Source organism: Delphinus delphis, chromosome 13 (assembly GCF_949987515.2).
Source record: "Delphinus delphis chromosome 13, mDelDel1.2, whole genome shotgun sequence".
NCBI classification, from domain to species: domain Eukaryota; kingdom Metazoa; phylum Chordata; class Mammalia; order Artiodactyla; family Delphinidae; genus Delphinus; species Delphinus delphis.
In genome coordinates, this window is record NC_082695.1 from 24426646 (window position 1) to 24497919 (window position 71274).

General features: G+C 49.9%; 1 protein-coding gene and 1 gene segment (V, D, J or C); both read left to right on the top strand.

Moving 5' to 3' along the window:
- The first annotated feature begins 26352 nt into the window (after window positions 1-26352).
- Window positions 26353-30090, top strand: LOC132436417 (immunoglobulin lambda variable 2-11-like). The segment is given in 4 exon segments: window positions 26353-26428; window positions 26546-26920; window positions 28846-28900; window positions 29916-30090. Coding segments are annotated over 4 exon segments (651 nt in total).
- Window positions 30091-32232: 2142 nt separating this feature from the next.
- Window positions 32233-58774, top strand: LOC132436418 (uncharacterized). Its single transcript, XM_060029310.1, has 8 exons — window positions 32233-32330; window positions 32434-32748; window positions 38036-38332; window positions 53425-53431; window positions 53637-53853; window positions 57370-57404; window positions 58164-58255; window positions 58373-58774. The coding sequence occupies exons 1-8, from the start codon at window positions 32285-32287 to the stop codon at window positions 58765-58767; spliced, it is 1404 nt and encodes a 467-aa protein (XP_059885293.1). The 5' UTR covers window positions 32233-32284; the 3' UTR covers window positions 58768-58774.
- Window positions 58775-71274: the final 12500 nt, after the last annotated feature.

The window sequence follows — 71274 nt, forward strand, 5'->3', positions numbered from 1 at the left end:
ATTGCTGAACGTTATTTTCATGATTCGATGGCTGATTTAAGGCCTGATTTCAGGTTGACACAGTGAAAAGATGACGTCGGAGATATTTGAAAGCAAAGGTCACAGGATTGCTTATATTGTATGATATAGTCCTATTCATGTACAAGTAAACATGAAAGTAACATTCATTCATTTCATTGCTTCAAGCAATGCTCACAATGTTTACCACGTTCCTGGGGCTAGACTAGGCCTGGAGTAGAAGAAGCAGTGAAAGTTACAGGGACCCCCCCCCCCCACCTCTTGGAATACATGTAATTCTTTTTCCTGAACATTGTACTTAAGCATGTCAAGATGTCCAGAAGGTGGTCACTAAAATATTAACGCTGCCCATGGTCAAATAATTTTCTATATTTTGGGGGTGTTTTTGCTTGTTTTTTGTGGTTTTGTTTTGTTTTGCTTTTTGGCCTCGCCACATGGCACGTGGGATCTTAGTTCCCTGCCACCCAGGGATCGAACCACGCCCCCTGCAGTGGAAGCACGGAGTTCTGACCACTAGACGGCCAGGGAATTCCCAACTTTTCTATATTTGGGAGTAAACTTTTCCATCATAAATGTTTTCCTTGACCAGTGATTTATTTTGGAGATATGAAGAAATTCAGTCACCCCACACAGCCTCTAGTCCCCCAGTCTGCTGCAAGATTAAGCTGACAAGGAAGGTCTTGGAGAGAATCCAGGATGGCTGGTCTGCGTTCCTAAGGCCGTATGTCCTGATTTGGGGGAACCACCACTTTTGAAAACCCTTTTGGGGGACTCTCCTGGCGGTACAGTGGTTAAGACTTTGCCTTCCAATGCAGGGGGTGTGGGTTTGATCCCTGGTTGGGGAGCTAAGATCCCACATGCCTCGCGGCCAAAAAACCAAAACATAAAACAGAAGCAGTATTGTAACAAATTCAATAAAGACTTTAAAAATGGTCCACATCAAAAAAAAAAAGAAAGAAAATCCTTTTGGGGTAGCTATGAATGAGCTCAGAGGGAAAGGCAGGAACCTTCAGGTAGAGGGCAGCATCCTTCCATCCCAGACTCAAACTCAGGCCTCCTGCAGGCAAAGGCCTTGCAGATGCAGAGGGCAGGAAGCCCCTCCCCAGGTGTGTGTGTGGTGGAAGGGGGAGATCAGGTGTGTGGGGAGGTGAACTCATCAGAAGGCCAGGTGCTCCGTGTCCCTCAGAACCAGCTTCAGAACAACTTCTTGGGAAGAAGATATCCTCCCCCCCGCCCCTTCCTGGCTGGGCCAGGGCATCTGCCCACTCCCCTGCGTGCCAAGCCTCAGTGCTTGGAGCAAAGGAGGAACTGAGAAGCATCCAGTCCTTTGAGGGTCTGGATAGAACACGAGCAGAGGAAGGAGGAGTTTGCCCCTTTCCAGTCTCGCTGTTGAGCGGGGACATCTCATCTCATTTTCCTCCGTCCTCAGCAACTTCGGTATCAGGTCTTAGGACTTGGTCTGAATCACACCAACAGCTTTCCTGAGTCTGCAACTTGCAGACTGTGGGACTTAGTCTTACCTTTAATAACAGACTTTATTATTTTAACCAGTGTGTAAAATAAAAACGCACAAACATGTTCAAAACACACTTAAGCAATAGTCATGAGTCAAAACTTATTGCTTCGCCCAAACATCTTTCTCCTTTTCCCTCAATCCCCAAGGCAAGCCTTTAGCTTTCCCCACCATTGGCCATAGAGTCACCTCTCTTGGGCTCCTGAAATGTCTGTCACTTGGTATGAAGAGCTGCCTCACAGGCATAACCTGGTACCAAGGCTGTGGTGGGGTGGGCTAAATAGTCCTGGGGTGAGGGTCCAGGCCACCTGGTGTGGCAGGTGACACATCCCATCGTGAAGGGACTTAATGGACAAAGGGAAATGAGGTTAGAGGGGATGGAAGGGATCGGGGGCCTGGTGCTGAGCTTGATGGGGAAGGAGGGAGGAGGGGAGGGCGATGCAAGAGGGATTTCCAGCCCCCACTCAGCTGCCTCCCAGGGGCTTGGTTGGCACCGTCTGCAGCCACCAGGGGCAGCAAGGGCCAGGATTTGGGGAAGGTACTTGAGGGTTACACTGTCCTGCATGAAGTTTCAAGAGGGGCTCCCCACGGAACACTTCTTATGTCCCAAAGCATTTGTACCCCAACAAATCATCTTAAAAAGTGCTAATAAATGACCCAGGGCTCAGGCTCGGGCCTCAGACTCAGAGCACTGCAGAGACAGAGGCTGGAGGGGAACGTGAGGACCCTCCAAACTGAGGGGGATAAGAAGGAGTTGGGGGGTGGGGGAGGGATGGATTGGGAGCTTGGGACCAGCAGATGCAAACTATTATATATAAGATGGATAAACATCAAGGACCTATGGTATAGCACAGGGGACTGTATTCAATATCCTCTGATGAACCATAATGGAAAAGAATATGAAAAAATGTATATAGAGTATAACTGAATCACTTTATTGAACAGCAGGAATTCACACAGCATTGTAACTTAAGCACACTTCAATAAAAATGTTCAGTTTCTTGGTTATTTTCTTTCTTTTTCTTCTGTTTTTCATTTTTCGCAGCACTATGCGGCATGCAGGATTGGAGCTCCCCGACCAGGGATCAAACCTGCACCCCCTGCAGTGGAAGCACAGAGTGTTAACCACTGGACTGCCATGGAAGTCCCTTCAATAAAATGTTTTTAAAAAAGAGGGAGTTGAGGGGTTACTGTCCCCAGCTCTGCCTCTGACTTCTGGAAAGCGGCGCAGATGTATCTTTCAGCCGCCTGGGTTCAGGGCCTCTCCTTTGTCCCAAGAGCACAGAGGGGACCTTCTGGGATTCCTCCCCCAGGAACCATGATGACTCTCACACCAGGAGAGACAGGAAATCCCGGGCTGGATTCCTTTCCCACATCCTGTCATGGACTCGTTCTGTCCTTACAAACCATGTGAAGGAGTTAATTCTCCAGGATTGTCTGCTGTCCAGGGATGTAGAAGAATCTGGAACAAACCATGTCAGAGGGGGTGAGAAGAAGGGGTGAGGACAGGCAGGTGCAGGAAGCAGATTTGCATGGAAGCCCCTCCCTCCTCTGGGGGGGAGCGAATAAGAGAGTTCTGGGGGACCAGGCTGAGGGCTGGGGGCTCAGAAGGCAGCGTCTGGGGCGTCTCCACCATGGCCTGGGCTTTGCTCCTTGTCACCCTCCTCACTCAGGACACAGGTGAGGCCTCCAGGGAAGGGACCCCAGGGACATCTGACTGATCATTTGTGTCTTTGTCCTCTGGGTGACAGAACTGACTAGAGTGTGTTTCTCCTCTTTCCAGGGTCCTGGGCCCAGTCTGGCCTGACTCAGCCTCCCTCAGTGTCCGGGAATCTGGGACAGACGGTCACCATCTCTTGTGCTGGAACCAGTAGTGACATAGGGAAATATAACTATGTCAGCTGGTACCAACAGCTCCCAGGCACGGCCCCCAAAACCTTGATTTATGAGGTCAATAAACGACCCTCAGGGATCCCTGATCGCTTCTCTGGCTCCAAGTCTGGCAACACGGCCTCCCTGACCATCTCTGGGCTCCAGGCTGAGGACGAGGCTGATTATTACTGTAGCTCAGATTCAAGTAGTAGCAGTTGGCACAGTGGTCCAAGGTCACGGGGAAGTGAAACCAAAACCTCCCTTTAGCTCCCTCCAGCCCCTTCACTCTTAAATACAGGCTTTCAGTTGTTGCTTGTTTGTTATTATTTTATTCGCCAATAATTACAAACTTAAATGAATTTGAAGATTTCATAAAGAACTGCTTCATACCTTTTTCCCAGATCCATCATTTTTCACTATTGCCATCTTCGATTTTCATTATATCAGCTTATCTCTCATTTTCTCTCTCTGCCTATATATGTGTGTGTGTGTGTGTGTGTGTGTGTGTGTGTGTGTGTTATGTATTTGGATGTGTATCCATATATAAACATCGATAAATATACATACTCAACACACCCACACACATAAACAAAACATTCATTTTCTGAACCACTGGGAATAGGTTTCATTCATCAGCATCTAAGACTTAATACATTTCTTTTAGACAGAGTTCACATGAAATCACAGTCATCATTTAAGGTGTAGAATCAGGGTTTTTAATGTATTGACAAGTTAGTCCATCCATGATCACTCCAGAGTCCAGATGCTTCCTGCCCCTCAAGACACACGTCATCCACCTGCAGTCACTCCCTGTCCCCCTCGGACCTTTGTGCCAGGATCCCCCCACATAACCTAATGTTTCCAGGCTCATTCCTGTGGAAGCATATTCACTACTTCCCCCTTCTTACAGCCGGATAATACTGCATTATAAGGATGTACTTCATCTGATGGATCAAGTAATCAATTCACAGATTCACATTCATTTTTTCTCTCTCCTGTCACAACCCATTACAGAGTGATCCTTTCGGAGCCTAGGGAATGAAAATTCTAGGTTCACCTCACTTCCCGAGATGAAATGAAAACACGACATTCCCCTCAGGGACGTCTTCAGGAGGCAGTCAAGGCTTCCTCTTCTCTCCTTCTCAGAGCCTCCTAAGGATCCCGGGTGGGGGCGTCTCCCCTTCCCTCTAGGTGCTGTTTGCATGTGTCCTGGATGAGCTGGAGGGGCAGGGAGGGGGCACGGTCTCAGCTGCATCAAACAGCCTGAGACGGTGTTTGTCCCGACGATGGCTCTCTTTTTCTTTCCACTTTGTTCAAACGTTCCAGGTGCCTGTTTCTACCATCAGCAAGGCTTCAAGGGCAGGTTTTCATCTTACACTTGCAGATTTTCATGAAAATTTCCTCCATGTCTGAATCCTGGTCTATGTATCTAAGGAGAGGAAAAGTAGTCATGTCTGTTTCAGCGTATTTTGCACAATTCCTTTGATTATGAAATGCAGCATTCCTGAAGAAGAATGTGTCAAATGCACACTCACAATTTAAGGAGGAGTCATAAAAAGAAACCGCATAACCCCAGACAAAATCTACCCCCCAAGGCACATCTGTCTACCCCACTCCCCGATTAGCTGGTTTGCTGACTCCAGGGTTAATCATTCCATGGCCTTTCTTTACATTCCTGCCCCAGCCTTCCTCGATATGCATCCCCCAAACAACATAGTTTGAAACAGTGGGTACAAGCATCCAACCCGCTGAGTGAGGAAAGGGTAGTGTGTCTACAGGTGAAGCCCCAAGAGACATGGACCCTAACAGAGGCTCAGCTTGGTCCTGGGCGGGGCTTCCCTGGATTTCCTGGAGCCCGTCCTGAAGATAGCAGACAGGGTCCCAGAGGAAAGACAAGGAAGCCTAGAGTCAGGCATCTGGCCTTGTGGGATTCGGGGGGTCCTGTATTTCTAAGGCGAATATTGTCAGGGTATCAGCTGTCCCACGTGTCCTGCTGTTCAGCGGGACGTGGACTCCAGGAGTTGTCTGAGATCACTTCACTGGGCGGAAGCGAGAGAGATTGTTCCTGGCTGATCAAGACCCTAGAAAATCGTTCATGTCAAGACAATTCTAGCCAGACATACAGTACAAATCAGAATCCGGGCGACGCGCATCCAACTTTACAGGATGGTGTCAGGTATGTCAGCACCTGGATGATGTCAGCTGCCTTGTAGGTGAATATTTCTGCCGGTTGCCCATTGGAGAAAGGCCTCCGTGGGAGATGGCCATTCCAGAGAGGTGGGCAGAGGCTACAAAACTCTGGAGGCACACAGGCTTCTCCTCCTGAGCCCCACAGAGTCAGCTCTGCCGTGCCCCCTTATCCAGGACATGTGGTTCACCCTCTCCCTAGAGCAAATCTGTCAGTGTGGTTAGTGAGCAGTGGTCTACCAGCCTCACGACTAAAAGGAGAGAAAATCTGCAGATCTACCTGCATCTGTAAGGACTCACACTCATTATAATTGTTAAGTTACCTCAGCTCATCACGACCATACTCACCACCGACCACGACCTAAGGAATGACAGGTCTGCTTAGCACCACTGCAGACCTGGGACTGGCCTTTCTCAGGAAAAAGTCAGTAAACACTCGTGGACATGCATCTTGGCTTCCATATTTGTGCTTTTCTGTACTCCTATGTTCTCTGGACTCTTCCTAAACTCTGATATATGACTCTGACTATCAGTATTGCTTGACTTGGGCTTAAAAGAAACAATCATAGTTGTGCATGTGCTCCACGCACCCACAATAACCAGAGTGCAGAACTCTGGGACAGGCGTTTGTGTCGTGAGGTTGGGGAGAGGGAGAGAGAGGAGGAAACATTGTGGTAGAATCTGCAGGGAACTGGGTTTTCTTTTTTTTTTTGACCCCACCACGTGGCATGTGGGATCTTAGCTCCCCGAAGAAGGATGGAAACCGTGCCCCCTGCATTGGAAGCACTGCGTCTTAACCACTGGACCACCAGGGAAGTCCTGGAACTAGTGCTTTAGCTGACATTTTCCTAACATACCAATAGTCAATCAACCTGAAGAGGGGTCTCAAAATTGTCCACAGCTCAAGATTTCATCACAATGAAACTCGATGTGGTTGCCCTCTCGTTTCTACACCCTGAGGCGTGTCAGGATTCTGGATGTGAGGGTTTCTCTGTGTCTCTCTGTCTCCTCTCCTTTGGGGACTCCAATTATTTGTGTATTAGGTCAATTGAAGTTCCATAATTTGTGGATACTACTTCATTCTTTTATTTCATATTCCCCCCTTATGTTGAATAAGGGGCTGTTTCCATTGCATGACTTCAAGTCAGAAATCTTTCATTATCCAGTGCTCTGCCTGTCGTTAATCCCATCTGCTGGAATTTTCTCTGTAGTAGATTCACTGTGTTTTTTCCACCTTCTATTGCTTAGCTGAGACTTTCTTTTTTTAAAACATTTTATTGGAATATCGCAGATTTACACTGCTGTGTTAGTTTCTGCTGTCCAGCAAACTGAAACAGTTATACATATACACACATCACTCTTTGTTAGATTTTTCTCCCATATATTGGCTGACACTCTGTATCCGTCTATTGACTTCAGTAGGTTCTGTCCTTATTTCTTGCATCATTTTTCACAAACTGGATGAATATCTTTGTGACATAATTCCAGCAGATCTGTTAACAGAGACATGCTCTGTTAACTTTCCCTTCCATACAGTTGAGCTGTTCTGGTTTTCCATACGCCAAGTGATTTCAGTCTATCCTGGTGTGGCCAATATTATGTGGTGAAACTATAGGTCTTTAAATCCTATGTTGGCATTTTGGTTTAATCAGACTGTCAGCCCGGGTGAGTCCAGGTGGTTAATTCCATCCACCTTTTGTGAACTGTGCTTTCCATGTCAGTTCATTTACACAAACTTGGACCTGCTCTTTGGAAACGTCCTACAAGGAGCTGCACAGCAGGCAGTCTGGGGACCCGGGTTGTTTTCTGTCCCTCAGGTTCCAGGGCCTTGGTTGGCACCATCTGAAGCCACCAGGGGGCAGCAAGGGCCAGGATTCAGGGAAGGTACCTGTGGCTTATACTGTCCTGTGTGAAGTTTCAAGAGCTGCTTCCTGCGTAACCCCTCTTAGTCCCAGAGCATTTGTGCCCCAAGAAATCATCTTCAAAAGTGCTACTAAATGGCCCAGGGCTCAGGCTTGGGCATCAGACTCAGAGCACTTTGGAGACAGAGGCTGGAGGGGAATCTGAGGACCCTCCCAACTGAGGGGGATGAGAGGGAGTTGGGAGTGGGGGAGGGATGGATTGGGAGTTTGGGACCAACAGACACAAACTACTATATATAGGATGGATAGACAACAAGGTCCTACGGTATAGTACAGGGAACTGTTTTCAATATCCTATGACAAACCATAATGGAAAAGAATAAGAAAGAGAATGTATATATAAATGAATAAGTGAGTCACTTTGCTGTACAGCAGAGATTCACACAACATTGTAATCCAACTATACTTCAATAGAAGTTTTTTGTTCCTTTTTTCTCTTTTTTTTAATTTTTAAAAATTCTTTAGTTGCGCCATGCGACATGCAGCACCTTAGTCCTCCGACCATTGATCAAACCCACACCGCCGGCAGTGGAAGTGTGGAGCCTTAACCACTGGAGCGCCATGGAAGTCCCTTGAATAAATTTTTTTTTTTTTTTTTTTTTTTTTTTTGCGGTACGCGGACTTCTCACTGTTGTGGCCTCTCCCGTTGCGGAGCACAGGCTCTAGACGCGCAGGCTCAGCGGCCATGGCTAATGGGCCCAGCCGCTCTGCGGCATGTGGGATCCTCCCAGACCGGGGCAAAAACCCATGTCCCATGCATTGGCAGGCGGACTCAACCACTGCGCCACCTGGGAAGCCCTTCAATAAAATTTTTAAAACAGAAGTAGTTGAGGGGATACTGGTATGCAGCTCTGCCTTTAACTCTCAGAAAGCGGGGCAGTTGGATTTTTCAGCCGCCTGGGCTCAGGGCCTCTCCTTTGTCCCAAGAGCACAGAGAGGACCTTCTGGGATTCCTCCCCCAGGAAGCACCATGACTCTCACACCAGGAGAGACAGGAAATCCCAGGCTGGATTCCTTTCCCACATCCTGTCATGGACTCGTTCTGTCCTCACACACCATGTGAAGGAGTTAAGTCTCCAATAATCTCTGCTGTGCAGGGATGCAGAAGAATCTGGAACAAACCATGTCAGAAGGAGTGAGCAGAGAGGGGGAGGAGGGGCAGGTGCAGGAAGCTGATCTGCATGGAGGCCCCTCCCTCCTCTGGGTGGAGGGGATAAGAGAGGTTTGGGGGACCAGGCTGAGGGCTGGGGGCTCAGAAGGCAGCGTCTGGGGTGTCTCCACCATGGCCTGGGCTCTGCTCCTTGTCACCCTCCTCACTCAGGACACAGGTGAGGCCTCCAGGGAAGGGACCCCAGGGACATCTGGCTGATCGTTTGTGTCTTTGTCCTCAGGGTGACAGAACTGACTAGAGTGTGTTTCTCCTCTTTCCAGGATCCTGGGCCCAGTCTGGCCTGACTCAACCTCCCTCAGTGTCCGGGAATCTGGGACAGACGGTCACCATCTCTTGTGCTGGAACCAGCAATGACATAGGGAAATATAACTATGTCAGCTGGTACCAACAGCTCCCAGGCACGGCCCCCAAAACCTTGATTTATGATGTCAATAAACGACCCTCAGGGATCCCTGATCGCTTCTCTGGCTCCAAGTCTGGCAACACGGCCTCCCTGACCATCTCTGGGCTCCAGGCTGAGGATGAGGCCGATTATTACTGTACCTCAGCTATAAGTGGTAACACTGTGCACAGTGGCCCAAGTTCATTGGGAAGTGAGACCAAATCCTGCCCTGGGTCACAGGCTCCCCGTTGCTGTGACTGCTGGTTGCTCATTTGCATCTGTGGTTGAAGCATTTACAGCTGAGAGGAGATCTGAGGACCCTGCAGAGGGATGAGGACAAAGGACAATGTGTGATTTTCCTGTTTGTTGTCCCTGCTCTTTGACCTGCATCTGAGTGGGCTGAACCAGGGAGGGTTGGGGACACACTCTGGGTCTCAGAATTGTCTCTGTCCTGGCATCGGTGAACCCTGTCCAGGGACAGCCCTACAGGAAGGCAGTCTTCTAATACGATGGGCACTTTGCAACATGGCTCCAGTATGGAGGGTGGGTTGGAGGGTATGTCCTCCCTTCCTCAGTGATATCAAGGTCACATGTTTCCATGAAGAGCCAATGCAGCTTCCAGGTGGAATCCTAGCACATCTAACACCTCTGAGAATTCATTGAAAAACAGGCGTGAGTGCCGTGGCTTCAATATTAAATTTTTCTTGAACCTGAAAGACAGTTTTCAAATGGAAACATTACTAAAATGTAAATTATGTGAATTCAGTAGTTAAAAAAAATTTGTTTTTTATGTTTTGTTTTGGTTTTTGTTGTGTTTTCTGCGGCCATGCCACGCAGCTTGTGGGATCTATGTTCCCTGACCAGGGATCGAAAGTTCACCCCCTGCGATGTAAGTGCTAAGTCTCAACCTCTGGACCGCCAGGGATATCCCAAATTCAATAGTTTAGACGAAAAAGTACGTTGGTTGGATTCCTCAGGACACATCATCCCCACAGTAACAAGTGAAGAGGAACATTTGATAACTGTGTGTTCAGGCATCCAGGACTGGAGAGCAGCTCTTTCTTGGGGTCCTGGCTCCTGGCTCTCATGAAGTTGGAGTCACGTGTCTATCGGGCTGTTTTCAAGTGTCAATCGGTCCTCTATCTTTGGAAGGCTCATCATATATGGCTCACTCTATGCCGGTCCTGGGCACACTTTTCTTGTCTAAATCATCTTCCTGATAAACCTGATTTTTTTTAACCCAACCAATTAGGCCCCTTATTTTCCAAGTCTATGTTAGTCTCAATCTGTGTATTCATTTGTCTTTATCACAGCATTTTACAAATGACCAGAATCTTTGGTCTTTCTATCTATATCATCAGAGCTCAAGTAGAGTGTAGAAAATATTGACCAACTTCATTGCTAAGTTCTACTTTCATTGGGATTATAGCTGCTAATAAGTGTGCAGTGCGGGAATCAGTGTTTTTACTCTCCTGAAATAGCCTCTGTTATGATTTCTACCCTCCACCATTATTATGGAAACAGCCGTTGCTCCTTTGCATCTGTCCTGTTATTTCTTTCTTCTTTTTTTCTGTTAAACATATAGCTGCATTTATAATCAGTGTTACATTTTTCAAAGCAAGACTTTTTCTTTTCATGAGAATGACCTCAATCTGGCTTTCCACATGTTCAGAAGTCACATTCTACAAAGTAGACTGAGCTGTGATATCAAATATTCCCCTGAATATAGTAACCCTGAGCTTGCAGTTTAAACAATCCAGTGTGGGTACTTGTAGGCAGATGTGTGTGTTCGTGCCTAACAATCAGAGCAAAGGTCACCTTGTGTCCACACACGGACCCCTCCCCACTCCCGTCCTCACTGCAGGTACTAACAGCTCTGTCACTGAGCAGGATATGGATGGGTTTTCAAAAGAGCACGATGGGATACACACTGAATCTAGAGGATCATTGATTCCCTTCTGTCTGATGAGAAAACCCCTGGAGAAGTTTTGACCCAATATTTTAGGTGGGTTTGGAAACGTATGTTTGACTAAGAAAACAGGTACTTTCTATCATAGATGATATTTTGATTCTCGGAATCTCAATGAAATGAAAATCTCGGGACACGAAGCAACAGACTCTAGTCGAGAGCATCTCTTGCCATTTTGTGCCCCGTCCAATGTGATGCCCAAACATTACTCCAGACAGCATGTGGGACCCTGCTCTGGACTGAAGGTGTGTCTTGTTTTTTATCCACATCCCGGAAGTGGGAACAGGAGCCCTTGCTCAGGTTTGGGGGCGGGGTGGACAGAGAGGAAATTTCCTAAGAGTTCACAGTGAATGAAGGGTCAAGGGATATCCGATGGGTTACGTTTTCTGGAGCAGAGATGAAGAATCTCTGAAAATTCGATTAAATTTTTTAAAAATCTCCGTACTCTTTGCTGTTGTAATATGTTCAAGGCAGAATACGACTCATGGGAAATCCAATAAGGATTCACCATCAAAAGTGGGTAGACAATAACTTTCCTGCAGGTGGTTTGCTTTGGTTATTTTCCCACTGCAAACGTATGGCATATTGAAAGGATAAACCAAGAAGGAAGCAGTGGACATTAGCCTGTGTTGTGGAGAAAGAAGATCTGGACTATTTGTGCATTTTCTCCCTATGAGGATAAAACATGTGCTGAGTGGCAGAGGACTCCCTCCTGCTATATGGGATCCCTCCTCATGGAGGCTGGGTGGCAGCCTGAGGCTCTTGTGGGAGCTCTGGCAGCTCTTAAAATGCACAAGGCAGAGGCTCCAGACCAGCTTCCTGGTGGGGGGGCGGCGAGTGTGGCCGCATCTGGGGTCCCTGCCTTGGGATCAAGGAGCCACAGAGAGAAACCAACAGGGGTGTAGACAGGAGCTCACACTGAAAGTCTGGAGAGCAGGAGTTCCGAGTGTGGACCTGATAATCCTCTCACTGGAGCTTGTTCCAAGGGTGGTGGGGAGATGTGGGGAGTTTCCAGTGCTCCTGACTTACTGCTTCTCTGGGTGGTCCTGGGCTGTCCAGGGAGGGGTGGAGTTTAGTGCAGACCCTGATTCCCATGATGACTTTTACCCCCCGGGTGCAGACGGCAGGAGACGGAGGGAAACCCTAGACCCTGGTTTACTGCTTGTTTTCTCAGATCGTCCTGTGTCGAGTGTCCCCAAGACCACAGGCAACTACTTTTGTCATTAAGAAGACCCACAAGACTCAGTAGAGAGGTGTCCTGGTGGCTGTGATTTCCTACAGTGAAGGGAGACCAAGCAAAATCAGCAAAGGGCTTGGTGGATGAGGTGAAATCTGAGGAAACGAGGATAAACTTCCAGGAAACCTTTTCCAAGGTCGGGCTTCATCACCACGGTTAAATGGTGACAACGTGTATGAAGAATTGTCCCCCAGGGAGCCTCATCAGACCCACAAGACCCTTACTGGAGGCTGGTCTCCTAGGCATCCTGTGCCTGGCATCTACCGAAATTCCAGATTCCCGCTGGGGAGCAGGTCAGGGCTTCAGAATAAACCATAAGGTTGCAGGAAAGTGGAGACTCAGGGGGTCATTCTTCTTGGGGAATAGCCTAAACCTTCCTGAAATCTAATCACAACACACAAACCAAGGGCGAGTCTTGTGGGCAGGTCTATCTAAGGACACTAGTCTCAGGCTGTGGGGTAACTCTGATGTGCACAGATCCTACGTGTATTCCTGCGCCTGAGTGCAGGTCCTGGATCCAAGGGAAACCCAACATCTCACCATCAGGTCCAGGTTATGTTCTATAGTAGGATGTGCTCTGTCTCTGTGAAGAAACACACACACAGCCCCACACAAATACAGACAGACAGACAGACACACACCCAGCGCCATCACTCCTGGGTCCCCTCCACAGTACCCAGGAAAGAAGCAGGAATCTGTTCTGTGGGGACCTGGAGCTCCTTCTGCATCACCCCCGGGGCCCTGTGCCCAGAGGCAGGAGCATAAACCCTGGGATGCAAAGGACAATTACACCAATTGTCAACTTTCTTCGTAATCAGGAGCTACACATTTCAGATACTGAGAAACTGACAATCTTGGGAAACACCAGTCAGCCCTGATTCTCTGTCTAGAAAACACAATGGGTCCAGCATCTGGACACAGGTGTCTGACCTCAGGGAGGCGCCAGCTCTGGGGTGAGCCCATGCAGTGGATGAGGAGGGACAGGGTCACTGGTGCTGGGCTGGGAGGAGGAGGAGGAGGAACAAGTTGGGGGGGTCAGAGCTGGGGGCTCAGCCCCACTCAGCTGCCTCCCTGGGGCTTGGTCATCCCCATCTAAGGCCACCAGGAGGCAGCAAGGGCCTGGGTTTGGGGGGGTTCTGGTCTGGTTTCCTGACCTGTATGAAGCCCACAGGTGCTGCCTCCTGAGCCCCTAAAGGAGAGTGTGGGGTCAGCGTCCTCAATCTGCTCTGCTTCATAAGCCCTTTGCTAGGAAGGCCAATAAAGGTCCCAGGGCCCCTCCTCCGAGCCCTGCAGAGGCAGGGGACGGGGGACAGGGGCCCTTCCTGCTGAGGGGACAGGTGAGGGAGGGGGTTGCACACCTCCAGCTCCCCTGTGGTGCCGGGAGGAGACGGGATGGAATCTCTAAGTCACCCCAGCCCCTCGGGCCCCTGTCCTCACCTTCCACCCGCAAAACCCAAAGAGTGGTTTTTGGGATTATTGGCCAACGACGTCTTGACTCAAATAGTGCATGACAGGGACATCCCAGGATGGCCCCATTTCCTGGGTCCTGTAATGGTCAGTGTCCTGACTAAGGACAACGTGTCACAGAGTTTTCATCCTCTCAGAAGAGCCCTGCTGTCCATGGATGCCTCCAGAGCCAGGTCAGAGGGGTGAGGAGAGAGTGAGCAAGGGCAGGTGCAGGAAGCTGATTTGCATGGAGGCCCCTCCCTCCTCTGAGGGGGAGGGGATAAGAGAGGTCTGGGGGAGCAGGCTGAGGGCTGGGGGCTCAGAAGGCAGCGTCTGGGGCGTCTCCACCATGGCTTGGGCTCTGCTCCTTGTCACCCTCCTCACTCAGGACACAGGTGAGGCCTCCAGGAAAGGGTCCCCAGGGACATCTGACTGATCCTTTGTGTCTTTGTCCTCAGGGTGACAGAACTGACCAGAGTGTGTTTCTCCTCTTTCCAGGATCCTGGGCCCAGTCTGGCCCGACTCAGCCTCCCTCAGTGTCCGGGAATCCGGGACAGACGGTCACCATCTCTTGTGCTGGAACCAGCAGTTATGTCGACTGGTACCAACAGCTCCCAGGCATGGCCCCCAAAACCCTGATTTATGTAAACAATAAACGGCCTTCAGGGATCCCTGATCGCTTCTCTGGCTCCAAGTCTGGGAACACGGCCTCCCTGACCATCTCTGGGCTCCAGGCTGAGGACGAGGCCGTTTATTACTGTAGTTCATATGAAAGTGGTTACGCTATGCACAGTGGTCCAAGTTCATGGGGAACTGAGACAAATATCTCCTCTGAGATCACTCAGCCCTTCACTCCTAAACTGAGGTTTTCATTTGCTTTTGTTATTAGTTTGTTTAGAAGCAATTATGAACTTAAACAAAAATGTATAGTTTACATAGAGAACTGCTGCATAACCTTTTTCCAGATTCACGAATTTTAAATACTTTGCCATAATGGCTTTTCTTATATCCCATTTTCTCTCATTCCCTCTCTGCCTTTGTACGTCTATCCGCACACACATCCATACGCACACACAGCACACACTCAGGAACACAAAGCATTTATTTTCTGAATCATTTGAGAGTAATCTGTATCTATCAGCAACCAAGTCTGCGTATTTTTTCTCACATAGGATTCATAATCCATCACATACATCCTTTTAAGCTGATGGATCCAGTGGTTTTTAATAGAGTCACAGGTTTGAACATCCACTAACACTCAGTCTTCCAGGATATCTTTCATCCTCATAAAAGGAACACCTCATCCGTCACCAGTCAATCCCCTTTCCTTAGTCCCTCCAGCTCTCAACCCATTTTTTTAATAGATTTATTTATTTTATTTATTTACTTTTGGCTGCATTGGGTCTTCATTGCTGTGCATGGGCTTTCTCTAGTTGTGGCGAGCGGGGGCTACTCTTCGTTGTGGTGTGCAGGCTTCTCATTGCAGTGGCTTCTCTTGTTGCAGAGCACGGGCTGTAGGCGTGTGGGCTTTCGTAGTTGTGGCACATGGTCCCTAGAGCGCGCGGGCTTCAGTAGTTGCGGCACGTGGGCTCAGTAGTTGTGGCTCGCAGGCTCTAGAGCGCAGGTGCAGTAGTTGTGGTGCACGGGCTTAGCTGCTCTGCGGCATGTGGGATTTTCCCAGACCAGGGCTCAAACCCGAGTCTCTTGCATTGGCAGGCAGATTCTTAACCACTGTGCCAACAGGGAAGCCCCTTGAAACCATTAATATACTTCCTGCCTGTTGAATTGGGGTCAGGTGTCATTAAACTTTTCTGGCTCTTATGACGTTCTTTTCTTAAGAATGTTCTTTTCTTAAATGTTGGTATTTAATGAATCCCATATTTAATTTTCCCAGAAAGGTAAGAATCCAGTCATTGATTTTAGTGATTCTTAATAGGTATATGCTTTTACTTTGTTGCCTATCACTCCTATTATGTGTTAGTAGTAATTTCCCTCCTTTAGAGGCAGTCATTCTTATTATATTTCCGTCATCTCCAACCTCAACCACCACAGAGCAGTGGAGAGGGTGATGCATTAGCAGCTTAGACTAGGGGACTGGGGAGGGCATGAGGGACAAGGCAAGTATCCCTGGCACTGCCTGGGTCCCTGGAAGAGGGGTCACTGGATGTCCCCTCCTCCACAGCATAGATGCCCTGCTCCCCTTGTCCAGCAGAAGGAGGGGAGTTCTTGCTTCCCTCTGTATCCACCACGACCCCCCACAGGAGGAGAGGACACAGCCAGCTGGGCTCCATGTTCTGGGATCTGTCACCTTCTCAGTCTGTCCTGAATCAGAAAATACATGACAGTCCATTTTAATCTCTCAGGCAGCTCTGCTGTCCAGGGACTCAGACGTTCCCAGAATCAAGGGCCACAGTAGAGGCGGTGCGGAAGGGCAGGTGCAAGAAGCTGATTCGCATGGAGTCCCCTCCCTCCTCTGTCGGAGAGGGGATACGAGAGGTCTGGGGGACCTGTCCCAGGGCTGGGGGCTCAGAAGGCAGCGTCTGGGGCGTCTCTGCCATGGCCTGGGCTCTGCTTCTTGTCACCCTCCTCACTCAGGACACAGGTGAGGCCTCCAGGGAAGGGACCCCATGGACATCTGACTGATTTTTTGGGTCTTTGTCCTCAGGGTGACCTGGGTCTGGTATGGAACTGACCAGAGTGTGTTTCTCCTCTTTCCAGGGTACTGGGTGCATTGCGCCTTGACTCAGCCTCCCTCAGTGTCTGGGAATCCGGGACAGATGGTCACCCATCTCTTATGCTGGAACCAGCAGTGAGAGCAGGGGTAGCAGTTATGTTAGCTCGTAACAACAGCACCCGGGCACGGCCCCCAAAACCTTGATTTATCAGGTCAGTAAGTGGCCCGCAGTGATCCCTGATCGCTTCTCTGCCTCCAAGTCTGGGAACACGGCCTCCCTGACCATCTCTGGGCTCTAGGCTGAAGACAAGGCTGATTATTACTGTAGCTCAGCTACAAGGAGTAACAGTTTGCACAGTGGTCCAAGTTCATGGGGAAGTGAGACCAAAATGTCCCTGAGTCCACAGTCTCCCTATTGGTCTGGAGATGCTTCTCCTCCCTGAGCTGCCAGCCTCATGCAACTCGGCCGTGAGAGGTCAGTAGTCTCTGAGCTCCTCCCTCTGCCTACAGTGAAGGTGGTGGGAAATATGATCTTGGGGTTATTGTCTTGGGATGGTAACCACTTCCTCATCCTGTGTGATGTGCCACTCTTGCCAGCTCTTCCACAGCAGTGTGATGGTTAATTTTAAGTGTCTATTTGCCTAAGAGATGCCCATACTGCGGTTAAAACATTATTTCTTGGTGTCTGTGAGGATGTCTCAGGAGGAGGATATTGGCATTTGAGTCCACAGACTGAGTAGAGAAGATCACTGGTGTGGTGCAGTGGGCACTGTCCTTGAGTTGAGGGCCTGAATAGAACAAAAAGGGAGAGGAAGGGGACGTTTGCTCTCTCCTCGTCATCAGAGGCATCACCTTCTCCTGACCCTGGACATTGGCACTGCTGCTTCTTCAGCTTTCAATCTCCGACCAGGACTTACGTCCTCGACCCCGATTCACAGGCCTCTGGACTCAGACTGAATTATATCACTGGCTTTCCTGGTTCCTCAGCTTGCTGATAGATTGTGAGACACCTTCAACTTCCATTATGGTGTGAATCAATTCCTATAATAATTATATATATATTTTCCTGTTTCTCTGGAGCCATGTGACTAATCCCGATTTTGGTACCCGGAGTGCTTCGAGAACAATAGAATTTTAAGGATGATTTTTCTCAATTGATTCTGAGGTTTCTAGAATTGGCTGTCTAATCTGGTTCTACTGAATGGTCCTAATAGCTATTTCCATTAGTACAGAGAGCACAGCTTGTGTATGTCATGAACTGTTCATTGGAATGAGAAAAATCCCTGCCTTGGATTCTTCTAAGCAACCACTTGTAAGAATCGAGGAGCTGATGACCCTGTATATGATATTTTGGAACGTTCTGGGAACCCTACAGAATATCATGACGTTGGTATCTGCTCGGAATGTTGCTGGATAGAGTAGGGAGAGAAAAAGATGAGCTTAGTGATTCAAGATCCCATCCCAAGGGCCGCACAAGTGACATGCGAGCTTTCCGGAGTGCCCTGGAGGAGAGCCTCATCTCGTGCAGCACCTGGACTGAAATAGCTGAAAAGCCAACCCAGACCCTCCTCCTTCAATTGGCTACATTCCAGCAAAGTTGAGTCCCAGCCTTGTAGTGAAGAAGGTGGTTGGGAAAGAACCGGATCCTGCAGCTTGGGTGGGGATGTGTGGGAGGACCTGAGGGACCTGGGGACATTGAGCCCCTCAATTCTCATGTGTCTTCTTTGCCTGTGGAAGGCGCCTCCCCACCCCCAGTGGTACAGGTCTTTCCATATCTGTCTGGGGCAATTGACTCTGCATTGCCCAAGGAAAAGGTCACGGCTGCCCTGAGGAAGCTGCCACGTGAGGCTGTGCTGATTCTCCTCAGGACCCCCCGCCCCCATTGCCCCTCTTTGCTTCTGGACCAACAATTAGACTCGGGTCCCAGCAATTTTCTAAGATGAGAATAGAGTGTGAGCCTCGAGAGGGGCACTGCACTCCAAGAATTGCTTGGTTCTCCTAATTCACACAGACAGAAATCCCCAGAACACGTTGGGAAGGGATTCGAGGGTGGGGGGCAGTGGTGGGAGAAACATCAAGCCGGGTCAGCTGGATTTGTGATCTGGGCTCACTCCACAGAGACTCTGCGTTTCATGTTCCCTGCAGCTCGGGGAGGTAGAAAGAGCCTCAGCACTTTGCAGGTTGGCTGGTGGACGCAGAATCCAAGATGGCCTCTAGTGAGTGAACTAGAGAAGCCAGACCTGCCTGGAGACAAAGGGATTCAAAAGGTAATGAGATTGGAGCATCCTTGAATGGCCCTGTGCTCACTCTTCTCCAAGCCAGAACTTAGAGTGGGAACTGCAGCCCCTCAGCTGCAAATCCTAAACGCAACGGGAGGAGCTGGATCCTGGGTGGCCGGGGCCAAGGGGTGGGCCTCCTCTACCAAGGGCAAGGCTACCGTCATGGCCAGTGGAATCAAAGCAGCAACGAGAAGAGTCTGATGTGTGTAGATCTCTGTCATTGGCTTGTTAATCGTGGTATTTCTGGAACTGAAAAAGGTAGAAGCCTGCTAAATTCCTACTTGGTCAAAAACAATTCTAGGTCAAGTGAAAAAATTATAAAAATTTTTTCAAATTATTAAAATTCCCCCAAACGCTCATTTTAGGCCCACTGAGAAGACTCTCGGGACTCAGTAGGGAGTCAACCTCATGGCTGTGATTTCCTTCAGTGAGAGGAGACAAAGGAAAATCAGCAAAGGGCAATGGTGGATGAGGTCAAGTCCGAGGGCACCAGGAGAATCTTCCCGGACGCCTTTCCGAGGGACGGGCTTCATTTCCAGCGTCAAATGGTGACAATGTGTGTGAAGAATTGTATCACAGGGAAACTCATCAGACCAACAAGGCTCTTACCAGATGCTGGTTTCCTAGGCATCTCCTGTCTGGCATCTGCGGACATTCTAGACCCTTGAGGGTTTTAGCAAAGCGTTTTTAAAGGCCAGGAGAGAGGTGGTCACAGGGTACATGATCAGCGTGTGCACAGTTCTCTGATTGGCTGATGGTGAAGCAGCACGGTGGAGTCACAGGGCTTAACATTATCCGTCCTTAGGCTCCTGGGGGCTGGGGCTATGTGCTCATGGTCACCAAGTAGTTCTTCCATCTGGTGGGCATTGCGGGGACTTCACATCTGCAAAACAACTCAGAAAATTTGCATCAAATACTATTATCCAGGTACTTCAGAGAAGAGCTAAAGCAGAGGATATTGGGGATGGCCTGTCCCTGGAAGGTTCCATAGGGGTCTTGTTCGGTTACACACACACACACACACACACACACACACACCCAGCACCATCACTCCTGGGTCCCCCCGCCCCATTGTACCCGGGAAGGATGCGGGGGTCTGCTCTGTGGGGACTGGGTACTCCATCTGCATCACCCGCGGGGCCCTGTGCCCAGAGGCAGGAGCATAAACCCTGGGATGCAGAGGGAAATTATACCAACTATCAGCTTTCCTCATAATCAGGAACTAGACATTTCAGATACTGAGACAGTGATAATCTTGGGAAAGACCAGTCAGTCCGCCCTGATTCTCTGTCTAGAAAACACACAAAACACGCTGGGTCCAGCGTCTCTGTAGACAGAGGAGCCTGACCTCAGTGAGACACCAGCTCTGGGGTGAGGACCTCCCTCTGAGGACAGAGGAGAATCCTCACTTGCACCATGTGGCAGATAGACCTGCCTGAGGAGAGGTCCCTGCGGCTGGGCCCTGAGCTGAACTCTGACCCAGCCCCTCCTCCCAGCCCCTTAAACCCTGGCATCTTCCCTCATTTCCATTAGGGCTCCCTCCATCCTGGCGGGCTCTAACTCCTTCTTACATTATTCCTTTTTTCGAACGCTTTTGAGAATTCAGCTTCATCTCATGGGCCCATATTTCCCATCAGTGTACCTATGGGGGTGGAGTCATTTATCGTGTAGGTTCCCCTGCCCTGATGTGAGATCTCCTGAAGGTCACTGTCCCTGAGACAAGGTCATGCTGAGACAAGATTAGAGACCCTGCAGGGGTGGGTCTGAGTCACCTGGGGAGGCAGGTGACAATTCCATCCTGATGAGGCTGCAGGACAAAGGACAGCGACAGGGAGGGGATGAGGAGGGACAGGGTGGCTGGCGCTGAGCTGGGAGGAGGAGGAGGAGGAACAAGTGGAGGGTCCCAGGGCTCCTCCTCCGAGCCCTGCAGAGGCAGGGGACGGGGGGCAGGGGCCCCGTCCTGCTGAGGGGACAGGTGAGGGAGGGGGATGCACACCCCCAGCTCCCCTGTGGTGCCGGGAGGAGATGGGATGGAATCTCTAAGTCACCCCAGCCCCTCGGGCCCCTGTCCTCACCTTCCACCCGCAAAACCCAAAGAGTGGTTATCGGGATTATTGGCCTATGACGTCTTGACTCAAATAGTGCATGACAGGGACATCCCAGGATGGCCCCATTCCCTGGGCCCTGTAATGGTCAGTGTCCTGACTAAGGACAACGTGTCACAGAGTTTTCATCTTCTCAGAAGAGCCCTGCTCTACAGGGACGCAGAGACTCTAGGTTCCAGGGCCAGTCTGGGACCTGGGGTGGGGGGCTGGGTGTCAACGACCTGCTCCTGGATTCAATGTGCAGATGCTTCAGAACAAAGAGGTGGGGGTGGGGATGGGACAAGGCTGCAGCTGGGGTTCCCCCCAGCCACCCAGCAAACAGCAGGTGTTTCCCCTGGTGGGCCTGTCTCTTTCCCAAACATAGAGACCTTGGAGATAGACATCCAGCAGAGGGCGCTGCGGAATGTCCCCTGCACTGTGGTTCCCAGAGACACAGTCCTGTCCCAGCAGAGACCCTGAAGGTGCAGGAGCTCTTTGCCTGAGGGACTTCAGCTGGTCTTTCTCTCCCTGCAAACCAGCTACAAACAATTCATGCTCCTGTATATACATGTCATCTATGTGTCAAAACGTTTACATCCCTGAGCTATATTCTCCCCCCAGGATGCAGAACATCTAGTGTCCAGGGCCAGGGCAGAGGGGTGAGACCATCAGGTGCAGGGAGCTGATCTGCATGGAGGCCACTCCCTCCTCTGGGGGGAGGGGATAAGAGAGGTTTGGGGGAGCAGGCCCAGGGCTGGGGCTCAGAAGGCAGCGTCTGGGGCGTCTCCACCAAGGCCTGGGCTCTTCTCCTTCTCACCCTCCTCACTCAGGACACAGGTGAGGCCTCCAGGGAAGGGACCCCAGGGACATCTGGCTGATCCTGTGTGTCTTTGTTCTCAAGGTGACCTGTGCCCCAGAGCGGGATTTACCAGAGTGTGTTTCTTCCCTTTCCAGGGCATTGGGCCCAGTCTGGCCTGACTCAGCCTCCCTCAGTGTCCGGGAATCTGGGACAGACGGTCACCATCTCCTGTTGCTGGAACCAGCAATGACATCGGGAAATATAACGCTGTTGGCTGGTACCAACTGCGCCCAGGCACAGCCTCCAAAACCCTGATTTATGAGGTGAATAAACGGCCCTCAGGGATCCCTGACCGCTTCTCTGGATCCAAGTCTGCGAACACGGCCTCCCTGACCATCCCTGAGCTCCAGGCTGAGGACGAGGCTGATTATTACTGCACCTCATATACAAGTAGTAGCGCTGTGCACAGTGGTCCCAGTTCATGGAGAAGTGGGACTAAAACGTCCTCTGAGCTCATTCATCCCTTCACTCCTAAACTGAGGCTTTCATTTGTTTTTGTTATTATTTTGTCGTAATTAAAAACTTAAATAAAAATTTAAAGGTCTATAAGGAAGTCTTGCAGAACCTTTTCCCAGATTCACGATTTTTTAATACTTTGCAAGATTCGCCTTTCTCATATCCCGTTGTCTCTCATTCTCTCTCTGCCTTTGTATGTCTATACGCACACACAGCACACACCCAGGAACACAAAACATTTCTTTTCTGAATCATTTGAGTGTAATTTGTATCTATCAGTAACCAAGCCTTCATGTTCTTTCTATCATAGGCTTCACAATCCATCACATACATCATTTTAAGGTGATGGATCCAGTGGTGTTTAATGTATTCACAAGTTTGAACATCCACTAACACTCAATCTTCCAGGGTATTTTCATCCCCGGCAAAGGAACTCCTCATCTGTCACCAGGCAATCCTCTTTCCCTGTCACTCCAGCCCTCCAAACATTAATGTACTTCCTGCCTGTTCCAGATTTTTCACACAAATGCCATGATACCCCATGTGGACCTTGGTGTCTGGCTTCTCTCATTCTTTAAAATGTTTTCAATGTTCTTTCCCCTTGAAGCACATATGAGTACTTGATTCCTTCTTATGGTCGAATAATACTGCATCGTCAACATTGACCTCCTGGTTTGAACATCTGGGTGGACCCAAGCATAAGCACCAGAACTGGGCCATGACCAAGTCTCCTGATTGCCAGAAATTTCCCAGTTTTACCACTGAAACTGCCCTGTCCTGGCTGGACCTCATTGTGGGGCAAATCAGCGTGGATGTTCACTGAGATGGTTAAATTTATGTGTCGCTTTGACTGGTCACAGGGGACTCAGAGGAAGCATCATTTCTGGATGGGGCCGGGCAGGTGTTCCTGGATGAGATGAGCATTTGAATCTGGGGACTCAGTAAATACATTGCCCTCCCCAGTGTGGGTGGGCATCGCCCAATCTGTTGAGGGTCTGTGTAGAGCAAAAGGAAAAGGAAAAAGAACACGTCTGTGTTCTCTTCTCACTGCACGAGCTGGGACATTTCACCTCAACTTCTCCAGCCCTCAGACTGGCATTTACATCACTGGCTCCCCTGGTTCCCAAATCTTTGGACACAAACTGAATTACATCACCAGCATTCCCAGCTTTCAGGCTGAAGAGATCAGCTCCTGGGAGTTCCGTGCTCAATAATCAATAATAATCTCTCTCTCTCAGTATATATATATAACTTACATAAAATTCTTCGTTATCTATATGTATATATTTCTTTTGTTTTGTTTCCCTAGAGAACCCTGACTAATACAATCCTCTTACCAGGAAGCTCAATCTTCTCATAACGTTCTCATCATCACTAATTTTTCTAAGCTTTTACCTGTTACCTTCTTTCTTTACTTATAAACACATAGGTCAGTATCATCATGCTTGAATCACCTTGGCTTGAAGAGGGTCATACAGGGACCCCCAGCAGCACTGGGTCACAGCACAGGGGGAAGGGGTCTCAGTTACTAGACACTGAACCGTGTCCTGAGTCAGGGTCCCTTGTGTGTAAGTCTGGTGAGACGCTGCAGCTGCCCGACAGGTGTGTGTCCTGGTGGAGATGACAGAGGTGGCACAGAGGCCACTGTTCCGGGATCCCCTGTGGCACCTGTGGGGAGACTTGCTCCCTGAGTGTAAGGGCACCAGCTGGATCTTTACCAAGGGTCAGCTGTGCACAGGGCGTCGGGAGCCACCATGGCCTCTCTGAGTGTCTGCTCTAAAGGTGGGATACAATCTCCTGATGCGAAATTAGTTACTGTTTTTACAACGGAGAAAATTCCCAACAAAACAGAGGATGCTTCAGTAGGAGCTTCTGGAGCCATCACTGTCCTGGTGTGCAGTGCGTGGAGTCTCAGGCTATAGCGGCAGCTTCCTGTGATGCTTCAAATAATTTAACTATATATGAATATAATTTTACAGTGATGCGAGAAAAGCCCCTTTGGGTGGAGGTAACATGAAATGGCTTAGCTTTCTCTATGGTCAGGATATCTGCCACTGTTGTTGTTATTCACCGCAAGGAGGGATCAGCGTCGCTGGGCTGTTACCTTTATGTGTCCATTGAATTTCTGGGTTAGGTGTCATTAAACTTTTCGGGATATTTTATCTTTCTTTTCTTAAATGTTGGTATTTAATGAATCCCATATTTAATTTTCCCAGAAAGGTAAGAATCCAGTCATTGATTTTAGTGATTCTTAATAGGTATATGCTTTTACTTTGTTGCCTATCACTCCTATTATGCGTTAGTAGTAATTTTCCTCCTTTAGAGGCAGTCATTCTTATTATATTTCCGTCATGTCTTATTGAGTGGGCGCAAACATCTCAGGAATTTTTAATTCAACCGTGACGCCCGAATCATGAGGGGCCCTGAGTTGCTGCTTGTATGAACAAACGTGCAGCAGAGGCAAGACAGTTCCCGTGACCCCGGGGTTTGCTTCTTGCAGGAAGCACTGGACACCTGGAGTGATCACAGGAGGCCTGTCCACAGCAGTCCCCAGATATAAAGATCCAAACCGCTGGGCTCTGACCTGGTGTCAGATGCCTGACTGACTGACTTGTGAGAAGGTCCTGAACCAGTCCCCGCTTTATTATAATCTCAAAAAAAGTCATCGTTAAGTGAATGTCTACATAGTACAGCACATACCTCTGTGAAACACACGCCAAAGATTGTCTCAAATCCAGGGCTAACACCTCCTCGCACACTTTTCCTTTCCCGTCCCCAGAAGCTCCCCTTCACCCACCCCAAGCTCAGCCAGGGCCTCACCTCCTTAGCTCATGGTATGTGGTCGTGTGATATGAAGAGTGACACTGAAAACCTTCATCAAAGTATTTGTGTTTCATAAACTCCTAGTCCATTGCCTGAGGGCTCATGTCCATTTCCAACCAGAAAGGACCCGTCATCCTGAGTGTAATATAGACTGCAAACTCAGCTCTGTCTGGAAAAACACCCTTGGGGAAGTGTGTCTGTGATGAAGAGCCTTGACCTCAGGAAGGTGCCAGGTTCTGAGGTGAGAGCGTCTCAAAGGTACAAAGGGGAAGACAGGGCAAGTCTCTGTCCCCATGACCCCCGCCCCCAAGGATAGGACCCAGAGCTGGACCCCCAGGCCCCTCCTGACCCGGTCCCTCCTCCAGAGCCCCAGCCCCAGAATCTGCCCCTTGATTCCCTGGGTCATTCTCTGTCTGGACAGAGCTCTCTCTGTGTCTCACATTATCCTTTTTTCTATATTTGAGGATTCAGGCATTTCTCGGGGGCCCGTTTCTCTCCTCGGCATCCTTAACGAGATAGGATTAACTTATATCTCAGGTTCTCTCGGTCCTGAGCCCACTTCCATCCCCCATCACCAACCCTGTGACAAGGCCCTCCTGGGACGAGCAAGATGACCCCAAGGGGGGCATCTGGGCCTCCTGATTTTGCAGGTGACGTACTTCATTCTGGAGGAAGTCGAGGGAAGGTGAGGCTTGTCTGCAGGGATGGGGGCCTAGCACTGAGCTGGGGAGGGGGAGACCTGGGTGTCCAGCCCTACTCAGCTGTCTCCCTGGGCTCAGCTCTCACAACTGAGGCCACTGGGGGGCAGCAGGGCCCGGATTTGGGGGAGGTTGTCTGTGTTGTCATTCTGTCCTGTTCAAAATCTCAGCAGCTGCTCCCGAGCCAGGCCTAAGGAGGTCACGAGGGAGGGGTGTCCAATGTCTACCATATCCCATAATTCCTATAGTGGACATGTCAGGGAGCATCTCCAATCTCCAACCACCACAGAGCAACGCAGACAGTGACGCCTGAGCACCTTAGCCTAGGGGACTGGGGAGGGCATGAGGGACAAGGAGAGGGTCCCCGGCTCTCCCTGAGTCCCTGGAAGAGGGGTCACGGGATGCCCTCTCCTCCCCAGCATAGATGCCCTGCTCTCCTCCTCCTTGCAAAAGGAGGGGAGTCCTAGGATCCCTCTGCATCCAACATGATCCCCCACAGGAGGAGAGGACACAGCCAGCTGGGCTCCGGGTCCCGGCCTCCGTCACCTTCTCAGTCTGTCCTGAATCAGACAATACATGATAACCTGTTTTAATTTCTCAGGCAGCTCTGCTGTCCAGAGACGCAGACGTTACCAGAATCAAGGGCTAGAGCAGAGGTGGTGAGGACAGGCAGTGCAGGGAGCAGATTTGCATGGAGGCCCCTCCCTCCTCTGGGGGGAGGGGATAAGAGAGGTCTGGGGGACCAGGCCCAGGACTGGGGGCTCAGAAGGCAGCGTCTGGGGCATCTCCACCATGGCCTGGGCTCTGCTCCTTGTCACCCTCCTCACTCAGGGCACAGGTGAGGCCTCCAGGGAAGGGACCCCAGGGACATCTGGCTGATCCTTTGTATCTTTGTCCTCAGTGTGACCTGGGCGCCAGCACTGAACTGACCAGAGTGTGTTTCTCTTCTTTCCAGGGTCCTGGGCCCAGTCTGGCCTGACTCAGCCTACCTCAGTGTCCGGGAATCCGGGACAGACGGTCACCATCTCTTGTGCTGGAACCAGCAGTGACATCGGGGGTTATAGCTATGTCAGCTGGTACCAACAGCTCCCAGGCACGGCCCCCAAGACCTTGATTTATGAGGTCAATAAACGACCCTCAGGGATCCCTGATCGCTTCTCTGGCTCCAAGTCTGGCAACACGGCCTCCCTGACCATCTCTGGGCTCCAGGCTGAGGACGAGGCTGATTATTACTGTAGTTCATATGGAAGTGGTTACACTGTGCACCGTGGTCCAAGTTCAGGGGAAGTAGAACAAAAACCTGCCCTGAGCTCACAGGCTCCCTGTTGCTGTGACTCTGCTGGTTCCTAATCTACATCTGTGGTTGAAGCCTCATCAGCTGAGAGGAGATCTGAGGACCCTGCAGAGGGATGAGGAGAAAGAACAACGAGTGGTTTTCATGTTTGTTGTCCTTCCTGTTTGACCTGCATCTGAGTGGGCTGAGCCTGGGAGGGTTGGGGACACAGTCTGGGTCTCAGCTTTGTCCCCTCTCCTGGCACTGGTGAACCCTGTCCGGGGACAGCCCTGCAGGATGGTGGTCTCCCCGATACGATGGGCTCTTTGAAATGTGGCTCCAGAATGGAAGGTGGGCTGGAGGGCATGTCCCGTATTCCTCAGTGATGTCAAGGTCACGTGTTTCCATGGGAACCAGTGCAGTTTCCAGGTGGAATCCCAGCATATCTAAGACCCGTGAGAATTAATTGAAAAACTGCGCGAGTGTTGTGGGTTCAGTGTTATTTTTTCTTGAACAGTTTTGTAACGCAACCATTACTGAAATTAAATTATGTGAATCGAATAGTTTGCTTTTAATTTGTTTTTGTTTGTTTGGGTTTTTTTTTTTTTTTTTGGCCACGCCACGTGGCATGTGGGATATTAGTTCCCTGACTAGGGATGGAACCCCTACCCCCTGCAACAGAAGGTCTAATTCTTAACCACTGGACAGCAAGGTATGTCCCGAATTCAATAGTTTAGATGAAAAACAAAGTACATGGGTTGGATTGCTCAGGACACATCATCCCCACAGTAACAAGTGACGAGGAACATTTGATAGCTGTGTGTTCAGGCATCCAGGACTGGAGAGCAGCTCTTTCTTGTGCTCCTGGCTCCTGGCTCTCATGAAGTTGGAGTTGTGTGTCAGTTGGGTTGATTTCATTAAGATCCTCTAACTTTGGAAGACCCCTGCTATATGACTAACTCCATACTGGTCCTGTGTACACTTTTCTTATCCAAATCATTTTCCTGATAAATCTGATTTATTTTATTTTATTTTTATACATTTATTTATTTTTAAAATTTATTTATTTTTGGCCGTGTTGGGTGTTTGTTGCTGCGCAGGGGCTCTCTCTAGTTGCGGCAAGCGGGGGCTACTCTTCGCTGCGTGGGGCGGTTCTCACTGCAGTGGCTTCTCTTGTTGCGGAGCACAGGCTCTAGGCGAGTGGGCTCAGTAGTTGTGGCGCACGGGCTTAGTTGCTCTGCGGCATGTGGGATCTTCCCAGACCAGGGCTCGAACCCGTGTCCCCTGCCTTGGCAGGCGGATTGTTAACCACTGTGCCGCTAAGGGAGTCCCAATCTGATTTATTTTAACCCAGCCAATTAGGCCCCGTATTTTCTAAGTGTATGCTAGTCTCAATCTGAAGAATCTTTTGTCTTTATCACAACATTTTACATTTAACCAGAATCATTGGTCTTTCTAACTATATTGTCAAAGATCAGGTATAGTGTAGAAAATATTTACCGACTTCATTTCTAAGATCTACTTTCATTGGGATTACAGCTGCTCCTAAGGTGCAGTGTGGGAATAAGAGTGTCTTTACTCTCCTGAAATAGCCTCTGTTATAATATCTACCCTCCCCCATTATTATGGGGACAGCCATTCTTCCTTTCCTTCTGTACTGTTATCCTGTTATCTCTCTCTTTTTCTCTACTAAACATAGAGCTGCATTTATAATCAGTTTTACATTTTTCTAAGAAAGGCTTTTCTCTTTTTAATGAGAATGACCTGAATCTGGCTCTCCTCTTCCTCAGAAGTCACATCCTATGCATTAGCCTGAGCTGTGATATCAAATATTCCTCTGAATATGATAATCTTGAGCTTGTAGTTTAAATAATCCAGTCCAGGTAATTATAGGCAGATGTGTGTGTTTGTGCATGAGAATCTGACCAAAGGTCACCTTAGGTCCACACATGGACCACTCCCGGCTTCTGTTCTCACTTCAGGTTCCAGATGCTCAGTCACTGAGCAGGACATGGATGAGTTTGCAAGAGCACGATGGTGATACACACTAAATCATGGGGATGTTTTACGCCCTTCTCCTTGATGAGAAAACTTCTGGACAAGTGTTGACCCAATATTTTAGGTGGATTTGGAAAGATATGTTTGACCAAGAAAATAGCTGCTTTCTGTGATAGATGATATTTTGATTCTCAGTCTCAAGGTAACGAAAATCTCAGAACACAAAGCAACAGACTCAAGTCAAAAGCATCTCTTGCCATATTGTACCACATTCGATGTGATGCCCAAACACTGTTCTAGACAGCATGCCGGTACCCAGCTCTGGAATGAAGGTGTATCTTGTTTTGTCTCCTTATCCTAGAAGTGAGAACAGGAGCCCTAGCTCAGGTCGGGGGTGGGGTGGACAGAGAGGAATTTCCCTCAGAGTCCACAGTGAATGAGGGATCTGCACCACAAATGTCAAGGGATTTCCAATGGATTACCTTTTCTGGATCAGTGATGAAGAATCTCTGAGAATTCAGGGCTTCCCTGGTGGCGCAGTGGTTGAGGGTGCGCCTGCCGATGCAGGGACATGGGTTCGTGCCCCGGTCCGGGAAGATTCCATATGCCGCGGAGCGGCGGGGCCCGTGAGCCATGGCCGCTGAGCCTGCGCATCCGGAGCCTGTGCTCCACAACGGGAGAGGCCACAGCAGTGAGAGGCCCGTGTACCACAAAAAAAAAAAAAAGAAAAAAAAAAGAAAGAAAGAAAGAAAAAAAGAATCTCTGAGAATTCAATACAATTTTTTTAAAAATCTAAATTTCTAGGCATGAATCCATCCATAATCTTTGCTGTTGTAACATGTGCAATGCGGAATAATACTCCTGGGGATCCAATAAGAATTACAGTCAAAAGTGGGTAAACAAAGAACTTTCCTGCAGGTGGTTTGCTTTGCTTATTTCCCCACTGCAAACATTTGGAATATTGAAAGGATAAACAAAGAAGGACTAAGTGGACGTTAGCCTGTGTTATGGAGAAAGAAGGGCTGGACTATTTGGGTATTTTCTCCTTAATGAGGACAAAACACGTGCTAACTGGTAAAGGATTCCCTCCTGCTATTGGAGATCGCCCCACCATAGAGGCGGGGTGGTGGCCTGAGGCTCTTGTGGGAGCTGTGGCAGCCCTTGAGATCCAGGAGGCAGAGGCTCCAGACCATCTTCCAGGGCTGGGGGGAGAATGTGGCTGCATATAGGGCCCCTGCCTTCGGATCAACGAGCCACAGAAGGAAACCAAGAGTGGTGTAGACAGGAGCCCACACTGAAAATTAGGAGAGCAGGAGTTCCAGTGTGGACCTGATCTTCCTCTCACTGGAGCTTGTTCCGGGGGTGGTGGAGAGCTGTGGTGAGTTCCAGTGCTCGGGACCTCGTGATTCCCTGGGTGGTCCTGGGGTGTCAACGGAGGGGTGGAGTTTAGTACAAACCCTGAATCTCATGATGACTTTACGCCCCGGGTGCAGAGGGTAGGAGATGGAGGGAAACCCCAGACCCTGGGTTTGCTGCTTGTTTTCTCAGATCGTCCTGTGTCGAGTGTCCCCAAGACCACAGGCAGCTATTTGTGTCACAAAGAAGACCCCTAGGACTCAGTAGAGAGGTGTCCTGGTGGCTGTGATTTCCTTCAGTGAATGGAGACCAAGCAAAATCCGCAAAGGGCCATATGGTGGATGAGGTGAAATACGAAGAAACCAGGAGAAGTTTCCATGAGGCCATTCCCAGGTGAGGGACGGGCTTCATCATCAGAATCAAATGGCAACAACGTGTATGAAGAATTGTCCCCCAGGGAGCCTCATCAGACCCACAAGACTCTTACTGGAGGCTGGTCTCCTAGGCATCCTGTGCCTGGCATCTACCGAAATTCCAGATTCCCGCTGGGGAGCAGGTTAGGGCTTCAGAATAAACCATAAGGTTGCAGGAAAGTGGAGACTCAGGGGGTCATTCTTCTTGGGGAATAGCCTAAACCTTCCTGAAATCTAATCACAAGACACAAACCAAGGGCGAGTCTTGTGGGCAGGTCTATCGAAGGACACTAGTCTCAGGCTGTGGGGTAACTCTGATGTGCTCAGATCCTACGTGTATTCCTGCGCCTGAGTGCAGGTCCTGGATCCAAGGGAAACCCAACATCTCACCATCAGGTCCAGGCTATGTTCTATCGCAGGATGTGCTCTGTCTCTGTGAAGAAACACACACACAGCCCCACACAAATACAGACAGACAGACAGACACCCCCACACACACACCCAGCGCCATCACTCCTGGGTCCCCTCCACAGTACCCAGGAAAGAAGCAGGAATCTGTTCTGTGGGGACCTGGACCTCCTTCTGCATCACCCCTGGGGCCCTGTGCCCAGAGGCAGGAGCATAAATCCTGGGATGCAAAGGACAATTACACCAATTGTCAACTTTCCTCGTAATCAGGAACTAGACATTTCAGATACTGAGAAAGTGACAATCTTGGGAAACACCAGTCAGCCCTGATTCTCTGTCTAAAAACACAATGGGTCCAGCATCTGGACACAGGTGTCTGACCTCAGGGAGGCGCCAGCTCTGGGGTGAGCCCATGCAGTGGATGAGGAGGGACAGGGTCACTGGTGCTGAGCTGGGAGGAGGAGGAGGAGGAACAAGTTGGGGGGGTCAGAGCTGGGGGCTCAGCCCCACTCAGCTGCCTCCCTGGGGCTTGGTCATCCCCATCTAAGGCCACCAGGAGGCAGCAAGGGCCTGGGTTTGGGGGGGTTCTGGTCTGGTTTCCTGACCTGTATGAAGCCCCCAGGTGCTGCCTCCTGAGCCCCTAAAGGAGAGTGTGGGGTCAGCGTCCTCAATCTGCTCTGCTTCATAAGCCCTTTGCTAGGAAGGCCAATAAAGGTCCCAGGGCGCCTCCTCCGAGCCCTGCAGAGGCAGGGGATGGGGAGCAGGGGCCCCGTCCTGCTGAGGGGACAGGTGAGGGAGGGGGATGCACACCTCCAGCTCCCCTGTGGTGCCGGGAGGAGACGGGATGGAATGTCTAAGTCACCCCAGCCCCTCGGGCCCCTGTCCTCACCTTCCACCCGCAAAACCCAAAGAGTGGTTATCGGGATTATTGGCCAACGACGTCTTGACTCAAATAGTGCATGACAGGGACATCCAGGGTGGCCCAATTTCCTGGGCCCTGTAGTGGTCAGTGCCCTGACTAAGGACAACGTGTCACAGAGTTTTCATCCTCTCAGATGAGCCCTGCTTTCCATGGATGCCTCCAGAGCCTGGTCAGAGGGGTGAGGAGAGAGTGAGTAAGGGCAGGTGCAGGAAGCTGATTTGCATGGAGGTCCCTCCCTCCTCTGAGGGGGAGGGGATAAGAGAGGTCTGGGGGAGCAGGCCCAGGGCTGGGGGCTCAGAAGGCAGCGTCCGGGGCATCTCCACCATGGCTTGGGCTCTGCTCCTTGTCACCCTCCTCACTCAGGACACAGGTGAGGTCTCCAGGGAAGGGACCCCAGGGACATCTGGCTGATCCTTTGTGTCTTTGTCCTCACGGTGACAGAACTGACTAGAGTGTGTTTCTCCTCTTTCCAGGATCCTGGGCCCAGTCTGGCCTGACTCAGCCTCCCTCAGTGTCCGGGAATCTGGGACAGACGGTCACCATCTCTTGTGCTGGAACCAGCGGTTATTTCAGCTGGTACCAACAGCTCCCAGGCATGGCCCCCAAAACCCTGATTTATGATGACAATGAACGGCCTTCAGGGATCCCTGATCGCTTCTCTGGCTCCACGTCTGGCAACACGGCCTCCCTAACCATCTCTGGGCTCCAGGCTGAGGACGAGGCCGTTTATTACTGTAGCTCAGCTTCAAGTAGTAGTACTTGGCACAGTGGTCCAAGGTCACGGGGAAGTGAGACCAAAACCTCCCTTTAGCTCCCTCCAGCCCCTTCACTCTTAAATACAGGCTTTCAGTTGTTGCTTGTTTGTTATTATTTTATTTGCCAATAATTACAAACTTAAATGAATTTGAAGATTTCATAAGGAACTGCTTCATACCTTTTTCCCAGATCCATCATTTTTCACTATTGCCATCTTCGCTTTTCATTACATCAGCTTATCTCTCATTTCCTCTCTTTGCCTATATGTGTGTGTGTGTGTGTGTGTGTGTGTGTGTGTGTGTGTATGTATTTGGATGTGTATCCATATATAAACATCCATAAATATACATACTCAACACACCCACACATGTAAACAAAACATTCATTTTCTGAACCACTGGGAATAGGTTTCATCCATCAGCATCTAAGACTTAATACTTTTCGGTTAGACAGAGTTCACATGAAATCACAGTCATCATTTAAGGTGTAGAATCAGGGTTTTTAATGTATTGACAAGTTAGTCCATCCATGATCACTCCAGAGTCCAGATGCTTCCTGCCCCTCAAGACACATGTCATCCACCTGCAGTCACTCCCTGTCCCCCTCGGACCTTTGTGCCAGGATCCCCCCACATAGCCTAATGTTTCCAGGCTCATTCCTGTGGAAGCATATTCACTACTTCCCCCTTCTTACAGCCGAATAATACTGCATTATAAGGATGTACTTCATCTGATGGATCAAGTAATCAATTCACAGATTCACATTCATTTTTTCTCTCTCCTGTCACAACCCATTACAGAGTGATCCTTTCGGGGCCTAGGGAATGAAAATTCTAGGTTCACCTCACTTCCCGAAATGAAATGAAAACACGACATTCCCCTCAGGGACGTCTTCAGGAGGCAGTCAAGGCTTCCTCTTCTCTCCTTCTCAGAGCCTCCTAAGGATCCCGGGTGGGGGCGTCTCCCCTTCCCTCTAGGTGCTGTTTGCATGTGTCCTGGATGAGCTGGAGGGGCAGGGAGGGGACACGGTCTCAGCTGCATCAAACAGCCTGAGACGGTCTTTGTCCCGACGATGACTCTCTTTTTCTTCCCACATTGTTCAAACGTTCCAGGTGCCTGTTTCTACCATCTGCAAGGCTTCAAGGGCAGGTTTGCATCTTACACTTGCAGATTTTCGTGAAAATGTCCTCCATGTCTGAGTCCTGGTCTATGTAGCTAAGGAGAGGAAAAGTAGTCATGTCTGTTTCTGCGTATTTTGCACAATTCCTTTGATTATGAAATGCAGCATTCCTGAAGAAGAATGTGTCAAATGCACACTCACAATTTAAGGAGGAATCATAAACAGAAACCACATAACCCCAGAGGAAATCTACCCCCCAAAGCACATCTGTCTACCCCACTCCCCGATTACCTGGTTTGCTGACTCCAGGGTTAATCATTCCATGGCCTTTCTTTACATTCCTGCCCCAGCCTTCCTAGATATGCATCCCCCAAACAACATAGTTTGAAACAGTGGGTACAAGCATCCAACCCGCTGAGTGAGGAAAGGGTAGTGTGTCTACAGGTGAGGCCCCAAGAGACATGGACCCTAACAGAGGCTCAGCTTGGTCCTGGGCGGGGCTTCCCTGGATTTCCTGGAGCCCGTCCTGAAGATGGCAGACAGGGTCCCAGAGGAAAGACAAGGAAGCCTAGAGTCAGGCATCTGGCCTTGTGGGATTCGGGTGGGTCCTGTATTTCTAAGATGAATATTGTCAGGGTATCAGCTGTCCCACGTTTCCTGCTATTCAGCGGGACGTGGACTCCAGGAGTTGTCTGAGATCACTTCACTGGGAGGAAGCGAGAGAGATTGTTCCTGGCTGATCAAGACCCTAGAAAATTGTTCATGTCAAGACAATCCTAGCCAGCCATACAGTACAAATCAGAATCTGGGCAATGCGCATCCAACTTTACAGGATGGTGTCAGGTATGTCAGCACCTGGATGATGTCAGCTTCCTTGTAGGTGAATATTTCTGCCGGTTGCCCATTGGAGAAAGGCCTCCATGGGAGATGGCCATTCCAGAGAGGTGGGCAGAGGCTACAAAACTCTGGAGGAACACAGGCTTCTCCTCCTGAGCCCCACAGAGTCAGCTCTGCCGTGCCCCCTTATCCAGGACATGTGGTTCACCCTCTCCCTAGAGCAAATCTGTCAGTGGGGTTAGTGGGCAGTGGTCTACCAGCCTCACGACTAAAAGGAGAGAGAATCTGCAGATCTACCTGCATCTGTAAGGACTCACACTCATTATAATTGTTAAGTTACCTCAGCTCATCACGACCATACTCACCACCGACCATGACCTAAGGAACGACAGGTCTACTTAGCACCACTGCAGACCTGGGACTGGCCTTTCTCCGGAAAAAGTCAGTAAACGCTTGTCGACATGCATCTTGGCTTCCATATTTGTGATTTTCTGTACTCCTATGTTCTCTGGACTCTTCCTAAACTCTGATATATGACTCTGACTATCAGTATTGTTTGACTTGGGTTTGGAAGAAACAATCATAGTTGTGCATGTGCTCCACGTACCCACAATAACCAGAGTGAAGAACTCTGGGACAGGCGTTTGTGTCGTGAGGTTGGGGAGAGGGAGAGAGAGGAGGAAACATTGTGGTAGAATCTGCAGGGAACTGGGTTTTCTTTTTCTTTTTGACCCCACCAAGTGGCATGTGGGATCTTAGCTCCCCGAAGAAGGATGGAAACCGTGCCCCCTGCATTGGAAGCACTGCGTCTTAACCACTGGACCACCAGGGACGTCCTGGAACTAGTTCTTTAGCTGACATTTTCCTAACATACCAATAGTCAATCAACCTGAAGAAGGGTCTCAAAATTGTCCACAGCTCAAGATTTCATTACAATGAAAGTCGATGTGGTTGCCCTCACGTTTCTACACCCTGAGGCGTGTCAGGATTCTGGATGTGAGGGTTTCTCTGTGTCTCTCTGTCTCCTCTCCTTTGGGGACTCCAATTATTTGTGTATTAGGTCAATTGAAGTTCCATAATTTGTGGATACTACTTCATTCTTTTATTTCATATTCCCCCCTTATGTTGAATAAGGGGCTGTTTCCATTGCATGACTTCAAGTCAGAAATCTTTCATTATCCAGTGCTCTGTCTGTCGTTAATCCCATCTGCTGGAATTTTCTCTGTAGTAGATTCACTGTGTTTTTTCCACCTTCTATTGCTTAGCTGAGACTTTCTTTTTTTAAAACATTTTATTGGAATATCGCAGATTTACACTGCTGTGTTAGTTTCTGCTGTCCAGCAAACTGAATCAGTTATACATATACACACATCACTCTTTTTTAGATTTTTCTCCCATATATTGGCTGACACTCTGTATCTGTCTATTGACTTCAGTAGGTTCTGTCCTTATTTCTTGCATCATTTTTCACAAACTGGATGAATATCTTTGTGACATAATTCCAGCAGATCTGTTAACAGAGACATGCTCTGTTAACTTTCCCTTCCATACAGTTGAGCTGTTCTGGTTTTCCATATGCCAAGTGATTTCAGTCTATCCTGGTGTGGCCAATATTATGTGGTGAAACTATAGGTCTTTAAATCCTATGTTGGCATTTTGGTTTAATCAGACTGTCAGCCCGGGTGAGTCCAGGTGGTTAATTCCATCCACCTTTTGTGAACTGTGCTTTCCATGTCAGTTCATTTACACAAACTTGGACCTGCTCTTCGGAAACGTCCTACAAGGAGCTGCACAGCAGGCAGTCTGGGGACCCGGGTTGTTTTCTGTCCCTCAGGTTCCAGGGCCTTGGTTGGCACCATCTGAAGCCACCAGGGGGCAGCAAGGGCCAGGATTCAGGGAAGGTACCTGTGGCTTATACTGTCCTGTGTGAAGTTTCAAGAGCTGCTTCCTGCGTAACCCCTCTTAGTCCCAAAGCATTTGTGCCCCAAGAAATCATCTTCAAAAGTGCTACTAAATGGCCCAGGGCTCAGGCTTGGGCCTCAGACTCAGAGCACTTTGGAGACAGAGGCTGGAGGGGAATCTGAGGACCCTCCCAATTGAGGGGGTTGAGAGGGAGTTGGGAGTGGGGGAGGGATGGATTGGGAGTTTGGGACCAACAGACACAAACTACTATATATAGGATGGATAGACAACAAGGTCCTACGGTATAGTACAGGGAACTGTTTTCTATATCCTATGACAAACCATAATGGAAAAGAATAAGAAAGAGAATGTATATATAAATGAATAAGTGAGTCACTTTGCTGTACAGCAGAGATTCACACAACATTGTAATCCAACTATACTTCAATAGAAGTTTTTTGTTCCTTTTTTCTCTTTTTTTTAATTTTTAAAAATTCTTTAGTTGCGCCACGCGACATGCAGCACCTTAGTCCTCCGACCATTGATCAAACCCACACCGCCGGCAGTGGAAGTGTGGAGCCTTAACCACTGGACCGCCATGGAAGTCCCTTGAATAAATTTTTTTTTTTTTTTTTTTTTGCGGTACGCAGACCTCTCACTGTTGTGGCCTCTCCCGTTGCGGAGCACAGGCTCTAGACGCGTAGGCTCAGCGGCCATGGCTAATGGGCCCAGCCGCTCTGCGGCATGTGGGATCCTCCCAGACCGGGGCAAAAACCCATGTCCCATGCATTGGCAGGCGGACTCAACCACTGCGCCACCTGGGAAGCCCTTCAATAAAATTTTTAAAACAGAAGTAGTTGAGGGGATACTGGTGCGCAGCTCTGCCTTTAACTCTCAGAAAGCGGGGCAGTTGGATTTTTCAGCCGCCTGGGCTCAGGGCCTCTCCTTTGTCCCAAGAGCACAGAGAGGACCTTCTGGGATTCCTCCCCCAGGAAGCACCATGACTCTCACACCAGGAGAGACAGGAAATCCCAGGCTGGATTCCTTTCCCACATCCTGTCATGGACTCGTTCTGTCCTCACACACCATGTGAAGGAGTTAAGTCTCCAATAATCTCTGCTGTGCAGGGATGTAGAAGAATCTGGAACAAACCATGTCAGAAGGGGTGAGCAGAGAGGGGGAGGAGGGGCAGGTGCAGGAAGCTGATCTGCATGGAGGCCCCTCCCTCCTCTGGGTGGAGGGGATAAGAGAGGTTTGGGGGACCAGGCTGAGGGCTGGGGGCTCAGAAGGCAGCGTCTGGGGTGTCTCCACCATGGCCTGGGCTCTGCTCCTTGTCACCCTCCTCACTCAGGACACAGGTGAGGCCTCCAGGGAAGGGACCCCAGGGACATCTGGCTGATCCTTTGCGTCTTTGTCTTCAGGGTGACAGAACTGACTAGAGTGTGTTTCTCCTCTTTCCAGGATCCTGGGCCCAGTCTGGCCTGACTCAACCTCCCTCAGTGTCCGGGAATCTGGGACAGACGGTCACCATCTCTTGTGCTGGAACCAGCAATGACATAGGGAAATATAACTATGTCAGCTGGTACCAACAGCTCCCAGGCACGGCCCCCAAAGCCTTGATTTATGAGGTCAATAAACGACCCTCAGGGATCCCTGATCGCTTCTCTGGCTCCAAGTCTGGCAACACGGCCTCCCTGACCATCTCTGGGCTCCAGGCTGAGGACGAGGCCGATTATTACTGTAGCTCAGCTAGAAGTGGTAACACTGTGCACAGTGGCCCAAGTTCATTGGGAAGTGAGACCAAATCCTGCCCTGGGTCACAGGCTCCCCGTTGCTGTGACTGCTGGTTGCTCATTTGCATCTGTGGTTGAAGCATTTACAGCTGAGAGGAGATCTGAGGACCCTGCAGAGGGATGAGGACAAAGGACAATGTGTGATTTTCCTGTTTGTTGTCCCTGCTCTTTGACCTGCATCTGAGTGGGCTGAACCAGGGAGGGTTGGGGACACACTCTGGGTCTCAGAATTGTCTCTGTCCTGGCATCGGTGAACCCTGTCCAGGGACAGCCCTACAGGAAGGCAGTCTTCTAATACGATGGGCACTTTGCAACATGGCTCCAGTATGGAGGGTGGGTTGGAGGGTATGTCCTCCCTTCCTCAGTGATATCAAGGTCACATGTTTCCATGAAGAGCCAATGCAGCTTCCAGGTGGAATCCTAGCACATCTGAGAATTCACACCTCTGAGAATTCATTGAAAAACAGGCGTGAGTGCCGTGGCTTCAATATTAAATTTTTCTTGAACCTGAAAGACAGTTTTCAAATGGAAACATTACTAAAATGTAAATTATGTGAATTCAGTAGTTAAAAAAAATTTGTTTTTTATGTTTTGTTTTGGTTTTTGTTGTGTTTTCTGCGGCCATGCCACGCAGCTTGTGGGATCTATGTTCCCTGACCAGGGATCGAAACTTCACCCCCTGCAATGTAAGTGCTAAGTCTCAACCTCTGGACCGCCAGGGATATCCCAAATTCAATAGTTTAGACGAAAAAGTACGTTGGTTGGATTCCTCAGGACACATCATCCCCACAGTAACAAGTGAAGAGGAACATTTGATAACTGTGTGTTCAGGCATCCAGGACTGGAGAGCAGCTCTTTCTTGGGGTCCTGGCTCCTGGCTCTCATGAAGTTGGAGTCACGTGTCTATCGGGCTGTTTTCAAGTGTCAATCGGTCCTCTATCTTTGGAAGGCTCATCATATATGGCTCACTCTATGCCGGTCCTGGGCACACTTTTCTTGTCTAAATCATCTTCCTGATAAACCTGATTTTTTTTAACCCAACCAATTAGGCCCCTTATTTTCCAAGTCTATGTTAGTCTCAATCTGTGTATTCATTTGTCTTTATCACAGCATTTTACAAATGACCAGAATCTTTGGTCTTTCTATCTATATCATCAGAGCTCAAGTAGAGTGTAGAAAATATTGACCAACTTCATTGCTAAGTTCTACTTTCATTGGGATTATAGCTGCTAATAAGTGTGCAGTGCGGGAATCAGTGTTTTTACTCTCCTGAAATAGCCTCTGTTATGATTTCTACCCTCCACCATTATTATGGAAACAGCCGTTGCTCCTTTGCATCTGTCCTGTTATTTCTTTCTTCTTTTTTTCTGTTAAACATATAGCTGCATTTATAATCAGTGTTACATTTTTCAAAGCAAGACTTTTTCTTTTCATGAGAATGACCTCAATCTGGCTTTCCACATGTTCAGAAGTCACATTCTACAAAGTAGACTGAGCTGTGATATCAAATATTCCCCTGAATATAGTAACCCTGAGCTTGCAGTTTAAACAATCCAGTGTGGGTACTTGTAGGCAGATGTGTGTGTTCGTGCCTAACAATCAGAGCAAAGGTCACCTTGTGTCCACACACGGACCCCTCCCCACTCCCGTCCTCACTGCAGGTACTAACAGCTCTGTCACTGAGCAGGATATGGATGGGTTTTCAAAAGAGCACGATGGGATACACACTGAATCTAGAGGATCATTGATTCCCTTCTGTCTGATGAGAAAACTCCTGGAGAAGTTTTGACCCAATATTTTAGGTGGGTTTGGAAACGTATGTTTGACTAAGAAAACAGGTACTTTCTATCATAGATGATATTTTGATTCTCGGAATCTCAATGAAATGAAAATCTCGGGACACGAAGCAACAGACTCTAGTCAAGAGCATCTCTTGCCATTTTGTGCCCCGTCCAATGTGATGCCCAAACATACTCCTGACAGCATGTGGGACCCTGCTCTGGACTGAAGGTGTGTCTTGTTTTTTATCCACATCCCGGAAGTGGGAACAGGAGCCCTTGCTCAGGTTTGGGGGCGGGGTGGACAGAGAGGAAATTTCCTAAGAGTTCACAGTGAATGAAGGGTCGAGGGATATCCGATGGGTTACGTTTTCTGGAGCAGAGATGAAGAATCTCTGAAAATTCGATTAAATTTTTAAAAAATCTCCGTACTCTTTGCTGTTGTAATATGTTCAAGGCAGAATACGACTCATGGGAAATCCAATAAGGATTCACCATCAAAAGTGGGTAGACAATAACTTTCCTGCAGGTGGTTTGCTTTGGTTATTTTCCCACTGCAAACGTATGGCATATTTAAAGGATAAACCAAGAAGGAAGCAGTGGACATTAGCCTGTGTTGTGGAGAAAGAAGATCTGGACTATTTGTGCATTTTCTCCCTATGAGGATAAAACATGTGCTGACTGGCAGAGGACTCCCTCCTGCTATATGGGATCCCTCCTCATGGAGGCTGGGTGGCAGCCTGAGGCTCTTGTGGGAGCTCTGGCAGCTCTTAAAATCCACAAGGCAGAGGCTCCAGACCAGCTTCCTGGTGGGGGGGCAGCGAGTGTGGCCGCATCTGGGGTCCCTGCCTTGGGATCAAGGAGCCACAGAGAGAAACCAACAGGGGTGTAGACAGGAGCTCACACTGAAAGTCTGGAGAGCAGGAGTTCCGAGTGTGGACCTGATAATCCTCTCACTGGAGCTTGTTCCAAGGGTGGTGGGGAGATGTGGGGAGTTTCCAGTGCTCCTGACTTACTGCTTCTCTGGGTGGTCCTGGGCTGTCCAGGGAGGGGTGGAGTTTAGTGCAGACCCTGATTCCCATGATGACTTTTACCCCCCGGGTGCAGACGGCAGGAGACGGAGGGAAACCCTAGACCCTGGTTTGCTGCTTGTTTTCTCAGATCGTCCTGTGTCGAGTGTCCCCAAGACCACAGGCAACTACTTTTGTCATTAAGAAGACCCACAAGACTCAGTAGAGAGGTGTCCTGGTGGCTGTGATTTCCTTCAGTGAAGGGAGACCAAGCAAAATCAGCAAAGGGCTTGGTGGATGAGGTGAAATCTGAGGAAACGAGGATAAACTTCCAGGAAACCTTTTCCAAGGTCGGGCTTCATCACCACGGTTAAATGGTGACAACGTGTGTGAAGAATTGTCCCCCAGGGAGCCTCATCAGACCCACAAGACTCTTACTGGAGGCTGGTCTCCTAGGCATCCTGTGCCTGGCATCTACCGAAATTCCAGATTCCCGCTGGGGAGCAGGTCAGGGCTTCAGAATAAACCATAAGGTTGCAGGAAAGTGGAGACTCAGGGGGGCATTCTTCTTGGGGAATAGCCTAAACCTTCCTGAAATCTAATCACAACACACAAACCAAGGGCGAGTCTTGTGGGCAGGTCTATCTAAGGACACTAGTCTCAGGCTGTGGGGTAACTCTGATGTGCACAGATCCTACGTGTATTCCTGCGCCTGAGTGCAGGTCCTGGATCCAAGGGAAGCCCAACATCTCAACATCAGGTCCAGGCTATGTTCTATCGCAGGATGTGCTCTGTCTCTGTGAAGAAACACACACACAGCCCCACACAAATACAGACAGACAGACAGACACCCACACACACACCCAGCGCCATCACTCCTGGGTCCCCTCCACAGTACCCAGGAAAGAAGCAGGAATCTGTTCTGTGGAGACCTGGAGCTCCTTGTGCATCACCCCCGGGGCCCTGTGCCCAGAGGCAGGAGCATAAACCCTGGGATGCAAAGGACAATTACACCAATTGTCAACTTTCCTCGTAATCAGGAACTAGACATTTCAGATACTGAGAAACTGACAATCTTGGGAAACACCAGTCAGCCCTGACTCTCTGTCTAGAAAACACAATGGGTCCAGCATCTGGACACAGGTGTCTGACCTCAGGGAGGCGCCAGCTCTGGGGTGAGCCCATGCAGTGGATGAGGAGGGACAGGGTCACTGGTGCTGGGCTGGGAGGAGGAGGAGGAGGAACAAGTTGGGGGGGTCAGAGCTGGGGGCTCAGCCCCACTCAGCTGCCTCCCTGGGGCTTGGTCATCCCCATCTAAGGCCACCAGGAGGCAGCAAGGGCCTGGGTTTGGGGGGGTTCTGGTCTGGTTTCCTGAGCTGTATGAAGTCCCCAGGTGCCTCCTGAGCCCCTAAAGGAGAGTGTGGGGTCAGCGTCCTCAATCTGCTCAGCTTCATAAGCCCTTTGCTAGGAAGGCCAATAAAGGTCCCAGGGCCCCTCCTCCGAGCCCTGCAGAGGCAGGGGCGGGGGGCAGTGGCCCCGTCCTGCTGCCGGGACAGGTGAGGGAGGCGGATGCACACCCCCAGCTCCCCTGTGGTGCCGGGAGGAGACGGGATGGAATCTCTAAGTCACCCCAGCCCCTCGGGCCCCTGTCCTCACCTTCCACCCACAAAACCCAAAGAGTGGTTATCGGGATTATTGGCCAACGACGTCTTGACTCAAAGAGTGCATGACAGGGACATCCCAGGATGACCCCATTTCCTGGGCCCTGTAGTGGTCAGTGTCCTTACTAAGGACAACGTGTCACAGAGTTTTCATCCTCTCAGATGAGCCCTGCTGTCCATGGATGCCTCCAGAGCCAGGTCAGAGGGGTGAGGAGAGAGTGAGCAAGGGCAGGTGCAGGAAGCTGATTTGCATGGAGGTCCCTCCCTCCTCTGAGGGGGAGGGGATAAGAGAGGTCTGGGGGAGCAGGCCGAGGGCTGGGGCTCAGAAGGCAGCGTCTGGGGCGTCTCCACCATGGCTTGGGCTCTGCTCCTTGTCACCCTCCTCACTCAGGACACAGGTGAGGCCTCCAGGGAAGGGACCCCAGGGACATCTGACTGATCCTTTGTGTCTTTGTCCTCAGGGTGACAGAACTGACCAGAGTGTGTTTCTCCTCTTTCCAGGATCCTGGGCCCAGTCTGTCCCGACTCAGCCTCCCTCAGTGTCCGGGAATCCGGGACAGACGGTCACCATCTCTTGTGCTGGAACCAGCAGTTATGTCGGCTGGTACCAACAGCTCCCAGGAATGGCCCCCAAAACCCTGATTTATAATAACAATAAACGGCCTTCAGGGATCCCTGATCGCTTCTCTGGCTCTAAGTCTGGCAACACGGCCTCCCTGACCATCTCTGGGCTCCAGGCTGAGGACGAGGCCATTTATTACTGTATTTCATATGCTGGTGGTTACGCTATGCACAGTGGTCCAAGTTCATGGGGAACTGAGACAAATATCTCCTCTGAGTTCACTCAGCCCTTCACTCCTAAACTGAGGTTTTCATTTGCTTTTGTTATTAGTTTATTTAGAAGCAATTATGAACTTAAACAAAAATGTATAGTTTACATAGAGAACTGCTGCATAACCTTTTTCCAGATTCACGAATTTTAAATACTTTGCCATAATGGCTTTTCTTATATCCCATTTTCTCTCATTCCCTCTCTGCCTTTGTACGTCTATCCGCACACACATCCATACGCACACACAGCACACACTCAGGAACACAAAGCATTTATTTTCTGAATCATTTGAGAGTAATTTGTATCTATCAGCAACCAAGTCTGCGTATTTTTTCTCACATAGGATTCCGAATCCATCACATACATCCTTTTAAGCTGATGGATCCAGTGGTTTTTAATAGAGTCACAGGTTTGAACATCCACTAACACTCAGTCTTCCAGGATATTTTTCATCCTCATAAAAGGAACACCTCATCCGTCACCAGTCAATCCCCTTCCCTTAGTCCCTCCAGCTCTCAACCCATTTTTTTAATAGATTTATTTATTTTATTTATTTACTTTTGGCTGCGTTGGGTCTTCATTGCTGTGCATGGGCTTTCTCTAGTTGTGGCGAGCGGGGGCTACTCTTCGTTGCGGTGTGCAGGCTTCTCATTGCGGTGGCTTCTCTTGTTGCAGAGCACGGGCTGTAGGCGTGTGGGCTTTCGTAGTTGTGGCACATGGTCCCTAGAGCGCGCGGGCTTCAGTAGTTGCTGCACGTGGGCTCAGTAGTTGTGGCTCGCAGGCTCTAGAGCGCAGGTTCAGTAGTTGTGGTGCACGGGCTTAGCTGCTCTGCGGCATGTGGGATTTTCCCAGACCAGGGCTCGAACCAGCTTTCTCAGCTTTCTAGGTGTAGAGAGTGGCTCCTGGGACTTCCCTGCTCAATAATCAATACTAATCTCTCTCTCGCTCTCTCCCTATGTACATATATTCCTTACAAAAAATTCTTCTTTATTTATATGTATATTTTTTTATTTGTTTTGTTTCCCTAGAGAACCTTAACTAATACAGTCCTCTTACCAGGAAACTCAATCTTCTCATAATGTTCTCATCATAATTATTTTTTCTAAGCTTTTACCTGTTACCTTCTTTCTTTCCCTATAAACACATAGGTCAGTATCAGCATGCTTGAATCACCTTGGCTGGAACAAGGTCATACAGGGACCCCCAGCAGCTGGGTCACAGCACAGGGAGAGGGGTCTCAGCTACTGGACACCAAACAATGTCCTGAGTCAGGTCCCCTTGTGTGTAAGGCTGGTGAGAGGCTACACCTGCCCTACAGGTGTGTGTCCTGGTGGAGACCACAGAGGTGGCACAGAGGCCACTGTCTCAGGATCCTCTGTGGCACCTGCGGGAAGACTTGCTCCCTGACTGTAAGGGCATCAATGGGATCTTTACCAAGAGTCACCTGTGCACAGGCAGCAGGAGCCACCGTGGCCTCTACAAGTTTCTCCTGTAAAGGTGGGAGCACACTCTCCAGCTGAGAAATTGGTCACGTTTTTACAACATGGAGAATTTCCAACAAAACCACAAGGCAGATGTGGAGAGCAGAGGATGCTCCAATAGGAGATTGCTGGAGCCACGACCGTCCAGGTGTGCGATGTGTGGCGTCTCAGGCTGTAGTGCAGCTTCCTGTGAAGCTTCAAATAATTATACTATATTTGAATATATGAATATATTTCTACAATGATGAGAGGAATGTCACTTTGGGTGGAGGTAACATGAAATGGTTTAGCTGTCCCTATGGTCAGGGTATCTGCCAGGGTTGTTACTATTCACATCAACGAGGGATGAGCATCGCTGTCCTGGTACCTTCCTGTGTCCATTGAATTTGGGTCAGGTGTCATTAGACTTTTCTGGCTGTTATGACGTTCTTTTCATAAATGTTGGTATTTAATGAATCCCATATTTATTTTTTTCCAGAAAGGTAAGAATCCAGTAATTGATTTTAGTGATTCTTTTTTTTTTTTTTTTTTTGGGGTGTGTGTGTGTGTGTCTTTGTAAGTATTTCTCTTTATTTTTTTTATAGAAGATTATAGACTATATGAAGGCTTGAGTCGCTTGGAAATCCCTTGCCCATATTTGACACTCAATAAGTAATTGTTGAATGAATAATTTGCTTTCTTTGTTTTTGTTTTTGTTTTGCGGTACGTGGGCCTCTCACTGTTGTGGCCTCTCCCGTTGCGGAGCACAGGCTCCGGACGCGCAGGCTCAGCAGCCATGGCTCACGGGCCCAGCCGCTCCGTGGCATGTGGGATCCTCCCGGACCGGGGCACGAACCCGTGTCCCCTGCATCAGCAGGCAGACTCTCAACCACTGCGCCACCAGGGAAGCCCGATTTTAGTGATTCTTAATAGGTATATGCTTTTACTTTGTTGCCTATCACTCCTATTATGCGTTAGTAGTAATTTCCCTCCTTTAGAGGCAGTCATTCTTATTATATTTCCGTCATGTCTTATTGAGTGGGCGCAAACATCTCAGGAATTTTTAATTCAACCGTGACGCCCGAATCATGAGGGGCCCTGAGTTGCTGCTTGTATGAACAAACGTGCAGCAGAGGCAAGACAGCTCCCGTGACCCCGGGGTTTGCTTCTTGCAGGAAGCACTGGACACCTGGAGTGATCACAGGAGGCCTGTCCACAGCAGTCACCAGATATAAAGATCCAAACTTCTGGGTTCTGACCTGGTGTCAGATGCCTGACTGATTGACCTGTGAAAAGGTCCTGAACCATTCCCCGCTTTATTATAATCTCAAAAAAAGTCATCGTTAAACGAATGTCTACGTAGTACAGCACATACCTCTGTGAAACACACACCAACAATTGTCTCAAATCCAGAGCTAACACTTCCCCACACACCTTTCGTTTCCCGCCCCCAGAGGCTCCCCTTCACCCACCCCAAGCTCAGCCAGGGCCTCACCTCCTTAGCTCCTGGAATGTGGTCGTGTGATATGAACAGTGACACTAAAATCCTTCATCACAATATTCGTGTTCCATAAACTCCTAGTCCATCGCCTGAGGGCTCATGTCCATTTCCAACCAGAAAGGACCCGTCATCCTGAGTGTAATATAGACTGCAAACTCAGCTCTTTCTGGAAAAACACCCTTGGGGAAGCGTGTCTGTGATGAAGAGCCTTTACTTCAGGAAGGTGCCAGGCTCTGAGGGGAGGGCGTCTCAAAGGCACAAAGGGAAGACAGAGAATGTCCGTGTCCCCAAGAACTGACCCCTCCTGCGGAGAAGACCCAGAGCTGGACCCCCAGGCCCCTCCTGACCCGGTCCCTCTTTCAGAGCCTCAGCCCCAGAATCTGCCCCTTGATTCCCTGGGTCATTCTCTATCTGGACGGAGCTCTCCCTCTGTCTCACGTTATCCTTATTTTGTCTACATTTAAGGATTCTGGCATCTTCTCGGGGGCCCGTTTCTCTCATCTGCATCCCTAACGGGACTGGATTAATTTATGTCTCAGGTTCCCTCATCCCTGAGCCCACGTCCACCTCCCATGTGACAAGGCCATCCTGGGGCGAGCAAGGTGACCCCGAGGGGGGCCTTTTGGCTTCCTGATTTTGCAGGTGATGTACCTCATTCTGGAGGAAGTTGAGGGAAGGTGAGGCTTGTCTGCAGGCATGCAGGCCTGGCACTGAGCTGGGGAGGGGGAGGGGAGGCCTGGGTGTCCAGCCCTCACTCATCTGTCTCCCTGGGCTCAGCTCTCACCACTGAGGCCAACGGGAGGCAGCAGGGCCCAGATTTAGGGGAGGTTGTCTGTGCTGTCGTCCTGTCCTGTCCAAAGGCCCAGCAGCTTCTTCCAAGCCAGTCCTAAGGGGGTCATGAGGAAGGGGTGTCCAATATCTCCCGTATCCCATAACCACTCTACTGGACATGCCAGGGAGCATCTCCAACCTCAACCACCACAGAGCAGCGGAGAGGGTGACGCATTAGCAGCTTAGACTAGGGGACTGGGGAGGGCATTTGGGACAAGGCAAGTATCCCTGGCACTGCCTGGGTCCCTGGAAGAGGGGTCACTGGATGTCCCCTCCTCCACAGCATAGATGCCCTGCTCCCCTTGTCCAGCAGAAGGAGGGGAGTTCTTGCTTCCCTCTGTATCCACCACGACCCCCCACAGGAGGAGAGGACACAGCCAGCTGGGCTCCATGTTCTGGGCTCTGTCACCTTCTCAGTCTGTCCTGAATCAGAAAATACATGACAGTCCATTTTAATCTCTCAGGCAGCTCTGCTGTCCAGGGACTCAGACGTTCCCAGAATCAAGGGCCACAGTAGAGGCGGTGCGGAAGGACAGGTGCAGGAAGCTGATTCGCATGGAGGCCCCTCCCTCCTCTGTGGGGGAGGGGATACGGAGGTCTGGGGGACCTGTCCCAGGGCTGGGGGCTCAGAAGGCAGCATCTGGGGCGTCTCTGCCATGGCCTGGGCTCTGCTTCTTGTCACCCTCCTCACTCAGGACACAGGTGAGGCCTCCAGGGAAGGGACCCCATGGACATCTGACTGATTTTTTGGGTCTTTGTCCTCAGGGTGACCTGGGTCTGGTACAGAACTGACCAGAGTGTGTTTCTCCTCTTTCCAGGGTACTGGGCGCATTGCGCCTTGACTCAGCCTCCCTCAGTGTCTGGGAATCCGGGACAGATGGTCACCCATCTCTTATGCTGGAACCAGCAGTGAGAGCAGGGGTAGCAGTTATGTTAGCTCTTAACAACAGCGCCCGGGCACGGCCCCCAAAACCTTGATTTATCAGGTCAGTAAGTGGCCCGCAGTGATCCCTGATCGCTTCTCTGGCTCCAAGTCTGGGAACACGGCCTCCCTGACCATGTCTGGCCTCTAGGCTGAAGACGAGGCTGATTATTACTGTAGCTCAGGTACAAGGAGTAACAGTTTGCACAGTGGTCCAAGTTCATGGGGAAGTGAGACCAAAATGTCCCTGAGTCCACAGTCTCCCTATTGCTCTGAAGATGCTTCTCCTCCCTGAGCTGCCAGCCTCATGCAGCTCGGCCGTGAGAGGTCAGTGGTTTCTGAGCTCCTCCCTCAGCCTACAGTGGAGGCGTTGGGAAATATGATCTTGGGGTTATTGTCTTGGGATGGTAACCACTTCCTCATCCTGTGTGATGTGCCACTCTTGCCAGCTCTTCCACAGCAGTGTGATGGTTAATTTTATGTGTCTATTTGCCTGAGGTAAGATATGCCCATACTGCGTTTAAAACATTATTTCTTGGTGTCTGTGAGGATGTCTCAGGAGGAGGTTGTTGGCATTTGAGTCCACAGACTGAGTAGAGAAGATCACTGGTGTGGTGCAGTGGGCACTGTCCTTGAGTTGAGGGCCTGAATAGAACAAAAAGGGAGAGGAAGGGGACGTTTGCTCTCTCCTCGTCATCAGAGGCATCACCTTCTCCTGACCCTGGACATTGGCACTGCTGCTTCTTCAGCTTTCAATCTCCAACCAGGACTTACGTCCTCGACCCCGATTCACAGGCGTCTGGACTCAGACTGAATTATATCACTGGCTTTCCTGGTTCCTCAGCTTGCTGATAGATTGTGAGACACCTTCAACTTCCATTATGGTGTGAATCAATTCCTATAATAAATTATATATATATTTTCCTGTTTCTCTGGAGTCATGTGACTAATCCTGATTTTGGTACCCGGAGTGCTTCGAGAACAATAGAATTTTAAGGAAGATTTTTCTCAATTGATTCTGAGGTTTCTAGAATTGGCTGTCTAATCTGGTTCTACTGAATGATGCTAATAGCTATTTCCATTAGTACAGAGAGCACAGCTAGTGTATGTCATGAACTGTTCATTGGAATGAGAAAAATCCCTGCCTTGGATTCTTCTAAGCAACCACTTGTAAGAATCGAGGAGCTGATGACCCTGTATATGATATTTTGGAACGTTCTGGGAACCCTACAGAATATCATGACATTGGTATCTGCTTGGAATGTTGCTGGATAGAGTAGGGAGAGAAAAAGATGAGCTTAGTGATTCAAGATCCCATCCCAAGGGCCGCACAAGTGACATGCGAGCTTTCCGGAGTGCCCTGGAGGAGATCCTCATCTCGTGCAGCACCTGGACTGAAATAGCTGAAAAGCCAACCCAGACCCTCCTCCTTCAATTGGCTACATTCCAGCAAAGTTGAGTCCCAGCCTTGTAGTGAAGAAGGCGGTTGGGAAAGAACCGGATCCTGCAGCTTGGGTGGGGATGTGTGGGAGGACCTGAGGGACCTGGGGACATTGAGCCCCTCAATTCTCATGTGTCTTCTTTGCCTGTGGAAGGCGCCTCCCCACCCCCAGTGGTACAGGTCTTTCCACATCTGTCTGGGGCAATTGACTCTGCATTGCCCAAGGAAAAGGTCACGGCTGCCCTGAGGAAGCTGCCACGTGAGGCTGTGCTGATTCTCCTCAGGACCCCCCGCCCCCATTGCCCCTCTTTGCTTCTGGACCAACAATTAGACTCGGGTCCCAGCAATTGTCTAAGATGAGAATAGAGTGTGAGCCTCGAGAGGGACACTGCACTCCAAGAACTGCTTGGTTCTCCTAATTCACACAGACAGAAATCCCCAGAACACGTTGGGAAGGGATTCGAGGGTGGGGGGCAGTGGTGGGAGAAACATCAAGCCGGGTCAGCTGGATTTGTGATCTGGGCTCACTCCACAGAGACTCTGCGTTTCATGTTCCCTGCAACTCGGGGAGGTAGAAAGAGCCTCAGCACTTTGCAGGTTGGCTGGTGGACGCAAAATCCACGATGGCCTCCAGTGAGTGAACTAGAGAAGCCAGACCTGCCTGGAGACAAAGGGATTCAAAAGGTAATGAGATTGGAGCATCCTTGAATGGCCCTGTGCTCACTCTTCTCCAAGCCAGAACTTAGAGTGGGAACTGCAGCCCCTTAGTTGCAAATCCTAAACGCAACGGGAGGAGCTGGATCCTGGGTGGCCGGGGCCAAGGGGTGGGCCTCCTCTACCAAGGGCAAGGCTACCGTCATGGCCAGTGGAATCAAAGCAGCAACGAGAAGAGTCTGATGTGTGCAGATCTCTGTCATTGGCTTGTTAATCGTGGTATTTCTGGAACTGAAAAAGGTAGAAGCCTGCTAAATTCCTACTTGGTCAAAAACAATTCTAGGTCAAGGGAAAAAATTATAAAAATGTTTTCAAATTATTAAAATTCCCCCAAACGCTCATTTTAGGCCCACTGAGAAGACTCTCGGGACTCAGTAGGGAGTCAACCTCATGGCTGTGATTTCCTTCAGTGAAAGGAGACAAAGGAGAATCAGCAAAGGGCAATGGTGGATGAGGTCAAGTCCGAGGGCACCAGGAGAATCTTCCCGGACGCCTTTCCGAGGGACGGGCTTCATCTCCAGCGTCAAATGGTGACAATGTGTGTGAAGAATTGTATCACAGGGAAACTCATCAGACCAACAAGGCCCTTACCAGATGCTGGTTTCCTAGGCATCTCCTGTCTGGCATCTGCAGACATTCTAGACCCTTGAGGGTTTTAGCAAAGCGTTTTTAAAGGCCAGGAGAGAGGTGGTCACAGGGTACATGATCAGCGTGTGCACAGTTCTCTGATTGGCTGATGGTGAAGCAGCACGGTGGAGCCACAGGGCTTAACATTATCCGTCCTTAGGCTCCTTGGGGCTGGGGCTATGTGCTCATGGTCACCAAGTAGTTCTTCCATCTGGTGGGCATTGCGGGGACTTCACATCTGCAAAACAACTCAGAAAATTTACATCAAATACTATTATCCAGGTACTTCAGAGAAGAGCTAAAGCAGAGGATATTGGGGATGCCTGTCCCTGGAAGGTTCCATAGGGGTCTTATTCGGTTACACACACACACACACACACACACACACACACACACACACACACCCAGCACCATCACTCCTGGGTGCCCCCGCCCCATTGTACCCGGGAAGGATGCGGGGGTCTGCTCTGTGGGGACTGGGTACTCCATCTGCATCACCCGCGGGGCCCTGTGCCCAGAGGCAGGAGCATAAACCCTGGGATGCAGACGGAAATTGTACCAACTGTCAGATTTCCTCATAATCAGGAACTAGACATTTCAGATACTGAGACAGTGATAATCTTGGGAAAGACCAGTCAGTCCGCCTTGATTCTCTGTCTAGAAAACACACAAAACACACTGGGTCCAGCATCTCTGTAGACAGAGGAGCCTGACCTCAGCGAGACACCAGCTCGGGGGTGAGGACCTCCCTCTGAGGACAGAGGAGAATCCTCACTTGCACCATGTGGCAGATAGACCTGCCTGAGGAGAGGTCCCTGCGGCTGGGCCCTGAGCTGAACTCTGACCCAGCGCCTCCTCCCAGCCCCTTAAACCCTGGCATCTTCCCTCATTTCCATTAGGGCTCCCTCCATCCTGGCGGGCTCTAACTCCTTCTTACATTATTCCTTTTTTCGAACGCTTTTGAGAATTCAGCTTCATCTCATGGGCCCATATTTCCCATCAGTGTACCTATGGGGGTGGAGTCATTTATCATGTACTTCCCCTGCCCTGATGTGAGATCTCCTGAAGGTCACTGTCCCTGAGACAAGGTCATGCTGAGACAAGATTAGAGACCCTGCAGGGGTGGGTGTGAGTCACCTGGGGAGGCAGGTGACAATTCCATCTTGATGAGGCTGCAGGACAAAGGACAGGGGCAGGGAGGGGATGAGGAGGGACAGGGTGGCTGGCGCTGAGCTGGGAGGAGGAGGAGGAGGAACAAGTGGAGGGTCCCAGGGCTCCTCCTCCGAGCCCTACAGAGGCAGGGGACGGGGGGCAGGGGCCCCGTCCTGCTGAGGGTACAGGTGACGGAGGGGGATGCACACCCCCAGCTCCCCTGTGGTGCCGGGAGGAGACGGGATGGAATCTCTAAGTCACCCCAGCCCCTCGGGCCCCTGTCCTCACCTTCCACCCGCAAAACCCAAAGAGTGGTTATCGGGATTATTGGCCAACGACGTCTTGACTCAAATAGTGCATGACAGGGACATCCCAGGATGGCCCCATTCCCTGGGCCCTGTAATGGTCAGTGTCCTGACTAAGGACAACGTGTCACAGAGTTTTCATCTTCTCAGAAGAGCCCTGTTCTACAGGGACTCAGAGACTCTAGGTTCCAGGGCCAGTCTGGGACCTGGGGTGGGGGGCTGGGTGTCAATGACCTGCTCATGGATTCGATGTGCAGATGCTTCAGAACAAAGAGGTGGGGGCGGGGATGGGACAAGGCTGCAGCTGGGGCTCCCCACAGCCACCCAGCAAACAGCAGGTGTTTCCCCTGGTGGGCCTGTCTCTTTCCCAAACATAGCGACCTTGGAGATAGACATCCAGCAGAGGGCGCTGCGGAATGTCCCCTGCACTGTGGTTCCCAGAGACACAGTCCTGTCCCAGCAGAGACCCTGAAGGTGCAGGAGCTCTTTGCCTGAGGGACTTCAGCTGGTCTTTCTCTCCCTGCAAACCAGCTACAAACAATTCATGCTCCTGTATATACATGTCATCTATGTGTCAAAACGTTTACATCCCTGAGCTATATTCTCCCCCCAGGATGCAGAACATCTAGCGTCCAGGGCCAGGGCAGAGGGGTGAGGAGCATCAGGTGCAGGAAGCTGATCTGCATGGAGTCCCCTCCCTCCTCTGGGGGAAGGGGATAAGAGAGGTCTGGGGGAGCAGGCCCAGGGCTGGGGCTCAGAAGGCAGCGTCTGGGGCGTCTCCACCAAGGCCTGGGCTCTTCTCCTTCTCACCCTCCTCACTCAGGACACAGGTGAGGCCTCCAGGGAAGGGACCCCAGGGACATCTGGAGATCCTGTGTGTCTTTGTTCTCAAGGTGACCTGAGCCCCAGAGCGGGATTTACCAGAGTGTGTTTCTTCCCTTTCCAGGGCATTGGGCCCAGTCTGGCCTGACTCAGCCTCCCTCAGTGTCCGGGAATCTGGGACAGACGGTCACCATCTCCTGTTGCTGGAACCAGCAATGACATCGGGAAATATAACGCTGTTGGCTGGTACCAACTGCGCCCAGGCACAGCCTCCAAAACCCTGATTTATGAGGTGAATAAACGGCCCTCAGGGATCCCTGACCGCTTCTCTGGATCCAAGTCTGCGAACACGGCCTCCCTGACCATCCCTGAGCTCCAGGCTGAGGACGAGGCTGATTATTACTGCACCTCATATACAAGTAGTAGCGCTGTGCACAGTGGTCCCAGTTCATGGAGAAGTGGGACTAAAACGTCCTCTGAGCTCATTCATCCCTTCACTCCTAAACTGAGGCTTTCATTTGTTTTTGTTATTATTTTGTCGTAATTAAAAACTTAAATAAAAATTTAAAGGTCTATAAGGAAGTCTTGCAGAACCTTTTCCCAGATTCACTATTTTTTAATACTTTGCAAGATTCGCCTTTCTCATATCCCGTTGTCTCTCATTCTCTCTCTGCCTTTGTATGTCTATACGCACACACAGCACACACCCAGGAACACAAAACATTATTTTCTGAATCATTTGAGTGTAATTTGTATCTATCAGTAACCAAGCCTTCATATTCTTTCTACCATAGGCTTCACAATCCATCACATACATCATTTTAAGGTGATGGATCCAGTGGTGTTTAATGTATTCACAAGTTTGAACATCCACTAACACTCAATCTTCCAGGGTATTTTCATCCCCGACAAAGGAACTCCTCATCTGTCACCAGGCAATCCTCTTTCCCTGTCACTCCAGCCCTCCAAACATTAATGTACTTCCTGCCTGTTCCAGATTTTTCACACAAATGCCATGATACCCCATGTGGACCTTGGTGTCTGGCTTCTCTCATTCTTTAAAATGTTTTCAATGTTCTTTCCCCTTGAAGCACATATGAGTACTTGATTCCTTCTTATGGTCGAATAATACTGCATCGTCAGCATCGACCTCCTGGTTTGAACATCTAGGTGGACCCAAGCATAAGCACCAGAACTGGGCCATGACCAAGTCTCCTGATTGCCAGAAATTTCCCAGTTTTACCACTGAAACTGCCCTGTCCTGGCTGGACCTCATTGTGGGGCAAATCAGCGTGGATGGTCACTGAGATGGTTAAATTTGTGTGTCGCTTTGACTGGTCACAGGGGACTCAGAGGAAGCATCATTTCTGGATGGGTCTGGGCAGGTGTTCCTGGATGAGATAAGCATTTGAATCTGGGGACTCAGTAAATACATTGCCCTCCCCAGTGTGGGTGGGCATCGCCCAATCTGTTGAGGGTCTGTGCAGAGCAAAAGGAAAAGGAAAAAGAACACGTCTGTGTTCTCTTCTCACTGCACGAGCTGGGACATTTCACCTCCACTTCTCCAGCCCTCAGACTGAAATTTACATCACTGGCTCCCCTGGTTCCCAAATCTTTGGACACAAACTGAATTACATCACCGGCACTCCCAGCTTTCAGGCTGAAGAGATCAGCTCCTGGGAGTTCCGTGCTCAATAATCAATAATAATCTCTCTCTCTCAGTATATATATATATTACTTACATAAAATTCTTCGTTATCTATATGTATATATTTCTTTTGTTTTGTTTCCCTAGAGAACCCTGACTAATACAATCCTCTTACCAGGAAGCTCAATCTTCTCATCATCACTATTTTTACTAAGCTTTTACCTGTTACCTTCTGTCTTTACTTATAAACACATAGGTCAGTATAATCATGCTTGAATCACCTTGGCTTGAAGAGGGTCATACAGGGACCCCCAGCAGCACTGGGTCACAGCACAGGGGGAAGGGGTCTCAGTTACTAGACACTGAACCGTGTCCTGAGTCAGGGTCCCTTGTGTGTAAGTCTGGTGAGACGCTGCAGCTGCCCGACAGGTGTGTGTCCTGGTGGAGACGACAGAGGTGGCACACAGGCCACTGTTCCGGGATCCCCTGTGGCACCTGTGGGGAGACTTGCTCCCTGAGTGTAAGGGCACCAGCTGGATCTTTACCAAGGGTAAGCTGTGCACAGGGCGTCGGGAGCCACCATGGCCTCTCTGAGTGTCTGCTCTAAAGGTGGGATACAATCTCCTGATGCGAAATTAGTTACTGTTTTTACAACGGAGAAAATTCCCAACAAAGCAGAGGATGCTTCAGTAGGAGCTTCTGGAGCCATCACTGTCCTGGTGTGCAGTGCGTGGAGTCTCAGGCTATAGCGGCAGCTTCCTGTGATGCTTCAAATAATTTAACTATATATGAATATAATTTTACAATGATGCGAGAAAAAACCCTTTGGGTGGAGGTAACATGAAATGGCTTAGCTTTCTCTATGGTCAGGATATCTGCCACTGTTGTTGTTATTCACCGCAACGAGGGATCAGCGTCGCTGGGCTGTTACCTTTATGTGTCCATTGAATTTCTGGGTTAGGTGTCATTAAACTTTTCGGGATATTTTATCTTTCTTTTCTTAAATGTTGGTATTTAATGAATCCCATATTTAATTTTTCCAGAAAGGTAAGAATCCAGTCATTGATTTTAGTGATTCTTAATAGGTATATGCTTTTACTTTGTTGCCTATCACTCCTATTATGCGTTAGTAGTAATTTCCCTCCTTTAGAGGCAGTCATTCTTATTATATTTCCGTCATGTCTTATTGAGTGGGCGCAAACATCTCAGGAATTTTTAATTCAACCGTGACGCCCGAACCATGAGGGGCCCTGAGTTGCTGCTTGTATGAACAAACGTGCAGCAGAGGCAAGACAGCTCCCGTGACAGAGGGTTTGCTTCTTGCAGGAAGCACTGGACACCTGGAGTGATCACAGGAGGCCTGTCCACAGCAGTCCCCAGATATAAAGATCCAAACCGCTGGGCTCTGACCTGGTGTCAGATGCCTGACTGACTGACCTGTGAGAAGGTCCTGAACCAGTCCCCGCTTTATTATAATCTCAAAAAAAGTCATCGTTAAGTGAATGTCTACATAGTACAGCACATACCTCTGTGAAACACACGCCAAAGATTGTCTCAAATCCAGGGCTAACACCTCCTCGCACACTTTTCCTTTCCCGTCCCCAGAAGCTCCCCTTCACCCACCCCAAGCTCATCCAGGGCCTCACCCCCTTAGCTCATGGTATGTGGTCGTGTGATATGAAGAGTGACACTGAAAACCTTCATCAAAGTATTTGTGTTTCATAATCCCCTAGTCCATTGCCTGAGGGCTCATGTCCATTTCCAACCAGAAATGACCCGTCATCCTGAGTGTAATATAGACTGCAAACTCAGCTCTTTCTGGAAAAACACCCTTGGGGAAGCGTGTCTGTGATGAAGAGCCTTGACCTCAGGAAGGTGCCAGGCTCTGAGGTGAGGGCGTCTCAAAGGCACAAAGGGAAGACAGGGCAAGTCTCTGTCCCCATGACCCCCGCCCCCAAGGATAGGACCCAGAGCTGGACCCCCAGGCCCCTCCTGACCCGGTCCCTCCTCCAGAGCCCCAGCCCCAGAATCTGCCCCTTGCTTCCCTGGGTCATTCTCTGTCTGGACAGAGCTCTCTCTGTGTCTCACATTATCCTTTTTTCTATATTTGAGGATTCAGGCATTTCTCGGGGGCCCGTTTCTCTCCTCGGCATCCTTAACGAGATAGGATTAACTTATATCTCAGGTTCTCTCGGTCCTGAGCCCACTTCCATCCCCCATCACCAACCCTGTCACAAGGCCCTCCTGGGACGAGCAAGGTGACCCCAAGGGGGGCATCTGGGCCTCCTGATTTTGCAGGTGACGTACTTCATTCTGGAGGAAGTCGAGGGAAGGTGAGGCTTGTCTGCAGGGATGGGGGCCTAGCACTGAGCTGGGGAGGGGGAGACCTGGGTGTCCAGCCCTACTCAGCTGTCTCCCTGGGCTCAGCTCTCACAACTGAGGCCACTGGGGGGCAGCAGGGCCCGGATTTGGGGGAGGTTGTCTGTGTTGTCATTCTGTCCTGTTCAAAATCTCAGCAGCTGCTCCCGAGCCAGGCCTAAGGAGGTCACGAGGGAGGGGTGTCCAATGTCTACCATATCCCATAATTCCTATAGTGGACATGTCAGGGAGCATCTCCAGTCTCCAACCACCACAGAGCAGCGGAGAGAGTGACGCCTGAGCACCTTAGCCTAGGGGACTGGGGAGGGCATGAGGGACAAGGAGAGGGTCCTCGGCTCTCCCTGAGTCCCTGGAAGAGGGGTCACGGGATGCCCTCTCCTCCCCAGCATAGATGCCCTGCTCTCCTCCTCCTTGCAAAAGGAGGGGAGTCCTAGGATCCCTCTGCATCCAACATGATCCCCCACAGGAGGAGAGGACACAGCCAGCTGGGCTCCGGGTCCCGGCCTCCGTCACCTTCTCAGTCTGTCCTGAATCAGACAATACATGATAACCTGTTTTAATTTCTCAGGCAGCTCTGCTGTCCAGAGACGCAGACGTTACCAGAATCAAGGGCTAGAGCAGAGGTGGTGAGGACAGGCAGTCCAGGGAGCAGATTTGCATGGAGGCCCCTCCCTCCTCTGGGGGGAGGGGATAAGAGAGGTCTGGGGGAGCAGGTCCAGGACTGGGGGCTCAGAAGGCAGCGTCTGGGGCGTCTCCACCATGGCCTGGGCTCTGCTCCTTGTCACCCTCCTCACTCAGGGCACAGGTGAGGCCTCCAGGGAAGGGACCCCAGGGACATCTGGCTGATCCTTTGTGTCTGTGTCCTCCGGGTGACCTGGGCCCCAGCACTGAACTGACCAGAGTGTGTTTCTCTTCTTTCCAGTGTCCTGGGCCCAGTCTGGTCTGACTCAGCCTCCCTCAGTGTCCGGGAATCTGGGACAGACGGTCACCATCTCTTGTGCTGGAACCAGCAGTGACATCGGGTATTATAATGCTGTCAGCTGGCACCAACAGCTCCCAGGCACGGCCCCCAAAACCCTGATTTATGAGGTCAATAAACGACCCTCAGGGATCCCTGATCGCTTCTCTGGCTCCAAGTCTGGCAACACGGCCTCCCTGACCATCTCTGGGCTCCAGGCTGAGGACGAGGCTGATTATTACTGTAGTTCATATGGAAGTGGTTACACTGTGCACCGTGGTCCAAGTTCAGGGGAAGTAGAACAAAAACCTGCCCTGAGCTCACAGGCTCCCTGTTGCTGTGACTCTGCTGGTTCCTAATCTACATCTGTGGTTGAAGCATCATCAGCTGAGAGGAGATCTGAGGACCCTGCAGAGGGATGAGGAGAAAGAACAACGAGTGGTTTTCATGTTTGTTGTCCTTCCTGTTTGACCTGCATCTGAGTGGGCTGAGCCTGGGAGGGTTGGGGACACAGTCTGGGTCTCAGCTTTGTCCCCTCTCCTGGCACTGGTGAACCCTGTCCGGGGACAGCCCTGCAGGATGGTGGTCTCCCCGATACGATGGGCTCTTTGAAATGTGGCTCCAGAATGGAAGGTGGGCTGGAGGGCATGTCCCGTATTCCTCAGTGATGTCAAGGTCACGTGTTTCCATGGGGACCAGTGCAGTTTCCAGGTGGAATCCCAGCATATCTAAGACCCGTGAGAATTAATTGAAAAACTGCGCGAGTGTTGTGGGTTCAGTGTTATTTTTTCTTGAACAGTTTTGTAACGCAACCATTACTGAAATTAAATTATGTGAATCGAATAGTTTGCTTTTAATTTGTTTTTGTTTGTTTGGGTTTTTTTTTTTTTTTTGGCCATGCAACATGGCATGTGGGATATTAGTTCCCTGACTAGGGATGGAACCCCTACCCCCTGCAACAGAAGGTCTAATTCTTAACCACTGGACAGCAAGGTATGTCCAAAATTCAATAGTTTAGATGAAAAACAAAGTACATGGGTTGGATTGCTCAGGACACATCATCCCCACAGTAACAAGTGACGAGGAACATTTGATAGCTGTGTGTTCAGGCATCCAGGACTGGAGAGCAGCTCTTTCTTGTGCTCCTGCCTCCTGGCTCTCATGAAGTTGGAGTCGTGTGTCAGTTGGGTTGATTTCATTAAGATCCTCTAACTTTGGAAGACCCCTGCTATATGACTAACTCCATACTGGTCCTGTGTACACTTTTCTTATCCAAATCATTTTCCTGATAAATCTGATTTATTTTATTTTATTTTTATACATTTATTTATTTTTAAAATTTATTTATTTATGGCTGTGTTAGGTGTTTGTTGCTGCGCAGGGGCTCTCTCTAGTTGCGGCAAGCGGGGGCTACTCTTCGCTGCGGGGGGGGGGGGTTCTCACTGCGGTGGCTTCTCTTGTGGCGGAGCACAGGCTCTAGGCGAGTGGGCTCAGTAGTTGTGGCGCACGGGCTTAGCTGCTCTGCGGCATGTGGGATCTTCCCAGACCAGGGCTCGAACCCGTGTCCCCTGCCTTGGCAGGCGGATTGTTAACCACTGTGCCGCTAAGGAAGTCCCAATCTGATTTATTTTAACCCAACCATTTAGGTTCCGTATTTTCTAAGTGTATGCTAGTCTCAATCTGAAGAATCTTTTGTCTTTATCACAACATTTTACATTTGACCAGAATCATTGGTCTTTCTAACTATCTTGTCAAAGATCAGGTATAGTGTAGAAAATATTTACCGACTTCATTTCTAAGATCTACTTTCATTGGGATTACAGCTGCTCCTAAGGTGCAGTGTGGGAATAAGAATGTCTTTACTCTCCTGAAATAGCCTGTTATAATATCTACCCTCCCCCATTATTATGGGGACAGCCATTCTTCCTTTCCTTCTGTACTGTTATCCTGTTATCTCTCTCTTTTTCTCTACTAAACATAGAGCTGCATTTATAATCAGTTTTACATTTTTCTAAGAAAGGCTTTTCTCTTTTTAATGAGAATGACCTGAATCTGGCTCTCCTCTTCCTCAGAAGTCACATCCTATGCATTAGCCTGAGCTGTGATATCAAATATTCCTCTGAATATGATAATCTTGAGCTTGTAGTTTAAATAATCCAGTCCAGGTAATAATAGGCAGATGTGTGTGTTTGTGCATGAGAATCTGACCAAAGTTCACCTTAGGTCCACACATGGACCACTCCCGGCTTCTGTTCTCACTTCAGGTTCCAGATGCTCAGTCACTGAGCAGGACATGGATGAGTTTGCAAGAACACGATGGTGATACACACTAAATCAAGGGGATGTTTTACGCCCTTCTCCTTGATGAGAAAACTTCTGGACAAGTGTTGACCCAATATTTTATGTGGATTTGGAAAGATATGTTTGACCAAGAAAACAGCTGCTTTCTGTGATAGATGATATTTTGATTCTCAGTCTCAAGGTAACGAAAATCTCAGAACACAAAGCAACAGACTCAAGTCAAAAGCATCTCTTGCCATATTGTACCACATTCGATGTGATGCCCAAACACTGTTCTAGACAGGATGCCGGTACCCAGCTGTGGAATGAAGGTGTATCTTGTTTTGTCTCCTTATCCTAGAAGTGAGAACAGGAGCCCTAGCTCAGGTCGGGAGTGGGGTGGACAGAGAGGAATTTCCCTCAGAGTCCACAGTGAATGAGGGATCTGCACCACAGATGTCAAGGGATTTCCAATGGATTACCTTTTCTGGATCAGTGATGAAGAATCTCTGAGAATTCAGGGCTTCCCTGGTGGCGCAGTGGTTGAGGGTGCGCCTGCCGATGCAGGGACATGGGTTCGTGCCCCGGTCCGGGAAGATTCCACATGCCGCGGAGAGGCTGGGCCCGCAAGCCATGGCCGCTGAGCCTGTGCATCCGGAGCCTGTGCTCCGCAATGGAAGAGGCCACAGCAGTGAGAGGCCTGCGTACCACAAAAAAAAAAAAAAAAAAAGAATCTCTGAGAATTCAATTACAATTTTTTAAAAAATCTGAATTTCTAGGCATGAATCCATCCATAATCTTTGCTGTTGTAACATGTGCAATGCAGAATAATACTCCTGGGGATCCAATAAGTCAAAAGTGGGTAAAGAAAGAATTTCCTGCAGGTGGTTTGCTTTGCTTATTTCCCCACTGCAAACATTTGGAATATTGAAAGGATAAACAAAGAAGGACTAAGTGGACGTTAGCCTGTGTTATGGAGAAAGAAGGGCTGGACTATTTGGGTATTTTCTCCTTAATGAGGACAAAACACGTGCTAACTGGTAAAGGATTCCCTCCTGCTATTGGGGATCGCCCCACCATAGAGGCGGGGTGGTGGCCTGAGGCTCTTGTGGGAGCTGTGGCAGCCCTTGAGATCCAGGAGGCAGAGGCTCCAGACCATCTTCCAGGGCTGGGGGGAGAATGTGGCTGCATATAGGGCCCCTGCCTTCGGATCAAGGAGCCACAGAAGGAAACCAAGAGTGGTGTAGACAGGAGCCCACACTGAAAATTAGGAGAGCAGGAGTTCCAGTGTGGACCTGATCTTCCTCTCACTGGAGCTTGTTCCGGGGGTGGTGGAGAGCTGTGGTGAGTTCCAGTGCTCGGGACCTCGTGATTCCCTGGGTGGTCCTGGGGTGTCCACGGAGGGGTGGAGTTTAGTACAAACCCTGAATCTCATGATGACCTTTACGCCCCGGGTGCAGAGGGTAGGAGATGGAGGGAAACCCCAGACCCTGGGTTTGCTGCTTGTTTTCTCAGATCGTCCTGTGTCGAGTGTCCCCAAGACCACGGGCAGCTATTTGTGTCACAAAGAAGACCCCTAGGACTCAGTAGAGAGTCGTCCTAATGGCTGTGATTTCCTTCAGTGAATGGAGACCACGCAAAATCCGCAAAGGGCCATATGGTGGATGAGGTGAAATACGAAGAAACCAGGAGAAGTTTCCAGGAGGCCTTTCCCAGATGAGGGACGGGCTTCATCAGCAGAATCAAATGGCGACAACGTGTATGAAGAATTGTCCCCCAGGGAACCTCATCAGACCCACAAGACTCTTACTGGAGGCTGGTCTCCTAGGCATCCTGTGCCTGGCATCTACCGAAATTCCAGATTCCCGCTGGGGAGCAGGTCAGGGCTTCAGAATAAACCATAAGGTTGCAGGAAAGTGGAGACTCAGGGGGTCATTCTTCTTGGGGAATAGCCTAAACCTTCCTGAAATCTAATCACAAGACACAAACCAAGGGCGAGTCTTGTGGGCAGGTCTATCTAAGGACACTAGTCTCAGGCTGTGGGGTAACTCTGATGTGCACAGATCCTACGTGTATTCCTGCGCCTGAGTGCAGGCCCTGGATCGAAGGGAAACCCAACATCTCACCATCAGGTCCAGGCTATGTTCTATCGCAGGATGTGCTCTGTCTCTGTGAAGAAACACACACACAGCCCCACACAAATACAGACAGACAGACAGACACCCCCACACACACACCCAGCGCCATCACTCCTGGGTCCCCTCCACAGTACCCAGGAAAGAAGCAGGAATCTGTTCTGTGGGGACCTGGAGCTCCTTCTGCATCACCCCCGGGGCCCTGTGCCCAGAGGCAGGAGCATAAACTCTGGGATGCAAAGGACAATTACACCAATTGTCAACTTTCCTCGTAATCAGGAACTAGACATTTCAGATACTGAGAAAGTGACAATCTTGGGAAACACCAGTCAGCCCTGATTCTCTGTCTAGAAAACACAATGGGTCCAGCATCTGGACACAGGTGTCTGACCTCAGGGAGGCGCCAGCTCTGGGCTGAGCCCATGCAGTGGATGAGGAGGGACAGGGTCACTGGTGCTGGGCTGGGAGGAGGAGGAGGAGGAACAAGTTGGGCGGGTCAGAGCTGGGGGCTCAGCCCCACTCAGCTGCCTCCCTGGGGCTTGGTCATCCCCATCTAAGGCCACCAGGAGGCAGCAAGGGCCTGGGTTTGGGGGGGTTCTGGTCTGGTTTCCTGACCTGTATGAAGCCCCCAGGTGCTGCCTCCTGAGCCCCTAAAGGAGAGTGTGGGGTCAGCGTCCTCAATCTGCTCTGCTTCATAAGCCCTTTGCTAGGAAGGCAAATAAAGGTCCCAGGGCCCCTCCTCCGAGCCCTGCAGAGGCAGGGGACGGGGGGCAGGGGCCCCGTCCTGCTGAGGGGACAGGTGAGGGAAGGGGATGCCCACCCCCAGCTCCCCTGTGGTGCCGGGAGGAGACGTGATGGAATCTCTAAGTCACCCAGCCCCTCGGGCCCCTGTCCTCACCTTCCACCCGCAAAACCCAAAGAGTGGTTATCGGGATTATTGGCCAACGACGTCTTGACTCAAAGAGTGCATGACAAGGACATCCCAGGATGACCCCATTTCCTGGGCCCTTTAATGGTCAGTGCCCTGACTAAGGACAACGTGTCACAGAGTTTTCATCCTCTCAGATGAGCCCTGCTCTCCATGGATGCCTCCAGAGCCAGGTCAGAGGGGTGAGGAGAGAGTGAGCAAGGGCAGGTGCAGGAAGCTGATTTGCATGGAGGCCCCTCCCTCCTCTGAGGGGGAGGAGATAAGAGAGGTCTGGGGGAGCAGGCCGAGGGCTGGGGGCTCAGAAGGCAGCGTCTGGGGCGTCTCCACCATGGCTTGGGCTCTGCTCCTTGTCACCCTCCTCACTCAGGACACAGGTGAGGTCTCCAGGGAAGGGACCCCAGGGACATCTGGCTGATCCTTTGTGTCTTTGTCCTCAGGGTGACAGAACTGACTAGAGTGTGTTTCTCCTCTTTCCAGGGTCCTGGGCCCAGTCTGGCCTGACTCAGCCTCCCTCAGTGTCCGGGAATCCGGGACAGACGGTCACCATCTCTTGTGCTGGTATCGGCAGTTATGTCGGCTGGTACCAACAGCTCCCAGGCATGGCCCCCAAAACTCTGATTTATGAAAACAATAAACGGCCTTCAGGGATCCCTGATCGCTTCTCTGGCTCCAAGTCTGGCAACACGGCCTCCCTGACCATCTCTGGGCTCCAGGCTGAGGACGAGGCCGTTTATTACTGTGGTTCATATGCTGGTGGTTATGCTGTGCACAGTGGTCCAAGTTCATGGGGAACTGAGACAAATATCTCCTCTGAGATCACTCAGCCCTTCACTCCTAAACTGAGGTTTTCATTTGCTTTTGTTATTAGTTTATTTAGAAGCAATTATGAACTTAAACAAAAATGTATAGTTTACATAGAGAACTGCTGCATAACCTTTTTCCAGATTCACGAATTTTAAATACTTTGCCATAATGGCTTTTCTTATATCCCATTTTCTCTCATTCCCTCTCTGCCTTTGTACGTCTATCCGCACACACATCCATACGCACACACAGCACACACTCAGGAACACAAAGCATTTATTTTCTGAATCATTTGAGAGTAATCTGTATCTATCAGCAACCAAGTCTGTGTATTTTTTCTCACATAGGATTCCGAATCCATCACATACATCCTTTTAAGCTGATGGATCCAGTGGTTTTTAATAGAGTCACAGGTTTGAACATCCACTAACACTCAGTCTTCCAGGATATCTTTCATCCTCATAAAAGGAACACCTCATCCGTCACCAATCAATCCCCTTTCCTTAGTCCCTCCAGCTCTCAACCCATTTTTTTAATAGATTTATTTATTTTATTTATTTACTTTTGGCTGCATTGGGTCTTCATTGCTGTGCATGGGCTTTCTCTAGTTGTGGCGAGCGGGGGCTACTCTTCGTTGTGGTGTGCAGGCTTCTCATTGCAGTGGCTTCTCTTGTTGCAGAGCACGGGCTGTAGGCGTGTGGGCTTTCGTAGTTGTGGCACATGGTCCCTAGAGCGCGCGGGCTTCAGTAGTTGCGGCACGTGGGCTCAGTAGTTGTGGCTCGCAGGCTCTAGAGCGCAGGTGCAGTAGTTGTGGTGCACGGGCTTAGCTGCTCTGCGGCATGTGGGATTTTCCCAGACCAGGGCTCGAACCAGCTTTCTCAGCTTTCTAGGTGTAGAGAGTGGCTCCTGGGACTTCCCTGCTCAATAATCAATACTAATCTCTCTCTCGCTCTCTCCCTATGTACATATATTCCTTACAAAAAATTCTTCTTTATTTATATGTATATTTTTTTATTTGTTTTGTTTCCCTAGAGAACCTTAACTAATACAGTCCTCTTACCAGGAAACTCAATCTTCTCATAATGTTCTCATCATAATTATTTTTTCTAAGCTTTTACCTGTTACCTTCTTTCTTTCCCTATAAACACATAGGTCAGTATCAGCATGCTTGAATCACCTTGGCTGGGACAAGGTCATACAGGGACCCCCAGCAGCTGGGTCACAGCCCAGGGAGAGGGGTCTCAGCTACTGGACACCAAACAATGTCTTGAGTCAGGTCCCCTTGTGTGTAAGGCTGGTGAGAGGCTACACCTGCCCTACAGGTGTGTGTCCTGGTGGAGACCACAGAGGTGGCACAGAGGCCACTGTCTCAGGATCCTCTGTGGCACCTGCGGGAAGACTTGCTCCCTGACTGTAAGGGCATCAATGGGATCTTTACCAAGAGTCACCTGTGCACAGGCAGCAGGAGCCACCGTGGCCTCTACGAGTTTCTCCTGTAAAGGTGGGAGCACACTCTCCAGCTGAGAAATTGATCACGTTTTTACAACATGGAGAATTTCCAACAAAACCACAAGGCAGATGTGGAGAGCAGAGGATGCTCCAGTAGGAGACTGCTGGAGCCACGACCGTCCAGGTGTGCGATGTGTGGAGTCTCAGGCTGTAGTGCAGCTTCCTGTGAAGCTTCAAATAATTATACTATATTTGAATATATGAATATATTTCTACAATGATGAGAGGAATGTCACTTTGGGTGGAGGTAACATGAAACGGTTTAGCTGTCCCTATGGTCAGGGTATCTGCCAGGGTTGTTATTATTCACGGCAACGAGGGATCAGCATCGCTGTCCTGGTACCTTCCTGTGTCCATTGAATTGGGGTCAGGTGTCATTAAACTTTTCTGGCTGTTATGACGTTCTTTTCTTAAACTGTTGGTATTTAATGAATCCCATATTTAATTTTCCCAGAAAGGTAAGAATCCAGTCATTGATTTTAGTGATTCTTAATAGGTATATGCTTTTACTTTGTTGCCTATCACTCCTATTATGCGTTAGTAGTAATTTCCCTCCTTTAGAGGCAGTCATTCTTATTATATTTCCGTCATGTCTTATTGAGTGGGCGCAAACATCTCAGGAATTTTTAATTCAACCGTGACGCCCGAACCATGAGGGGCCCTGAGTTGCTGCTTGTATGAACAAACGTGCAGCAGAGGCAAGACAGCTCCCGTGACCGCGGGGTTTGCTTCTTGCAGGAAGCACTGGACACCTGGAGTGATCACAGGAGGCCTGTCCACAGCAGTCCCCAGATATAAAGATCCAAACTGCTGGGTTCTGACCTGGTGTCAGATGCCTGACTGATTGACCTGTGAGAAGGTCCTGAACCAGTCCCCGCTTTATTATAATCTCAAAAAAAGTCATCGTTAAACGAATGTCTACATAGTACAGCACATACCTCTGTGAAACACACGCCAACGATTGTCTCAAATCCAGAGCTAACACTTCCCCACACACCTTTCCTTTCCCGCCCCCAGAGGCTCCCCTTCACCCACCCCAAGCTCAGCCAGGGCCTCACCTCCTTAGCTCCTGGGATGTGGTCGTGTGATATGAACAGTGACACTAAAATCCTTCATCACAATATTCGTGTTCCATAAACTCCTAGTCCATTGCCTGAGGGCTCATGTCCATTTCCAACCAGAAAGGACCTGTCATCCTGAGTGTAATATAGACTGCAAACTCAGCTCTTTCTCGAAAAACACCCTTGGGGAAGTTTGTCTGTGATGAAGAGCCTTGACCTCAGGAAGGTGCCAGGTTCTGAGGTGAGGGCGTCTCAAAGGCACAAAGGGGAAGACAGGGCACGTCTCTGTCCCCATGACCCCCGCCCCCAAGGATAGGACCCAGAGCTGGACCCCCAGGCCCCTCCTGACCCGGTCCCTCCTCCAGAGCCCCAGCCCCAGAATCTGCCCCTTGATTCCCTGGGTCATTCTCTGTCTGGACAGAGCTCTCTTTGTGTCTCACATTATCCTTTTTTCTATATTTGAGGACTCAGGCATTTCTCGGGGGCCCGTTTCTCTCCTCGGCATCCTTAACGAGGTAGGATTAACTTATATCTCAGGTTCTCTCGGTCCTGAGCCCACTTCCATCCCCCATCACCAACCCTGTCACAAGGGCCTCCTGGGACGAGCAAGGTGACCCCGAGGGGGGCATCTGGGCCTCCTGATTTTGCAGGTGACGTACTTCATTCTGGAGGAAGTCGAGGGAAGGTGAGGCTTGTCTGCAGGGATGGGGGCCTAGCACTGAGCTGGGGAGGGGGAGACCTGGGTGTCCAGCCCTACTCAGCTGTCTCCCTGGGCTCAGCTCTCACAACTGAGGCCACTGGGGGGCAGCAGGGCCCGGATTTGGGGGAGGTTGTCTGTGTTGTCATTCTGTCCTGTTCAAAATCTCAGCAGCTGCTCCCGAGTCAGGCCTAAGGAGGTCACGAGGGAGGGCTGTCCAATGTCTACCATATCCCATAATTCCTATAGTGGACATGTCAGGGAGCATCTCCAATCTCCAACCACCACAGAGCAGCGCAGAGAGTGACGCCTGAGCACCTTAGCCTAGGGGACTGGGGAGGGCATGAGGGACAAGGAGAGGGTCCCCGGCTCTCCCTGAGTCCCTGGAAGAGGGGTCACGGGATGCCCTCTCCTCCCCAGCATAGATGCCTTGCTCCCCTCCTCCTTGCAAAAGGAGGGGAGTCCTAGGATCCCTCTGCATCCAACATGATCCCCCACAGGAGGAGAGGACACAGCCAGCTGGGCTCCGGGTCCCGGCCTCCGTCACCTTCTCAGTCTGTCCTGAATCAGACAATACATGATAACCTGTTTTAATTTCTCAGGCAGCTCTGCTGTCCAGAGACGCAGACGTTACCAGAATCAAGGGCTAGAGCAGAGGTGGTGAGGACAGGCAGTGCAGGGAGCAGATTTGCATGGAGGCCCCTCCCTCCTCTGGGGGGAGGGGATAAGAGAGGTCTGGGGGACCAGGCCCAGGACTGGGGGCTCAGAAGGCAGCGTCTGGGGCGTCTCGACCATGGCCTGGGCTCTGCTCCTTGTCACCCTCCTCACTCAGGACACAGGTGAGGCCTCCAGGGAAGGGACCCCAGGGACATCTGGCTGATCCTTTGCGTCTTTGTCCTCCGGGTGACCTGGGCCCCAGCACTGAACTGACCAGAGTGTGTTTCTCTTCTTTCCAGGGTCCTGGGCCCAGTCTGGCCTGACTCAGCCTCCCTCAGTGTCCGGGAATCCGGGACAGACGGTCACCATCTCTTGTGCTGGAACCAGCAGTGACATCGGGGGTTATAGCTATGTCAGCTGGTACCAACAACTCCCAGGCACGGCCCCCAAGACCTTGATTTATGAGGTCAATAAACGACCCTCAGGGATCCCTGATCGCTTCTCTGGCTCCAAGTCTGGCAACACGGCCTCGCTGACCATCTCTGGGCTCCAGGCTGAGGACGAGGCTGATTATTACTGTAGTTCATATGGAAGTGGTTACACTGTGCACCGTGGTCCAAGTTCAGGGGAAGTAGAACAAAAACCTGCCCTGAGCTCACAGGCTCCCTGTTGCTGTGACTCTGCTGGTTCCTAATCTACATCTGTGGTTGAAGCATCATCAGCTGAGAGGAGATCTGAGGACCCTGCAGAGGGATGAGGAGAAAGAACAACGAGTGGGTTTCATGTTTGTTGTCCTTCCTGTTTGACCTGCATCTGAGTGGGCTGAGCCTGGGAGGGTTGGGGACACAGTCTGGGTCTCAGCTTTGTCCCCTCTCCTGGCACTGGTGAACCCTGTCCGGGGACAGCCCTGCAGGATGGTGGTCTCCCCGATACGATGGGCTCTTTGAAATGTGGCTCCAGAATGGAAGGTGGGCTGGAGGGCATGTCCCGTATTCCTCAGTGATGTCAAGGTCACGTGTTTCCATGGGGACCAGTGCAGTTTCCAGGTGGAATCCCAGCATATCTAAGACCCGTGAGAATTAATTGAAAAACTGCGCGAGTGTTGTGGGTTCAGTGTTATTTTTTCTTGAACAGTTTTGTAACGCAACCATTACTGAAATTAAATTATGTGAATCGAATAGTTTGCTTTTAATTTGTTTTTGTTTGTTTGGGTTTTTTTTTTTTTTTTTGGCCACGCCACGTGGCATGTGGGATATTAGTTCCCTGACTAGGGATGGAACCCCTACCCCCTGCAACAGAAGGTCTAATTCTTAACCACTGGACAGCAAGGTATGTCCCGAATTCAATAGTTTAGATGAAAAACAAAGTACATGGGTTGGATTGCTCAGGACACATCATCCCCACAGTAACAAGTGACGAGGAACATTTGATAGCTGTGTGTTCAGGCATCCAGGACTGGAGAGCAGCTCTTTCTTGTGCTCCTGGCTCCTGGCTCTCATGAAGTTGGAGTTGTGTGTCAGTTGGGTTGATTTCATTAAGATCCTCTAACTTTGGAAGACCCCTGCTATATGACTAACTCCATACTGGTCCTGTGTACACTTTTCTTATCCAAATCATTTTCCTGATAAATCTGATTTATTTTATTTTATTTTTATACATTTATTTATTTTTAAAATTTATTTATTTTTGGCCGTGTTGGGTGTTTGTTGCTGCGCAGGGGCTCTCTCTAGTTGCGCAAGCGGGGGCTACTCTTCGCTGCGGGGGGCGGTTCTCACTGCAGTGGCTTCTCTTGTTGCGGAGCACAGGCTCTAGGCGAGTGGGCTCAGTAGTTGTGGCGCACGGGCTTAGTTGCTCTGCGGCATGTGGGATCTTCCCAGACCAGGGCTCGAACCCGCGTCCCCTGCCTTGGCAGGCGGATTGTTAACCACTGTGCCGCTAAGGGAGTCCCAATCTGATTTATTTTAACCCAGCCAATTAGGCCCCGTATTTTCTAAGTGTATGCTAGTCTCAATCTGAAGAATCTTTTGTCTTTATCACAACATTTTACATTTGACCAGAATCATTGGTCTTTCTAACTATATTGTCAAAGATCAGGTATAGTGTAGAAAAGACTTACCGACTTCATTTCTAAGATCTACTTTCATTGGGATTACAGCTGCTCCTAAGGTGCAGTGTGGGAATAAGAGTGTTTTTACTCTCCTGAAATAGCCTCTGTTATAATATCTACCCTCCCCCATTATTATGGGGACAGCCATTCTTCCTTTCCTTCTGTACTGTTATCCTGTTATCTCTCTCTTTTTCTCTACTAAACATAGAGCTGCATTTATAATCAGTTTTACATTTTTCTAAGAAAGGCTTTTCTCTTTTTAATGAGAATGACCTGAATCTGGCTCTCCTCTTCCTCAGAAGTCACATCCTATGCATTAGCCTGAGCTGTGATATCAAATATTCCTCTGAATATGATAATCTTGAGCTTGTAGTTTAAATAATCCAGTCCAGGTAATTATAGGCAGATGTGTGTGTTTGTGCATGAGAATCTGACCAAAGGTCACCTTACGTCCACACATGGACCACTCCCGGCTTCTGTTCTCACTTCAGGTTCCAGATGCTCAGTCACTGAGCAGGACATGGATGAGTTTGCAAGAACACGATGGTGATACACACTAAATCATGGGGATGTTTTACGCCCTTCTCCTTGATGAGAAAACTTCTGGACAAGTGTTGACCCAATATTTTAGGTGGATTTGGAAAGATATGTTTGACCAAGAAAATAGCTGCTTTCTGTGATAGATGAT

Bases quoted from the DNA above. Each gene is read 5' to 3' on its own strand.
- LOC132436418 (XM_060029310.1), top strand. From the start codon at position 32,285: ATGGCTTGGGCTCTGCTCCTTGTCACCCTCCTCACTCAGGACACAG. The intron at 53,854-57,369 runs GTGCACAGTGGT...CTGATTTTGCAG, and splicing joins CATATACAAGTAGTAGCGCT to GTGACGTACTTCATTCTGGA. The intron at 58,256-58,372 runs GTGAGGCCTCCA...TCTTCTTTCCAG, and splicing joins CCTCCTCACTCAGGGCACAG to TGTCCTGGGCCCAGTCTGGT.